The following is a 72,089-nucleotide window of genomic DNA, read 5'->3' as shown; positions in this document are numbered from 1 at the left end:
AACCGATTGGATGGTTGGAGTCTCGGACTTAATGTCCTTGACCCTAACTAAGTGGTAGATGCAACCTTTGGATATAAACTTTCTGGCTTTGATATAGGAGATAGAATGACTCTTGGGAGATACCGAACTCCCAGACCACTCAAACACTGGTTCATCAGGAAACTGAAACTTGACAACACGGGTACGATAATCTATAGATGCATAACAAGAATGAATCCAATCTATACCCAGAATAAGGTCAAAATTATCTTGTCTAGCTTTATCAAATATGCAAGTATGACTCTATAAAGTACAGTAACAGGACAATTTCTATACACTTGTTTAGCAACAACAAACTCTCCGACTGGGGTAGATACTAGGAAAGTTTTAGAAATCTTTTTAGGACTCAATTTGAAATTCACAGCTATAGTGGGGTCACATAAGAGAGATTTGACCCGGGATCTAACAATACATAAATATCAAGACAAAAGACACAAAGCATACCAGTAACAACATCAGGAGAGTTCTCCTTCTCCCGACAGGGTGCCTAAGCATAGAACCTATTCTGGCGCTAACCGCCAGCGGTGCTAGAAGAAGTGCCCTGAGCAGGGGCGGGATAAAGTACTGGAGCTGGCGTACTAGTAGCCTGTGCCTGAGGTCGGGCATCTCTATTCCCCTTTCTAGCATGGGGGCAATCTCTAAGTCTGTAGCCCTGCTTGCCACAACCAAAACAACTTCTCAAATCTCTGAAACACTCACCAATGTGGTTCCTACCACATTTAGCATAAGAAGGATAACGGGGCCTGTTACCAATACTATTCTGCGGCCCAGACATAAAAGACCTACTTCCTTGCTCTAGCCTACGTCTAGGCGCAGGAGCACTAACTGAAGAAGGAACTGGAATAGATGGACATCTCTGAAACTGGAGGCGGTTCCGTCCATGGAACCTAGGCAGGCTAAACTCATGCTGCTCAGATCTCGCCCTCTTGCTACCCCTCATTCTATCTCTTTCTCTAAGCTTATTCGCCTCCATCTGTTGGGCATGAGTCATCAACCTAGCAAGATCCATATCCTTATGCAATATCACGGCCCTACACTCCTTCAGTACCATCTCAGAAACACCGGTCACAAACTTACTCATACCATCCCGGGTGTCAAAAATCAAATCAGAAGCATACTTGGCCAACTGATTGAACTTCAAACAGTACTCCTTTACAGTCATGGAGCCCTGTCTCAAGTTCATGAACTCCTCAATCTTTGCCTCCCTTATCTCAAGTGGAAAGAACTGATCCAAGAAGGCATCTTGAAAAATTTGCCAAGTCATCAGAGCAGCATTCTCACCTCTACCCTTCTTCCACGATACAACATAAGCAATGTCCTTAAGTCTATAGGATGCCAATATAACAATCTTTTCTTCCAAAACCTGTATCACATCAGTGATATTCCTCACCTTCTCCAAGTACAATATGGGGTCCTCGTCCGTCTTGGACCCATAGAACTCAGGCGGATTCATCTGCATAAAGTCACGAATCCTAGCTGCGGCTACATCACCACCCTGCTAAATAGCAATTAGGGTCTGATTATTAGCTCTAACATTTGCGGTGACTACTTAGGCTAACGCCTGAAAGGCCGCCCTAAAATCCACATGGGACATCATCTCATTCAAAGAATCAATAGGTGGGGGTTGCTCATCATTGTTTCCATACACATTCGCTCTTTGAGGAGGCATTTTTTGAAAATGGAAGAGCATGAATCATTAGATAAGAAGGACAACAGTAGGCGCGGTAAAATATGAAAAAAGAAACAATTTTTTCCTAGACCGTCTTCTAGCTTCTTGCTCATAAATGTGGTGTTCTACACACCGATGATAAAGACTCTACTCAACGCGGCTAGTCAGACTCCCTAGGACTCCTTAGAAACCTTAGGCTCTGATACTAAGTTTGTAACGACCCAAAAGCACCTCCCGGAATGTCACATGGTTCTTAAGGCTACAAATAGCCCCAATCTTACCCTTAGAGCCGGTTTCTACCCAATATCACCCAATTCAAGATAGGAATAAACTCAACACTCACATAGTCGTATCACATGAAAGGAAGTATGTAAAAGATACTTGGTCTATATGACCACAATATAGAGAAATATCAACAAAACCACAATACTAAACCCTCAATACATCATAAGTCTGATACTAGTCCGACAAAGCCTCTATGAATCAAAATTTAGAGAGCCACTGGAACAGGTCCCCAACTTACTCGAAATGAATTGAAGAGAAAACATAGTCTCTCAAACACTGAAACATTTGAAGATCGGTCCTCAAACCAGGAGGACTCACCACTGTAGAAAACATAGGCAAGGAACTCAGAGAATAACGGGTGAGGCTGGGACTGAGCACCTGAACCTACATTATAAGACAATGTAGCACATAGACATATATATAGATCAGTACTTTGGAATGTACTGAGTATGCGGGGGTGAATGCATATGCATAAGGTAGTGACAATTTTCCTCAATCAATTCATGTATACACAATGAGATGACTCACTTGGCTTGAACAAGTATAAAATATAAAGATCATAAATAAACCTAGAATAGGTCACATAACACAAATTTCGTGAGTCATCATTGTTTAACATAAAAATCAGAAATCTTCTCGTATTCTCAATACCCAAAGGCAAAGGGACTTTAAACAATACTTTTAACTCATGCATAAGTCTCATGGCATTGCATTCACTTTAGAAAAATATCTCATTTCAATAAAATACTTTGGTTAGGGAACATCTTTGAAATTCAACCATTTAGGAAAATAGACTATAGGGAAGGAAAATAAGTTTTTGATCTCGATGTTCAAAAGGAAAGGGAGGTTCTCATAACCGACATAAACCATGTGAGATACATGGAGTCCAACGTTTTGTCCTCCTAAGAAAGAGACCCCACGTTGGGGAGGAGCATCATACTCTTGCTAAGGAGTATAACCTAGGTCTAGTGATCACTAAATAAAACTCGGCCTCAGTCCCAATCATAATCATCATAAACTCGGCCTCAGGCCCAACCTACGGTGGCACATAGTTTTGGGGGTAAGAAACCATAGTAACTTACCTGCTCGGTTCTAAATACTACTCCCTTTAGATTATCTGCCCTCATCGCATAAAAATCCACTTTTAGAATAATCACATGGTTCACCACGAACCCAATAATCAAATCGATAATCTCATATAGTGAAGTGGATTTGAAAGCTCAGGGACCATTAGGTCAATTCATTTCTCAATCATCTCAAAATACTCAAAACATGGGTGTTTATAGCACCAGAGTTCATAAATTCACAAGTCTCGAATAGGGCTTTCTAACCCATAATTTAATCTCAAGTTAAAGCTTATCAAAAGCATGATATATAGCATATAGATTCACAAATTATATGGAAATCTGGAAATTTCTGTAATTTACCTCAAAATCTCAATATAGTCATATGCTTCAATATCTCAACAATGCAAATATTAGCTTATCAAGAAGTAAAATCATGGGGTTATACCAAGCCCTAAATACTCAATAAAACATGTAGAAATCATGCCATTTAACTCTCAATTCATAGGAATATCAAGATAATGCATTCAATAATAATGGGTGAAAAACCCCAATTCAAATTCATGTAAAAACCCCATAAATTTCAGCAAAATCATGATGTAAATAGCCTTTTGGGAACAAGGGTGAAAGGGTTACCCTTGTTCAAAACCTCGCATACCTTGAATTAGGAGCTTTGGATGAATTCTCACTTTTGGAACTCTATTTTTGCTCTAGAATGAGGGTTCTTGAGGTCCTTAACTTGGGAACCTTGAATCTTGACTCAATTTAGAAAATCCATGGTGGATTCTTAAGATTCTTGGAAGAGGTTTTGAGTATTTAGGGTTCTTGTTGAGAGAAAACTTGATAAAACCCTTATAGGATGCTTGCAAATGGGTAGTGTTTCCACGATTTATAGGCTTGGACAAAATGCCCTTTTTAAGTATCTGTGTGAAACTGGAAAAATTAAACTGGAACTTGATTTCACTAGCCTCCGCGATGCGCTACTTATCGCGGTGGCCCACTGGAAAATGAAAATTGGGAAATTGGCAGCCTCTGCTACGTGGAGCCATTGTATTTTCCAACTGGTTGAGACCTGGGACTCCTCCGCGATGACCACAATCGCGGAGTCGCACTGGAAATTGACAATTTCCAAATCAACCATCTTGCGATGCGCCAATCACCCAAATGATGCAGTTTTACGAGTAAGGGTTAAATTAGCCATAACTTCTTACCCGGGTATCGGTTTTGGGCCAATCTTAAAGTTAACATGATACTCACTTAAGAAGCCATTTCTCAGTCTTTTAGGGTCGGAATCATGTCTCACTCGACACGCCCTAAGGTTTAAACTACGACGGAACTTTGCGGGACCTTACATATGAAGACAAAATATTGAGACACACTAAGAGTTTCTTATAAAGTTGCACAATCGTCTTCGGTCTTCAATCTTCCTTTATATAGTCTCAGTTGATCTGGCTTCTTTGATCTATAAGGAAAACCCAAGGGATTTCTTCTCAATCAAGGATTTTAATTTATTTCTTGATTAAGGATTCACATCATATGATACGTCCATATCAAATATGTTTGTATGTATATGTCAAGACCCGAACAAGGGCCTAGCCGTGACATGTATCTCAAGTCCATATAAGACCGGAGTCTACCCCCTTTGCCAAGCCAAATAAAACATAATACCCAAGTAGTGGATGAATTTTAAACATATAATAAAATAGGTAAAGATAAGCTCAAAGGAATCTAAGATATATCAATAACCAATACCCAGTCCACAGCAATCCACAAAGCCTCTAATCTAAACTAAAATAATCTAAGTTGGGCCATGTCCCGGACGATAGCCAAAACAAGTCCAAAGAAAAGTCTATGATCGAAGGAAACAAAACCATGAAATGAAGCTCTTTCAGAGAATGAAAACTCGCCACTTCAATATTACTGACACGACCCAAAATTGGGCCTTGTCATATGGGCAACTCAAGCCCACATGAATCGTAGGTCACCCTGCTATCTCAAACTAATTATCACATAAATCACAAAAGTCGTATGAACTCCGACTATATACTAAAATAGCAGAAACAATACTAGTAGTCATAATTTAACAATGTCTAACCATTTCATAATATCAACACACTAGCAAATATACCCAAGTCCACAGTCATCCACAATACCTCTATAAAAATTTGATGTCTATAAATGTATACGTTAGGACATGCCCCCAGTGATAGCCTAAACCTAAACTAAGTCTATTCACATAAACAAAGGCTTAAAATATATGCCTTTTAGATATATGGAAGCTCACCACTCCAATGTCAATCACACAAACCGCTCGATCACCTGTCACTACACAGGAAGAAAAGAAGAAGCTTTGGGCCTCGTCCCCTATATCGCATGGGGACATAGCATCAGGAGATAGTTAGCAGTTGAAGCGCTAGTATGTAACTCAAGGATAAGGATAAAATGAAATCATCATTCAACAAGAAGTCAATATATATCATATTCCACCGTATTCATACACTTATCCATACATATAGGTATATCACATACCAAGCAAGATATTTAGGCTTAACAACATTCTCAAAGCATTCAATCATGAAACATAAATTGGAGGACTCCGATCTTCCACACTTAGATTTGAACAAATCTAATTAGGCATAGGATTTTAACGACATTCTCATATTATTAGATAAGGGACTTCAACCATGTACACATTCATTAAGCAAGGGACTCTAACCAGATACACATCTATTCATGCAATAGATTCCAACCACAGGCTCACACATTAGGCAAGGGACTCTAACCTTATGTCGTATTAGATAGAGGACTCTAACCCAAGCCATTTCATTCGGTGATGAACTTTATCCTCAATATATCTAATTGCACAAGGAAATTTAACCGCAAGCAATTTCATTAGGCAAGGACTTTAACCTCAATCCATTTTATTAGGCAAGGGACTTCAACCTTAATCCATTACGATTATCATTAGTCGACATTGTGACTATAACCCTTTGTCCATACATCATTATCTATTCAATTCACACTTAAGGACTTTAACCCATTTAGCCAATTCAACACTATAAATAACCGCATGGTCCTCATGGGAGCATTTGTTGCTCAACCATTTCAATAGGACAATGCCTTAACTCAATTCCTCACACAAGTCAATTTATGGTCATTAATACCCTGACATGCCATTCACACTTCATTAGTAATCTTATACCACATTCTTACCATACTTAGTTCAACATATAATTTAAGTTCATTTTCATGTCTAGGGACTTTAACCCCTCATTAGCCATCAACCAACAAGATCAACTTTATAATACATGGCTCATAATACCTTTATAATATCATTTATCAACTATTCATGCTTAGTGGTCCATTACCCTATTGCAAAACATCATCAACATATGACTAGACTATTCACTTAGACATTATCACAAACACCTTATGTGCATGCCTTTATTAAGGCCAATTTCAAAGTAGGAATAATTATCATTAGGGTTACTCAAGATACACATGTTAAACCACAAACAAAAATCACCTATATGTGCAAAACATCACCAATATCAAGCATCAATACAATTCTAAATAAGGGTAACATTATTCATCACAAGGCATCAAACTCTTAATATTTGATTTCAAAATCTGCATGTGCACTTACTAATCCAAGTGTAAAATACATGGTTTTTGAGTCATTTAGAAAGGGAGAGAGTTACATTCCATAGACAACTTGATTCTCTAAGAATCTTGACTTCATCTTGCTCCTAGATACACACCCTTAAAACCCTAGCCTCCAATTCTTCACAAATGAGTTAGAGAGAGTATTTTTGGATGTTTGATCTAACAAAATAGATGTTTAGGGGGATACAAATACTTATATAGTGAGGGGAGTTAGGGTTTTGGGTGTGGGAAATGACTATAAGGTCCTCAACTAAAAGCTAGAAAATGATCCCATCCTTGGGTACGACTCACTTAAGAGAATTGTACCCCATTCGTACCCTAGGCTTCTCATCCATACTAGTTAGGGTACGAATACCCACTATTGAGTCTTATCCAAAGGGTATGACTCATTCCCTAACTCATACCAAAAATAGTCCACTTTTGATCAATACACACTCTATAAGGTTGGGTTGTGTACGACTCGTACACTTAGGTACGACTGGTGGGTGGCTCACTCATACTTAGGAAAATGAGTAATCCTCACCATACTGCCTATGGTAAGAGAGGGGTAGGGAAGGAGGATATGACTCATATCCAAGAGTTACGAATTATTCCCCTAGTCATACCTAGCCTAGTGACATCAAATGAGGAAATTTTTCAATGGTTTAAAGTCTAGGTGTTTCAATTCTCTCCCACATGGATCATTCGCCCTTGAATGATGGGTAAGGAAAGCATAAACACAAGTTAACACATTTATTATGCATCAAACTAACTTTTTAAACAAGTTAGGAACATGCATACAACAAGGATACAAGACATATCATGCTCATTATCAATCGACTATTCATTTTATTGACTTTGGGTCTCAAACCCACTACTTATCAAAGAACTTACTCATTTCACAACTTAGGGACTTTAACCCATCATATATCAAGGACATGAATAAACTCAACGCATTAGGGACTTAAACCCATTATTTGACAAAGACACAATCAATTCAAAGCATTAGGGACTTAAAGCCAGGGTCTAGCAAGATATAAATCAATTAGAAGTTTGGGGAATTCAACTCATTGTCTAGACAAGACATAACTCAAGGTAAGAAGATTAAAATATACCTCAATCATGAGTTTCTTGAATGGGAAACAAGTACGGATACTTGGACTTAATTTTCTCTTTCGCCTCCCAAGTAGCTTTCTCAGACTTTTGGTTCCTCCATAGAACCTTCATCGATGCCACCTCTTTCGTTCGCAACCAATGGACTTGCTGATCCAAGATCCTCAGCAGGATCTTTTTATAAGTCAAAGAGTTTGAAATACTGACATAGTCCAAGGGAACAACCAAGGAAGGGTTACCCACTCATTTCCGCAACATAGAGACATGTAAGACCGATTGAATGGAGTTCATTCTAGAAGGCAACTCAACTCATAGGCAATATTGCCAACCCTCTTCAAAATTATGGAGGGACCAACATACTGGGGACTAAGTTTCCCTTTCTTACCAAAATACATCACTCCCTTCATGGGAGATACCTTAAAGAATACCTAGTCGCGAATACCTAGTCGCCAATATTAAACTTTAAATCTCCTCACCTCATGTCTGCATAGGACTTTAGGCGACTTTGAGTAGTTTTCAACCTCTCACGAATCATTTTTACCTTCTATAAGGCTTGATGAACTATATCAAGACCAAGCAACTTACCCTTGCCAACTTCGTACCACCCAATAGGAGATCGACACCTCCTACCACACAATACCTCAAAAGGGGTCATACCAATACTAGAGTGGTAAATATTATTATAGGCGAATGCAATCAATGGAAAGTGGTCATACCAACTACCACCATAATCAATCACACAAGCCCGGGATAGTTCTCTCTGTTTACCCATCTATTTGCAGGTGGAAAGCGGTACTAAGGCACACTCTAGTACCCAAACCTTTTTGGAAAGACTTCCAAAAGTGATATGAAAATGGAAGACCATGATCCAAGATAATAGAAACTGGAGCACCATGAATTTTACAATCTCTGTAAGATATAACTTAGCATAATCTTCTGCCGAGTAATTAGTCATCAGGGGCAAAAAGTGAGCGGACTTGGTTATTCTATCAACAATGACCCAAATAGAATCACATTGATTTCGAGATCAAGAAAGACTGGTAATGAAATCTATATTAATTATCTCCCACTTTCATTCGTGCAATGGGATCTCTTGGTACAAGCCCTCATGCCTCATGTGCTTAACTTTCACTTGTTGGCACACCAACACTTAGCCATATAACTAGCCATATCTCATTTCATATTACCCCACCAATAGAAATCTCTAATATTGTGATACATCTTGCTATAACCAGGATGTATAGCATACTGAGATTTATGAGCCTCGGCCATAATTCTTTCCCTCAACCCATCGACGATGGGAACACATAGCCTACCTTAGTACCTCAAGATACCATCACTACCAATAGCAAAGTCAACAACCTTTTATTACCCTATATTACTCTCTATCCTCATCAATTTGGGATCTAAAACTTGTTTTTCCTATATCTCAACAACAAGAGACGATTGAGATACCAGATGCACAAATACACTACTATTCTCGGAGTCCGCAAGTCAAACTCTAAGATTAGCTAAACGTTGAATGTCCTTAACCAATTCCCTCTTATCCTTATCTTCATGGGCTAAATATCCCATAAACAACCTACTAAGAGTGTTGGAGACTACATTAGCTTTACCCGGATGGTAATGAATACTCATTTCATAATTTTTCAACAACTCAAGCCACCTTTTTTATTGGAGATTCAACTTCTTTTGAGTAAACACATACTGAAGGCCCTGATGATCAGAGAAGATATCAATATGAATCCCATAGAGATAATGTTGCCAAATCTTTAATGCAAAAACTATGGGTAACAACTCTAAGTCGTGATTAGGGTAATTCTTTTCATGAATTTTCAATTGCCTAGAAGCATATGCCACCACTCTATCATGTTGCATCAAAGCACAAACAAAACCAATGCGAGTAGCATTGTAATATACCATAAAACTATTATTACCCTCGGGTAAGGTCAAAATTGGAGTCAAAGTCAATCTATATTTCAACTTCTCGAAACTACCCTCACACACCTCCGACCACAAGAACTTAACCTTTTCTGGGTCAACTTGGTTAATGGGACTGCTATAGTAAAAAGTCTCCCATAAATCTCCTATAGTAACCAGCTAGACCTAAGAATCTCCAAATATTAGTTAGAGTCGCAGGTCTAGGCCACTTCTTAATCGCCGCAACCTTTTAAGGGTCTACCATGATCCCCTTGCTAGAAATAACATGACAAAGAAGGTCACAACCCTCAACCAAAACATATACTTAGAGAACTTAACATACAAGCAATGATCCTTCAAAGTTTGCAACACGACACGAAGGTGATCGATATGATCTTCCTCACTCTTAGAATAGACCAAGATATCATCAATGAAGACAATGACAAATAAGTCCAAGAACATATGAAAGACCCTATTCATCAAATCCATGAATGTCGTCGGGGCATTGGTCAACCCAAAAGACATAACTAGAAACTCAGAGTGACCATATCGAGTTCTAAAAGCAGTCTTAGGGATATCGACCTCCCTAATCTTAAGTTGGTGATAGCTTGACGTAAGATCAATCTTAGAGAAACACTTTCCACCCTGAAGTTGATCAAACAAATTATCTACCCTAGGAAGAGGATATGTATTCTTTATGGTCACTTTATTCAACTGACGATAATTAATGCACATACGAAGGAAACCATTCTTCTTGCAAATAAACAACACGGGAGCACCCCAAGGAGACATACTAGGATGGATGAAACCTTTATCTAAAAAGTCTTTCAATTTCTCCTTAAGCTCTTTTAACTCTGTCAAAGCCATTATATATAGAGAGATAGAAATTGGATGAGTGTCCAAAACAAGATCAATCCTAAAATAAATTTTCCTATCAAGAGAAACACTAAAAAGTTCATCGAGAGATACCTCGAGAAACTCATTAACCACGAGAATGGATTTTAGAGAAGGCTCTTCTGAGTTAGAATCTTTAACTCGAACCAAGTGATACAAACACCCCTTTGAGATCAACTTTTGGGCTTTTAGATAGAAAATAAACTTCCCCTTAGGCACTAAAGAACCTCCTTCCCACACAATGATCGGTTTATTAGGGAATTCAAACATGACCCTATGGGTCTAACAATCTAAGAAAGAAAAACACGAATGCAACCAATCAATCCCCAAAATAACATCAAAGTCAACCATGTCCAATTCTATCAAGTCTACAAGAGTTTCTCTACTACTAACAGATACCACACACCCCTTATAGACCCTTTTAACAACCACAGAGTCTCCTATTAGGGTAGAAATAGAAAAAGAAACCAATAAACTTTTGAGACCAAAATAAGATGAACAGCCATATACGAGATCACATATGAAAGAGTAAACCCTGGATCAAGCAAATAAAACATATCACGAGAGAAAATTTTCAACATAACCATGAGATATTAGGAGAAGCCTTAAAATCCTGGTGAGTACCAAGTGCATACAAGCAATTCCATTCATGTAATACCCCAAATTTTTTTGTAGCTAATTTCGTCCCAAGAATGTCTAGTATTAACTTCTAAATTAAATGATGATTTTTTCATGAATAATTTTCAAGATTTTTAATTTTTGTCATGTGGTAAATTCAATAAGCTTTCCATCGATAAAAAATATGCCTAAATCTGATAATCGGGTAAGAAGTTATTCCTATTTCAAGTTCCCTACGTAAAATAGCGCCATATTGGTCAATGGTGCGCCACGTCAGGAGCTAAAATGGCAATTGTCCTTTTCTAGTGACTCAGTGCAATTTCCCCTGCGACGCGCCAATGTTCCAGGTCACAAAGAGAGGGCAACACGATGGCTCCACATCACGTCATACCTCCATTTCCCAATTGTCAATTTCTAGTGACACAACGCGATAATGCCGCATTGCGCCAGGGGCCAGTTTGGGAAAATTTTTTGAAATTACAATACGCGTCCAAGGTTAAAAGGGTTAATTTCCTACCTCTATTTAAACCCAATAACACATGATTTAGCCATTCTTCACCCAAAGTATACTAATTTCTCTCAAGTTTCTCTCAAGAACTAGCTAGGGTTTCTATTGGGGATTCAAATTCAAGAAGGTTTCACCATCAATCTTCATAAAATCATGAACCAAGGTATGCATAGTGTTCATTCATAGACCTCTTTCATCCATGAAGTCCAAGAATCCTTTTCTAAATTCAAGATTTTAAATTTCTTTTATGTTTTCATGATTTGGCTGTTCTTGTTCATGTTGATAAATGAATAATTGAATCCTATTTCATCATTGGGCGGTAGATTTAATATGGGTTGATTAGTATAGATATGAATTCATGCAAACCTAGGATTTAACCCTTGAATGGTGTAATTAGAGTTGAACTGTGATATTTAATTGATGAACCAGGATGTTTACATGTACTATGTCTATAATATGTTTGATTAAATGCCTAGATGAAGGAAAATTGCTTAACTAGCATGATATCATAAAATCCCCATGTATGTAAAAGTTATGCCTATCACATGTTTGGTGAAATGCTTCAATAAGTGTATTACGGTGATTATTATGTACTCCAATAAGTTATGCTTTGTCAGTTTCCCTTCTATCGAGTTCTAGAGGTACTTGTACCCAAAACATTAGTTGTGTGCCTAGAGCCATGTCTCATTTTTCATGATACTCTCAATCAAGCTACGATCCTTAGACTTCAGAAAGTCTTATGACTCAGCAAATCTCCATGATCTCATGAACTAAGTCAGTTGTGAGATATCAGTAGTATTCTGTCAGTCGATGGAATCTAGTAACTCCGTTTATGTTTAGCTCAGTTCAGTTAATCATGTTCAGAGTCAATTCAGATAAGAGTAGGAATTAGCATCGAGATAACACAAGGATGGAAACTCACCTGTTATATGAGGGTGTGATTCTTAGAAGCAATCCTTGCATTCCAGAACTATGTAGCCAGCATAGGTTGAGACATCCTAGCCTTTTATATAAGGGTAGATGAGGTGGCTTAACCTATTATATGAGGGTTCCCACCGCTCTCACTAAATTTACCTGTTATATTGGGGTTTCTCACATGTTGTCCTTACCAGTGGCGCGGTACTGACACCCTTCCAATCAGGGCATAGATTGGACCCTATCTCAGTTGTTATGGCATATTTGGGGCATGTCAGTTAAAATACTACTTCCCATAATTTCATGTTACAGAATCAGGACTGTCAGATACAGTCAATTAGTCTCAGTAATAGAACTCAGATAGTTCTTCAAAATTCAGGACTATCAGATACAGTCAACTCTGATATAGTACGGAACTCAGATAGTTCCGCCAGATTCAGGACTGTCAGATACAGTCATCTATGTTATCAGTATTCAGATTCATTAATCACATTATCACGATGTTAGTTACAGTTACGTATTTATGTATGCATTCTCAGGTTCATGTTAGACAGTCAGTTAGTATTTATCATGCATGTGAACCCTTGCATATAGCCTACCTCACATGTATACTCAGTACATTCCATTGTACTGACGCATTTGTGCTATGGTTCTTTCTTTTTATGTTACACCATAGGTTCAGAGACACGAGCTCCAGATCAGCAGCAGATTTCAGTCTCAGCAGTCAGAGTAGAAGTAAGTCCTCATTCTATAAGGACATGATTATTTCCTTACTATCTCATTGATTATCTTATTAGTTGGAGTTAGTTGGGGACATATCCCATCACCTTCTTATTCTGATTATTCAGATATTAGAAGCTTTCAGACTAGATGCAGACTAGATATAAACTATCATGTTTTAGACTTTAGTATTTCCAATTTTGTTTTGGGTATTCTATTACCCCACATAGATGTTATATTATTTAGATTATGTTCAGTTTTGAACCTTATGGCATTTCAGTTCATGTTTCTGCATTTATACAGTATATTATATAGTATACAGGTACAGATATCAGTCATGGTTTAGCTTATGGTCCTTCGGGGTCATGAGCATCGTGTAGCATTTTGGGTACCAAATTCGGGGCGTTACAAATCAGTGCTGATGCCAAAAATAAAAGTAGAAGTATAAATAACACCCTTTGATGTGGGAGCAGATGAAGTAGCAATAGGAGCCCTGTTGGCCTAAAAAGCTGCTAAAGAGGGGCACTCACACTGCATGTGCCAAATCTGACCAAACTAAAACATCTATTTCTCCCCTTCTCATACTGACCACGATGACTCTGACCACAAAATCTACAAAAAGGGTAGGGTAGAGCCGATTGAGCACCACTATCCTGGAATTGGGCACCACTATCCTGGAATTGGGCACCCTGTGCTCGGGACCTATGACTAAACTGAGATTGAAGACCACCCAATGAATTTGAGTAAGGAGAGTGAGCACTATCCAAGGAGAAATAATCCAAAATCCTCCACTTTTTCTATACCACTAGTCTCGCAAGACCTAAACTTATTCCCTTGTCTTTCAATAAACTCAACTTGTTTTTTTCCTCTTCTTCCAATTTTTTGTATATACACGATCAACCTAGAGATGTCCATATTTTAAATCGACAAATCCACCTTGCTCTAAAGGACTAACTTATGGGAAAACCTAGACACAAACTTATGCATCCTAGTGTGATGCCCCACAAAATTTTTTTGTTAAGATCTCAGACAAAAATGTGTTGAATTCTATTCTTTATCATGATTAATAATTTTTATATGTGAAATTTTTGGATATGCGACCCGTCATCACATAGAGCATTGAATAAGATTTTCAATGATATGTGGATCATCCAAAACGGACACCCGAGCGCTGAGTTATGATAATTCTGATCTAACCGTGAATAGTGGTAAACAGTAAATGTGCAGAAAAAAATACTGAGGCCAGGCGAATTTTAGGGTCAACTTCAAATGATCATAACTCCTTGTACATAATGATCTGGGTGAGCTATTATATATCAACAGAAATCTATGAAAGTCCTCTTTCCAATGAAATTGGTTTCATCCAATTTGTCTATCGGAGCAAAAACATATGGTCGATCTACTTTAGCCTATCAAAACAGTCCACCAAAGGACAGATTTGACATTATTTGATTTTTAAGGGTATTTTGGTCATTCCCACTCCAATCCATCCGGGTAAACCATGGATTTAAGTTCATTAAGAGCATTCAATAGCTCATTTTTCTTCAAAATTTCCTAAGACTCAAACCCCAACCCTACTACTCCAAATTTCATCCTACTATGTCTCTTGATTGAACCGTAGAAATTTCAAATTGATTTGGGATTGGAGTTGATCATGTTAAGGGCTTCGAGAAGCACCCTTTATTTTCGTGAATAAAGTTCCAGAGTCGGAAGTTCATATTCATCTTCCATTTTTAGTTATGTGGGGCTTTGAACAAGATTATCCTTTCGATCTTGTGCCCGATATTTTTGTTGAATTATATTGACATGAGATTTTACATGTTTTACCATGAATTGGAAATATGATTTTATATCTTATATTATTATCCATAAGCTATGGGATTATGTCATCCGATATGTGTATGATGTCGAGATGGAATTATGTTCAAAAAGTATTTGATTATGAGAGTATGATGATTTAATTTGTTAAGCCTTGATTTATACTATCATTCCACTATTTCCTTATTATGAATTTATAATTGATGTTGGAAATTCTATATCCCTACTATGGATTGATGTCTCGAGTACCTTTAAATGAGAGTTGGATGGCAAATTGAGAAATGTTGATATCGAAGTTGCAATTAGTCTTGGTATTTTTTAGATGGTTTTGATGAGTTAAATTGTTGAAAATATTATGTATTGAGTCTTCATATCCTTGTCCAAATGTCGAGTCGGTTATCGTTCAATGCATTGATACCTTGTTGATATTGAGAAAGATTAAAATGTTTTGAGCTAAAATGTGTTGAGTTAGGAATCCACAAATTGATATGATTTGATAAATGAGAAAGAGATTTGATTTGGTCCTTATAATAGACCCTTGTGATGTTGTGGTGGATTTCCTAACGCGTTCTGAGCTTGTCGGGGAGTAGTACTTAGCACCGAGAGAGAAATTTAGTATTTCCCCAAACCTATGTGCCATCGTAGGGTTGTTTTATGATGATATTATTGGCCAGAGAGCCCGATTGTGATTATTGCAATTTTAAGGTCGTACTCCTTGGAAAAGAGTATGACGCTCCCTCCAACGGGGGTTTCAAACATTGGTATTCCACGTAGCTCACGTGGGGTTGTCGGTTATAGGAAACTCCCCTATCCATAAGAGTCATGTTTATTGAAATACCGAGTCACTCCGAGTTTTGATGTGGTAAGTCAAGTTGCCTATGATGATCTATAATGATTTATGAGGTTTTTCTTCTACATTTCCTATCTAAGATGTTATGAGTTGCATGATTCAATGTCACTCAAGCCAGGTGTGTCATTATGGTCCGTATGTACGTTTTTATGAAATTTATGATATTATTTATATTTTGCATGCGTCCCCACATACTAAGTATGTATCTTGTGCTCACCCACATATTTCTCTATGGGATACATTCTTACCATGATGTAGGTTTAGGTACTCAGCCATAGCCACGACAGTGATATCCGAGTGGCGCATCTAAATTCCTTCAGTGGTGAGTCCTCATGGTTCAAGGACCAAGTTGCTAATTTTGGTTCTGTTGTTTTGTGATCCCTTTGGTCTGTTGAGTCAGTTGGGGATTTGTCCCAATGGGTCGTTGATTTTTTTGTATAGAGGCTATGTCAGACTAGTGTATTGTTAGGTTGGTTTGTGTATAGACATTCCATATATGTACAGTCTAATGATATTTTGTGCCAGGTGCGAGGTGATATGATATGTACTTATATATATATATCCTTAGCGTAGCGTGTATGTTGTTGTGTAGGAACCCAAGGGTAGTGTTTTGGCTTAAAGGGTTAGCTTGAGGCTACGTGTAGCCTTGGGCACCGTGTGGCATCTCGGGATGAAATTTTGGGGTGTTACAAACTTGGTGTCAGAGTCTAAGGTTGTGAAAAGTCCTAGTGAGTCTGACAAGCCGCTTTACATAGAGTCTTAAGCATCGGTGTGTAGCGCGCCACACCTATGATCAAGAGGCTGTGAGGCGTTCTAGGAAAATTTATTTCTTTCTTTCTACAAGAGTCTATCATGCTTACAACTATTTCCTTCCGCTGTTAATTCATGTGTTCTTATGACAGAAAATGCCTCCACATCGAGCTCGCGGAAACAACAACCAACCTCAACCCGTTGATTCGTTACATAAGACGGTATCCCATACCAAATTTAGGGCACCATTTCAGATGCTAGCCCAGGCAGTTACCGCTAATACTCAGGCCAATGCTCTACCTCCATAGGAAAATAATTCTGCAGCAGCATGAATTCATGATTTTATGTAGATGAATCCGCCAGAGTTTTATGGGTCGAGAGTAGGTGAGGACCCGCAGATGTATGTTGATAAAATGAATAAAATTACGCAGATTGTGCAGCTTCTTATCGGTTGAAGGATGTTGCCTATGACTGGGTGTAGATATGGAATAAGTGTAGAGAGGAAGATACCGCTCCGGTGACTTAGTAATTGTTCCAAGATGCTTTCTTGGATAGATTCTTTCCTCTTAAATTACGGAAAGCTAAGATATAGGAGTTTATGAATTTGAGACAAGGCTTCATGTCGATTAAGGAGTATTGTCTTAAGTTTATCAGCTATCGAAGTACGCTCCCAATATGATGGCTGACTCGAGGACTAGTATGAGCAAGTTTCTAACTAGGGTATCGAGTTATGTGGTGAAAAAATGTAGATCTTCTATGATCAATAGGGAGATTGATCTTCCTAGGTTAATGATTCACACCCAATAGATTGAGTCAGACAAGATAAAGGAAAGAGAAAGAGTAAAAGGGATTAAGAGAGTCAAATCGAAGAAACAAGGGTTTGGTCAGACTAGATTCTCCAGAGGGAGTCACCCTCAGTTTCAGAGATATCCATTTATACCTATGCCTTCCTCAACTAGTGCTCCCATATATCGGGGCAGGCAGGAGCTCGGGAATAGGTTGGTACCTTCCAGGTCTCAGGATAGTGTAAGCAATCGGCCTCATCCTCCTTCGTGTGCTAAGTATGGTAAAGACCATTTTGGGGAGTGTTATATGGGGCAGCAGGGCTATTTTGGTTGTGGAAAGTTGGGCCACATACTTAGAGACTGCCCGTATGCCAGACAGCGGAGTTGTGATGCCCATCCCCAAAGTCAGGATATCAGTGCCCCACCTCCCGTAGCCCATCCAGTTCCTCTTCAGGGTACTTCATCTAGTACTGCTGGCCGTTAATGCCAGAATCATTTCTATGTTATACCACCTCATCAAAAGAAGGAGGACTCTCCCGATGTTGTCACTAGTATGATCCCTGTTTTCTATTTTGATGTCTATGTGTTGATGGACCCCAATTTAAATTTTTCTTATGTGACCTCTAGTTGCTGTAAATTTTGAAACAGATCCTGAACTAATTTTTGAGCCCATTTTGGTTTCTACTCCGGTAGGAGAGTCTGTCATTGCTAAGCGGGTGTATAAGAAATTTCCCATTACTATCTTTCATCGGGTTATGTATGCTGATTTGATTGAGCTAGATATGGTTGACTTTGATATCATTCTAGGTATGGATTGGCTTCACTCATGCTATCCGTCTATTGATTGTCATGCCTGTGTGGTCAAGTTTTAGTTTCCTGATGAACCTATCCTCAAATGGTCTAGGAGTTCTATGATTCCTAAGGGCCATTTCATATCCTATCTCAAAGCTAGGAAGTTAATTTCCAAGGGTTGCATCCACCATTTGGTTCGGGTTAAAGACACTAAGTCTTAAACCCCGACCATTCAGTCAATTAATGTTGTTAATGAGTTTCTTGATTTTTTCTGGAAGATGTCCCTAGAGTACCTCTTGATAGAGAGATAGAGTTCAGGATTGACCTTCTTCTCGATACTCAGCCTATTTTCATTCCTCCGTATCACATGGCTCCCGCAGAACTTAAAGAGTTGAAGGATCAATTGAAAGATCTTTTATACAAAAGCTCTACCAGACCTAGTGTGTCCCCGTGGGGTGCACCTGTCCAATTTATGAGTAAGAAAGATGGTTCTTTGCAGATGCGTATTACTATCGATAGCTTAATAGGGTTACTATCAAGAATAAATATCCGCTTCCTCGAATTGATGATTTATTTGATCAATTGCAAGGTGCGATCTACTTTTCGGAGATAGACCTCAGATTCGGTTATCACCAACTTAAGGTTTGGGAATGTGATGTCCCCAAGACAGCCTTCTAAACACGTTATGGTCATTTTGAATTTCTAGTGATGTCTTTCGAGTTAACTAATTCTCCAGCAGCTTTCATGGATCTTATGAACCGTGTATTCTGGCCATATCTGGATTTATTTGTAATAGTGTTCCTTGATGATATTTTTATTTACTCCCGAAGTGAGGGTGATCATGCGGATCATCTCTAAATCGTGTTGGAAACTCTTCGAACCCATCGGTTATATGCTAAGTTTAGTAAGTGTGAGTTCTGGCTGAACTCTATAGCCTTTTGGGTCATGTTGTTTCTTCTGAAGGTATTAAAGTTGATCCTCAAAAGATAGAGGCTATAAAGAGTTGGCCTAGACCTATTTCTTCTTCTGATATCTGAAGTTTCTTGGGTCTAGCTGGTTATTATCATCATTTTGTTGAAGGGTTTTCATCTATTGCATCTTCGATGACCTATTTGACCCAAAAGAAAGTAAAGTTCCTGTGGTCTGAATCTTGCGAGAGGAGTTTTCAGGAGTTGAAAACTCGACTCACTTCATCCCCTGTATTGACTTTTCCTGATGGTGTTGATGGTTTTGTGGTGTATTGTGATACTTCCAGAGTCGATTTGGGTTGTGTATGGATGAAAAAGGGCAAGGTTGTAGCTTATGCTTCCAGGAAGCTAAAGCCTCACGAGAAGAATTATCCTACCCATGACCTTAAATTAGCTGCCATGGTTTTTGCTTTGAAAATCTGGAGACATTATTTGTATGGTGTCCATGTCGACGTCTTCACGGACCGTAAGATCTTGCAGTATGTATTCACCCAAAAGGAGTTGAATCTTAGGCAGAGACGATGGTTAGAACTATTGAAAGATTATGATATGAGCGTGCTATATCATCCGGGGCAAGGCCAATGTAGTAGCATATTCTCTTAGTCGGAAGTCCATGGGTAGCGTAACACAGGTGGAGATTGGTACGAAGGAGTTGGCCCGTGAGGTACATCATTTGGCTAGATTGGGGGTTAGGTTGTTTGGTGATGATGAGGGTAGTATAAGAGTGCAAAGTGGTTCCGAATCCTCTTTAGTTTCAGAAGTGAAGGAGAAGCAAGAAAGGGATCCTACCTTGGTCAGGTTAAAAGAGTCAGTTAAAGACCAAAAGGTAGAGGTTTTCTCCCAAGGGGGAGATGGTATTTTGAGACTCCGAGAAAGATTATATTTTCCTGATGTTGATAACTTGAAGCAGAGGATTATGGCGGAAGCGCATGGTACGAGATACTCCATCCATCCTGGTGCTACCAAGATGTACCATGATTTGTGGGAAATCTATTGGTGGAAAGGTATGAAGAGGAATATGGCAGAATTTATGGTAAAGTGTTCCACGTGTCAATAGGTTAAAATAGAGCATCAAAGGCCCAGTGGCGCGATGTAACAGTTTAGCATTCCTACTTGGAAGTGGGAAGAAGTATATATGGACTTCATAGTTGGTTTGCCTCCTTCTCGTCGCCATTATGATTCGATTTGGGTTGTCGTAGATCGGCGAACGAAATTAGCTCATTTCTTGCTTGTGCATTCATCGTATACAGCTGAAGATTATGCTAGAATATATTTTCAGGAACTCGTCAGGCTTCATGGAATCCCTTTGGCTATTATTTCTGACAGAGGTACTCAGTTTTGGAAATCTTTCCAGAAAGGTCTCGGTACCCAAATTCGTTTAAGTTCTCCTTTCCATCCGCAAACAGATGGTCAGGACGAGCAGACCATTCAGACTTTAGAAGATATGTTGAGGGCTTGTGTGCTTGATTTTAAAGGTAGTTGGGATGAGCACTTAGCATTTTTCAAATTTACTTATAATAACAGTTTTCATGCTACTATTGGAATGGCCCCGTTTGAAGCTTTGTATGGTAGAAGGAGTAGATCACCTATTGGTTGGTTGAAGTTGGTGATGCTACCACGACTGGACCAGATGTGGTGTTCGAGGCCATGGAGAAGGTTAAGTTAATTCGGGAAAGGTTGAAAACCGCCCAAAGTCGTCAAAAATCATACGCAGATGTAAGGAGGAAAGACCTTGAATTTGATGTTGGTGATTTAGTGTACTTGAAAGTTTCACCCATGAAATGGGTGAAGAGATTTGGGAAGAAAGAGAAACTAAGTCCCTATTACATTGGTCCCTATAAGATTGTGGATCGCATTGGGAAGGTAGCGTATAAGGTTGAATTGCCCGCAGAGTTATCTAACGTCCATCCGGTTTTCCATGTTTCTATGCTTAAGAAGTCTATTGGTGATTCTATTGTGATTGATCCTTCCAAAAACTCGGGTATTCAAGATAGTTTTTCATATGAAGAGAATCCGGTTGAGTTTTTTGACTTTCAAGTTCATAGGCTAAGAAATAAGGAAGTTCCTTTGGTTAAAGTGCTTTGGCGAAATCAATCCATGGAGAGTGCTACTTGGGAAGCCGAAGCGGAGTTTATGCTTGGGCAAGATGATTTTTCTCTATATACTCATTTTCATAGTATTATTGACCTACCTATCAACATTCGAGGATGAATGTTTCCAAGGGGGAGATGATGTGATGCCCCAGAAAAATTTTCTGTTAAGATCTCGGACGAAAATATATTGAATTCTGTTCTTTATCATGATTAATAATTTTTCTGTGTGGAATTTTTGGATATGCGACCCGTCATCGCATAGAGAATCAAATAATCTTTCCAACGATATATGGATCATCCAAAACGGACACTCGAGCGATGAGTTATAATCATTCCGATCTAACCATGAATAGTGGTGAACAGTAAATATGCAGAAAAGAATACTGAGGCCAGGCGAATTTTAGGGTCAACTTCAAACGATCATAACTCCTTGTACATAATGATCTGGGTGAGCTACTATATCTCAACAAAAATCTCTTAAAGTCCTCTTTCCAATGAAATTGGTTTCATCCAATTTGTCCATCGAACCAAAAACATATGGTCGATCTACTTCAGCCTATCAAAACAGTCCACCAAAGGACAAATTTGACATTATTTGATTTTTAAAGGTATTTTGGTCATTCCCACTCCAATCCATCTGGGTAAACCATGGATTTAAGTCCATTAAGAGCATTCAATAGCTCATTTTTCTTCAAAATTTCCTAAGACTCAAACCCCAACCCTACTACTCCAAATTTCATCCTTCTATGTCTCTTGATTGAACCGTAGAAATTTCAAATTGATTTGGGATTGGAGTTGATCATGTTAAGAGCTTCGAGAAGCACCCTTTATTTTCGTGAATAAGTTCCAGAGTCGGAAGTTCATATTCATCTTCCATTTTTAGTTATGTGGGGCTTTGAACAAGATTATCCTTTCGATCTTGTGCCCGATATTTTTGTTGAATTATATTGACATGAGATTTTACATGTTTTACCATGAATTGGAAATATGATTTTATATCTTATATTATTATCCATAAGCTATGGGATTATGTCATCCGATATGTGTATGATGTCGAGATGGAATTATGTTCAAAAAGTATTTGATTATGAGAGTATGATGATTTAATTTGTTAAGCCTTGATTTATACTATCATTCCACTATTTCCTTATTATGAATTTATAATTGATGTTGGAAATTCTATATCCCTACTATGGATTGATGTCTCAAGTACCTTTAAATGAGAGTTGGATGGCAAATTGAGAAATGTTGATATCGAAGTTGCAATTAGTCTTGGTATTTTTTAGATGGTTTTGATGAGTTAAATTGTTGAAAATATTATGTATTGAGTCTTTATATCCTTGTCTAAATGTCGAGTTGGTTATCGTTCAATGCATTGATACCTTGTTGATGTTAAGGAATATTAAAATGTTTTGAGCTAAAATGTGTTGAGTTAGGAATCCACAAATTGATATGATTTGATAAATGAGAAAGAGATTTGATTTGGTCCTTATGATAGACCCTTGTGATGGTGTGGTGGATTTCCTAACGCGTTCTGAGCTTGTCGGGGAGTAGTACTTAGCACCGAGAGAGAAATTTAGTATTTCCCCAAACCTATGTGCCATCGTAGGGTTGTTTGATGATGATATTATTGGCCAGAGAGCCCGATTGTGATTATTGCAGTTTTAAGGTCGTACTCCCTGGCAAAGAGTATGACGTTCCCTCCAATGGGGGTTTCAAACGTTGGTTTTCCACGTAGCTCACGTGGGGTTGTCGATTATAGGAAACTCCCCTATCCATAAGAGTCATGTTTATTGAAATACCTAGTCACTCCGAGTTTTGATGTGGTAAGTCAAGTTGCCTATGATGATCTATAATGATTTATGAGGTTTTTCTTCTACATTTCCTATCTAAGATGTTATGAGTTGCATGATTCAATGTCACTCAAGCCAGGTGTATCATTATGGTCCGTATGTACGTTTTTATGAAATTTATGATATTATTTATATTTTGCATGCGTCTCCACATACTAAGTATGTATCTTGTGCTCACCCACATATTTCTCTATGGGATACATTCTTACCATGATGTAGGTTTAGGTACTCAGCCATAGCCACGACAGTGATATCCGAGTGGCGCATCTAAATTCCTTCAGTGGTGAGTCCTCATGGTTCGAGGACCAAGTTGCTAGTTTTGGTGTTGTTGTTTTATGATCCCTTTGGTCTATTGAGTCAGTTGGGGATTTGTCCCAATGGCTCGTTGATTTTGCTGTGTAGAGGCTATGCCAGACTAGTGTATTGTTGGGTTGATTTGTGTATAGACATTCCATATATGTACAGTCTAACGATATTCCGTGCCAGGTGCGAGGTGATATGATATGTACTTATATATATATCCTTATCGTAGCATGTATGTTGTTGTGTTGGAACCCAAGGGTAGTGTTTTGGCTTAAAGGGTTAGCTTGAGGATACGTGTAGCCTTGGACACCGTGTGGCATCTCGAGATGATATTTTGGGGCGTTACACCTAGCCCTCATGCTAGAGACCATCTCGGGAGCATACCTTGAAAATTGATGGAATTTCAAGGCATACTCTTGAATGGACATCCTTCCTTGCTTCAAGTTCACAAACTCTTCCGCTTTCGCTTCCCTCAACTCTTAAGGAAAGAAGCGGTCTAATAAAGCCTTGGAGAAATCCTCTCACGTGTAGGAATTAGCATCAATACCTCTAGATAACTCCCACCCTTCGTACCATTGGTACGCTATATCTTTTAATTGGTAGGAAGCAAACTCAACAGGTTCAACCTCCAAAGCATACATGATTCAGAAAATCTTTTCCATTTCATTAATGAAGCCTTGAGGATCTTCCTCAACCTTCGTACCCATAAACATAGGAAGGTTCAACCTCATAACTTGGCCAATTCTTGTGGTATCAAAAGAAACAAAAGTCGGACCACCATGCTCCGATTGAGAGGTTACCAATTGAGCCAAGAGGTTGATAGAGCGATGAAACTCGGCATTAGTAGTCCTTAAGGTGACAGAATAGGAGGGTCACTCTCATAGTCGGGGTTGGTGGGGATAGGTTGAATCCCATAAAGAGGGTTAGGTGCGGCAGCCCTAGCCTGGGTCTAGACCCTGAAGGTTGGACGAACTTCTTCTATAGGTCCCTCAGAAGGGTTTGCCTAAGTCTCAGATCTTTTTGGAGTCATGATCTAAAAGATAGAAAATAGAAATCAGAGGAATCCAAAACCTTAGACACTATAGCTTGAGATTGAAACACAAGAAAGGGAAATATTTTTAAATGTCTCATAGCCCCTCTCTTATAAGTGTGGTGCACTTCATACCCATAAAAGAGACCCTACTTGATACAGCATAGTAGACACCCAACTGACCATGAACCTAGGCTCTGATACCAACTTAACCTAACCCAAAACTAGGCCTTGTCATATGAAAACCTCAAGCCCACATGAATCGAAGCTCGCCCCACTATCCCAAACTAATCATCATATAAATCACAAGAGTTGGATGAACTCCGACTATATAGAAAAATAGCGGAAACAATACTAGTAGTCATAACTTAACAATGTCTAACCATTTCATAAATTCAAACACACTAGCCAATATAACTAAGTCCACAGTCATCCATAATACCTCTATACAAATCCGATGTCTATAAATGTATACATTGGGGCATGCCCCCAATGATATCCAAAACCTAAACTAAGTTAAGTCTATTAACATAAACAATGACTTAAATGTTTGACTTTTAGATGTATGGAAGCTCACCACTCCAATGTCAATCACATGAACTGCTTGATCACCTGCCACTGAGCAAGAAGAGAATAATAAGCTTCGGCCCGTATGTCGTATGGGGACATAGTGTCTAGAGAAGATTAGCAGTTGAAGTGCTAGCACGTAACTCAAGGATAAGGAAAAAATAGCATTATCATTCAACAACAAGTCAATATATATCATATTCAAACACATTCTTACACTTATCCATACATATAGGTATATCACATGCCAAGCAAGAGATTAAGGCTTAACAACATTCTCAAAGCATTCTATCATGAGACATAAAGTGGAGGACTCCAACCTTCCACACTTAGATTCGAACAATTCTTATTAGGCATAGGACTTTAACCACATTCACATATTATTAGACAAGGGACTTCAACCATGTACACGCTCATTAAGCAAGGGAATCTAACCATATACACATCCATTCAAGCAAGGGACTCTAACCACACGCTCACATATTCGGCAAAGGACTCTAACCTCATGTTGTATTAGATAGGGGACTCTAACCCAAGCCAGTTCATTCGGCGATACACTTTATCCTCAAGAGATCTCATTGTGCGATAGACTTTAAGCGTAAATAATTTCATTAGGTGAGGGACTTTAACCTCAAGCCATTTCATTAGGCAAGGGACATCAACCTCAAGCCATTATGACTATCACTAGTCGACATTAGGACTCTAACCCTTTTTCCATACATCATCACTTATTCAATTCACACTTAAGGACTTTGACCATTTAGTCAATTTAACACTATACATGACCACATGGTCCTCATGGGAGCCTCTGTTTCTCAACCACTTTAATAGGAAAATGCCTTAATTCGATTCCTCACACAAGTTAATTTATGGTCATCAAGACCCCGACATGCCATTCACACTTTATTAGCAATCTTATACCACATTCTTACCACACTGAGTTCAATATACATTTCAAGTTCATTTTCATGCCTAGGGACTTTAACCCCTCATTAGCCATCAACCAACAAGATCATCAACTTTAAAATACATGGCTCATAATACCTTTACAATATCATTTGTCAACTATTCATGCTTAGTGGGCCATTGCCCTATTTCAAAACATCATCAATATGTGACTAGACAATTCACTTAGATATTTTCACAAACACCTGGTGTGCATGCCTTTATCAAGGCCATTTTTAAAGTAAAAACCATTATAATTAGAGTTACTCAAAATCCACATGTTAAACCACAAACAACAAGCACCTATATGTGCATAACATCACTAATATCAAGCATCAAAACAAGTCTAAACAAGGGTAAACATTATTTATCACAAGGCATCAAACTCTTTTGATTTCAAAATCTCCATGTACAATTAATAATCCAAGTGTAAAATACATGTTTTTGAGTTATTTATCAAGGGAGAGATATACATGCCTTAGACAACTTGATTCACCAAGAATCTTGACTTTACCTTTCTCCTAGATGCACACCCTTGAAACGTTAGCCTTCAATTCTTCATAAATGAGTTGGAGAGAGTATTTTTAGATGTTTGATCCATCAAAATGGATGTTTATGAGGCCAAAAACACTTATATAGTGAAGGGAATTAGGGTTTGGGATTTGGGAAATGGCATAAGGTCCTCAAATAAAAGATGAAAAATGAGCCCGTTCTTAGGTACGACTCACTTAAGGGAACTAAACCCTAGGGTACGAGTGGTATCCTAACTCATACCCTAGGCTTCTACGAGGTCATCCATACTGGTTGGGGTATTACTACCCACTATTGAGTCATATACAAAGGGTATAATTCATGCCCTAACTCATATACTTCACTCGTACCAAAAATAGTCCACTTTTGATAAAGATACACTCTATATGGTTGGGTTGTGTATGACTCATACATTTAGGTACGATTGGAGGGTGGCTCACTCATACCTAGGACAATAAGTAATACTCACCATACTACCTAGGGTATGAGAGTTGTGAGGAAGGAGGATACAACTCGTATCCAAGGGGTACGACTCATGCCCCTAGTCGTACCTAGACCAGTGACATCAAATAAGGAAATTTTTCAATGGTTCAAAGTCTAGGTGTTTCAATAACTGCTGGCACCCCAAAATCCTATTACTATACAGGAAGAGTAGAAGTGTCTCTGTGTCCTTCATATCATGGGGATAGAACGTCTAGAGATGATTAGTGGGTTGAGCGCTAGCATGTAACTTAGGGATAAGGGGTAAAATAATGCCATGATCAATAATTCATAACCATTCAAAATCAATACACACCATCATATACAAATAGATATATACATTAGATATTAGGCTATAGAATAAGGATTAGCAGGAACTTTAAAACCTTAGACTGGATTTTATAGCTTGACCATCCTAAAACCAACCTATGGTCTATATGGGTCCGGATGTCACCATGGGTTGGGCCCTAGTGTGTGTTAGTTACATAAACTGGATATATCATAAAAGGACAAGGAATCCTCGTTCCCTTCTCCATCTATGATACAAATATATATAGTGTGACATAATCACATGGTCATCTAGTCCAACCCTCACATCACCAAATGTGAGTTTCTACTATCAGTACTTCGAGACTCACACCTTCACGGCTAGCTACACAACCCTCTTTTAAGTCCAGTTAAAACCATCCATAAAATTAAGGAGTCAATAATTAAGGCATTATCAAGTGGTATTATCACACCGACTATTGCTTGCAAATAAATATCATTAAGCCAACATTTGGGGAATCCTTGTACCCCAGACTCTATTAATAAAATCAAATTGAGAGATTCCGTGTTCCCTAGAAGGTTTTCAAGAAAATCATGTACTTGGGGGAATCTTTTTACCCCACAAGGTTTTCAAGATCATTCTTATATGTTAGCCAATTATGCAATGCATTAGCTTTACGAAAAGTAGGTCAAGCCAAAAGATTATTCATACTCAAAAGACAATTATGCAAGTGGGTTGAGGTTCTCATTATTTTCAATACCAAAATCCAATTATTTGGGGGAATCCTTGTACCCCTAGTTCCATTATTTACAAATTTTGGGAATCTTATACCCCTACTTCATTCACCTTTCCCATGCACCCCAATAAGTTCACAACTCATTAATTCAATGCATAATAAATCCATAATAATAGGAAAAGCATTTAAACACATTACATCCAAAACCCCCAACCCATGTAAATATTAAACTAATTCATACAATAATGAAAATACAAGTTTAGGGAGAGAGATGCATGCCTTAATCACCAAGAAATTTGAAGAGGAAATCACCCTTAGAGCCCTAGATAATCATTTTATAGAAACCCTAGCCTTGCATTTGAATGGGGAATTTGAGAGAGTAAGAAAAGTGCTTGATATGTTAAAGTGTTGGAATTAACCCCTAATAAGTGTTTTATGGACGTGGGGTTTAAGTGGGGGAAAGAGGGAATATCCAAAGTGCCCTTAATAAAAGACTGAAAAAATGTCGCCCAATCATTATCGTAGGATGGAAAGTATCCATGGGCTCCAACACTGGTCTGACTATGAGTCATGCCCTACAATCCATTTCAGACCTTACGACTCCTTAGGTCAAATCATAGGAAGGAAGGAAACATTGGACACCTTTTCTGAGTAGGTTACGAGAACCAATATACGACTCGTAATGAGTCTTCACAACTCATTAGGTATCAATCATGACTAATATAGATACTTAACCAAACACACTACTCAGGATATGATTAGGGTCCTATGACCCATAATGATACCCTACGACTCATAGGAAGAGTCGTAGTCTAGGCAGTGATCCCAATGGTCATGAAATTTCCAATGGCTAAAATCTGGGGTGTTACATTCTCTCCCTATTAGGACCATTCATCCTTGAATAATGAGTCAAGCCATTCATTAGCACAATTTAACACAGAACATAGTCACACTTTTATTTAACAAAGACGGAAAACAAAGATATTAAGGAATACACACACCTTAAGCACGATTATCCAAAGTGGAAAACAAGAATGAATATTTTGACTTCATGTCCTCTTCGGCTTCACAAGTTGTTGCTTCCACCTTATGGTTCCTCCAAAGAATCTTCACCAAATCCATATCCTTAGTCCTCAAACTACGGACTTGCCTGTCCATAATCTTAATCGGGACTTCCTCATAAGACAAGGAATCCAAAATACCAACACTCTCTAAAGAAACAACTAAAAAAGGATCACCCATGCATTTCCTCAATATTAAAACATGAAAAATTGGGCAAATGGAACCCTAAATAAAAGGAAAATCCAATTCATAAGCCACATTACCCACTCTCTTCAAAACCAAATACGGACCTATATAATGGGGACTGAGCTTTCCCTTTTTCCAAACCGCATTACTCCCTTTATGGGACATACCTTCAAGAACACCCAATCACCAAATTCAAATTCCAACTCCTTTTACCTCACATCTGCATGTGACTTTTGGCGACTTTGGGCGGTTTTAATACTATCTTGAATCACCTTCACCTTCTTCGTAGCTTGATGAACCAAGTCAAGAAAAAATAAACTTGTCTCACTAACTTTCAACCATCCAATAGGAGAACGACATCTCTTACCATAAAGAGCCTCAAAAGGAGCCATTCCAATACTAGAGTGACAGTTGTTGTTACAAGCAAATTTGATGAGAGTTAAATGATCAATCCAACTACCACCAAAGTCAATCACACAAGCCCAAAGCATATCTTCCAATGTTTGAATAGTCCTCTTTGCTTATCCATCCATCTGCAAATGAAAAGTTGCACTATGGTTCACCTTAGTCCCCAAACCTCTATCAAAAGAATACCAGAAATGAACTAAGAACTGAGTACCTCAATCAGAGATGATAGAAACTAGATCACCATTCAACTTAATGATTTCTTGAATAAATAATCTTGCATAGTCCTCCCTAAAATAGTTAGTCCTCAGTGGAACGAAGAGAGCGGACATATTTATACTATCGACGATGACCAAATCGAATCAAACTGATATTGAGACCACGGAAGGCTGGTAATAAAATCCATATTAGTTACTTTCCATTTTTGCATGGGCAACTCAATCACTTGGGATAAGCCACCAGGCCTCAAGTTCTCCACCTTCACTTATTGATACACCATGCACTTAGCCAAATAATTGGCCACATCTCACTTCATGTTATTCCACTAATAGAACTCTTTCAAATCATGGTACATCTTCATTAAACTAGGATGAACCGTATATTGTGACTCATGGGCATCAGCTAAAATTCTTTCTCGCAACCCATCAATGTTGAGAATACAAAATCTACCTTGGTACCTCAAGATACCATCACCAATCCCAAAACCTATGACCATTTATTGGCCCACATCATCCTTGATCCACATCCTTGAAAAACCTTAGGTTTGGGACCCTTGGAAAATTTCCTGGATTTCTGGTCTCTGGGCAGGATATGACTAGGGAAATAACTTATACACTGGGATACGAGTGGTATGGTTCAGTCATATACTGACCAATGTTAGTTGGTGGGTCAAATTTAGCTACTGGAATAGATACGACTTGGGTGGTATGAGTCGTATTGGTAGATATAGGTCGTTTGGTTTGGGTTTTCCCTTAACTTAATCTTAAACTTGGTAACTTAAGTTGGATCTGAGTATAAGTGGATCACTATGATCCATAATCCAAGGTACGAGTTGTACCATGGACTCATATGGTAGATAGTGTTCAATTCTCTTGAGATTCTATTCTACCAGGGGTATAGATCAAGGGTACAAGTCATATAATTGGATACGACATGATTTTGGTTAAGTCATACCTTGGACAGTATTGGGTCCAAGGGATATATCCTTAGGTATAAGTGGTGGGTACCACTCGTATTGAAGGGTACCTACCTGACGAGATTTTGGGGAGTTTAAGTAAAGGTAATCTGGACATTTTTCCACATATCCTAATAAAGTTCCATGACTTATAAACTACTTTAGAGGCTATTTATCCTATTATTCTACTTATTAACACTTAGAAACTTCTTCTAAACACTCTCTAATTCTCTCTAAAGTATTTAGGAAAGGAAAGCTAGGGTTTCAAATTAAGGATTATTTTGGGGCTTGTGTTGGTGATTTCTCTCCATCATTTTCTTGGTTTAAGGCATGTTATCTTCACTCAATGTTAGTTCCAACTAAAGGCATGGTTTTATACAATGTTTTCATGGTTTGATTAATGTATAATTTTTGGGGTTTTCAAATATATGTTGGGATTTTGGTCAAATGCTTGGTTATGGTTTTCCCAGGTTTTAATTGTATTTTTACATGCTTTAATAGTGGTTTGAATAATTGGTTACATGGGAATGGCTACTTAGTAATGGATTTTGGTTTTGGTAATACTATGCCCCCAACATGTTTGATAAAATGCCTAAGATAATGATTTTAATCTATTATGGAACTTTCATTGAAAACTATTTCATGGTAAGGTTTGGTAATGGAACCCTAAATGGTATAAATGGTTTAATTGGTTTTCAAATGATTAAATTGGAATGATTTAATGGTCATGGTTTTGGTTAATTTAACTCCTTGTGGTGTATAATGGAATTCCCCAAGTAAACATGGTAAAGAACAACTTCTGGGGTACATGGGACTCCCTCAAGAAACTTAATAATGGAACACTTGCAGGGTACATGGGAATCCCCCAAGTTAACTTGGTAATTGGGTATAAAAGAATCCCTTTACCTCTTAAGGTTGGCTAAAGACAATACTTGAAAATTATAGTCGATATGACGATACCACTATTAATAGCCTTGGTTAATAATAAATGGAATAATGGATTGGTTGGTTGGAAATGGTTTTAATTGGGCAAAAATGGTGAGGTGTGATAGCAAACTGTGAAGGTGTGAGTTCAATAAATAAACACCAAAAACTCATGTTTGTCGACATGAGGGGTAGGATAGGTGATCCTTTTATGATACTACGAGGTACACGAGAATCCTCTAAGTACACTGTACATGTGTATCATGAAGGAAAAGGGTACTTGGGAATCTCTTACTCTTATGGTATCTCTGGTTTGTGCGGCTACACACATCGGGGCTCGTTCAGAGGGTTACAATAGACCCATATAGCCTGTGGGTAGTTAAGGACAGTAATCTACACATGCCCAGGTTAATGGTTTTAAATGCATGCTAAACCCAATTTCCTTTCTTGGCATGGTTATATATATATATGGTTTGTATTCATATGGATGGTTTTATTAAATGACATTATTTTATCCTTATCCTGAGTTTATGCTAGCGTTCACCCTATAACCCATCATTGGGCAACTGTATCCCTATATGATGCAGGAACCGGCTATTCTACTCCTCCTACGTAGCATTTGGTTTTCAGATCAGCACTTGGATTGAAGTGGTGAGCTTCTATATTTCTGGAAGGCTCATGTTATAGATATTTTCAAACACTTTGGATTATTCTTGGATATTTGTTGGACTATATTTGGGGGCATGTACCAACTCGATATTGGTTATCTTTTGGTTAGAGGCTTTTATGGAACTTCTATTGGTTAGCATGGGCGGAATCAGTATTGGGGTCAGCCGTGTAGCATTGGCATTGGTATTGGGGTTAACACCCTTTGACGGTATTGTTGGTTGTTCCATTCTTTTACATTATGTTATAGAATTTGGTTAGGTTATTATTTTGGCTTTGGCTTACGGTTTGGGTATGCATATCAGTTGGTTTGGGATGGTTGAACTCAGTTGGGTCGGTCTCGATTATAGACCTATCCCAGAATTGAATAATTTTACGCTATCTTATTATATGTTCGGAATTCATCCGACTATGGTTATGCGTTGGACGGCTGGGGTTAGGTATTGGGGGTGGTCCCTGGTCCTGGTTGGACTTGGGATGCCTATTACGACAAGGCCCCTAGTCGGGCGGGTCACCAACCTATAAATATTCTTCACCAACCCTTGCTTCTCCTTATCTACATGAGATAAGATTCCCATGGACAACCTGCTAAGAGCATCAGCAACCACATTAGCTTTACCTGGATGATAATAGAGACTCACGTCATAGTCTTTGATCAACTCAAGCGATCTCTTTTGCCTGAGATTTATCTACTTTAAGGTAAACACATATTACAGGCTCTTATGATCTAAATATATATCAACATGAACCCCATACAAGTAATGGCACCAAATCTTCAAAGCGAAGAACACCGCCAACAACTCCAAGTCATGAGTCGGATAATTCTTCTCACGAACCTTCAACTGCCTAGAAGCATAGGCCACAACCCTACCATGCTGCATCAACAAACAACCAAGTTTCACACAGGATGCATCATAATAAACAACAAATCCATCAGTACCTCGGATAGGGTCAAAATCGAAGCTGAAGTAAACTTATATTTTAACTTTTCAAAACTACCCTCACAAGCATCGGACCACAGGAACTTCATCTTTTTCTGAGTTAATTTTGTCAATAGGACAGCAATTGACGAGAAACTCCATAAACCCCTATAATACCCCACTAAACCTAACAACCTCCGCATTCCGATTAGAGTCATGGATCTAGGCCAATTCTTAACCACCACAACTTCTGTGGATACACCATGATCCCCTCAATAGAGACAACATGACCTAGAAAAGTAACAACATTCAATCAGAACTCACACTTGGAAAATTTAGCACATAAATGCTAATTCTTAAGGGTTTATAACACTATGCGGAGGTGATTGGCATGATCCTTCTCGCTCTTAGAATATACCAATATATTATCAATAAACACAATCACAAGTAAATCTAAGAATTAACGGAATACTCGATTCATAAGTCCAAGGCGCATTAGTCAAACCAAAGGACATCACCAAACATTTGAAATGACCATATTGAGTTTGGTAAGTAGTCTTAGGGATATCCACCTCCCTAATATTTAGATGATGATAACCTGACCAAAGATTAATCTTAGAAAAGTACTTAGCAAACTAAAACTATTCAAAGAGATTATCAATCCTATAGAGAGGGCACTTATTCTTCACAGTCACCTTATTTAACTAGTGGTAGTCTATGTACATTCGAAGGGACCCATCCTTCTTGAGCATGAAGAGAATAGGAGCACCCCCACGGGAACACACTAGGGCAAATAAAACCCTTATCAAGAAGATCTTTCAGCTGCTCCTTGAGTTCTTTCAACTCATTCAGAGCCATTCTAGATGGAGGAATAGAGATAGGATGGGTATCTGGTAAAAGGTCAATCCTAAAATCAATTTTTCTATCAGGAGAAGTACTAAGAAGATCATCAGAGCAGACCTCAAAAAATTTATTAACCACAGGAATGGATTGTAATGAAGGATCCTTCGAGTTAGAATCTTTATCCTAGACCAAATGATAAAGACACCCTTTGAAAATCAACTTTCGAGCTCTAAGATAAGAAATGAATCTCCCCTTAGGCACTAGGGAACTACCTTCCCACTCAATCACCTGTTCATTCTAGAATTGGAAACTTACCCATTGTGTTCTATAATCCAGAGACGCATAGCACGAGTAAAGCCAATCCATCCCCAAGATAACATCAAAATCTAGAATATCTAATTTAATCAAATCCAACAAGGTCTACCTACCATAGATAGATACCACACAACCCTTATCGACTCTTTTAGCAAACACAAAATCATCCACCAAGAAAGAAATAGAAAAGAAATCCAAAATACACTCAGGAAAAAAACTAAAATGAACAGCCACATATGGGGTGACATAAGAAAGAGTAGACCCTGGATCAAGTAAATAGTACACATCACAGGAAAATAGTTATAACGTACTAGTGGAGACATCAGGGGATGCCTCAGATTTCTGGTGGGGGGTAAGAGCATTCAAACAATTTCAGATAGTATCGGTACTAAAAGTAGAACCCTTCGATGTTGGAGTTATTGAAGAAGAAATAGGGACTTTATTAGCCCTAGAAGCAACCTTATCCATGGGATAATTTCTCTACATGTGTCCTGATTGAGCATAATTAAGACACTAGTTCCTCCCTATACTACAAAAATTATGATGTAATTGACTACAAAATCGACAAGGAGGATGGGTTGGAGCTAATTGTGCTCCACCAACCTGAGATCGAGAACCTTGTGCCTTAAACCCATTGTCATCCTGGAAACAACAATCACCGAACAGCTTTGAATAAGGAGCAATAATTATTAAGTAAGAGTTAGAACTTTCCCAATTCTTCTTATACCACTGCTTACCACCTCTACCACTCTGCTGCTGACCTTACCCTGATCCGAATATCTGAACTTCTTACTTTGCCTCTCTCTTATATTTGCTTGCTTCTTCTTTTACTTTTGACCTTTTACTTATACATCATATGCCTAGATATATCCATGTCATTATTCAGTAGTACAGCCTTGCACTCCAGGACCAAGTCCCGAGCAAACTTCCACATCTTAGCCCTCATGCTAGACACCAACTCAGGAGCATAGCAAGACAACTGATGAATTTCAAGGAATACTCTTTCACTATCATTTTGTCTTGCTTTAAATTCATAAACTCCTCAGTTTTTTGCCTCCCTTAATTCCTGAAGAAAGAAACGATTAAGAAAAGTACTAGAAAAACTATCCCACAATGCCAACTTTGCATTATCACCCCTAGACTGATACTACTCCTCATACCACTAATATGTCACATCTTTCAATTGATATACAACAAATTCTACACCCTCAAAATTAGAAACATGCATAAGTCAAAAGATCTTCTCCATCTCATTTATGAAACCTTGAGGATCTTCCTCAATCTTAGATCCAGTAAAGGTCGAGGGATTGTGCCTCATAAATCGCCCAACTCAAGTAACCTCAGAAGAACCCACAGCAATGCCAACGGGACCTAATTGACATGACTGAGATATCACCAACTAGGTCAATAGATGAATAAAATGGTAGAACTCGACATTAGTAATATCTTCTTGAGGTGACTGGGTAGGAGTGTCACCAACGAAAAAAGGATCAGTTGGAACCGACGGAACTCCACGGGGGCAATCAGAAGTAGGGACCCCAGACTGGGTCTGTACCTATAGGTAGGACGAGTTCTATCCATATTATCCTCATGGGGGACAAAAGAGTTTTCATGGGCATCAGATTTTTTGGGAGGCATAATCCAAAATATGAACAATGGGAATTAGAGAAGTTCAAGAGCTTAGACTCTATAGCCCAAAATAGAATAATAAGATAAAAAAGTATTCCTAAATGCCTCATAGCCTCTATCTTCTGAATGTGGTACGCTACATACCCATAAAAGAGACTCTACTAGACATGACTTTGTGTACACCCAATTGACCATGAACCTAGGCTTTGATAGCAACTTTTCCACGATCCAAACCAGGGCCTGGCCCTGATGGGGATCCCAAGTCTATCGAGGACCGAAGACCTCCTCTTTTGCCTATCTAAACAGAACATAATACCCTAACAGCGGATGAATTTTGAACATATAACAAGATAGATAAAGATAAGATCAAAGGAATTTAAGATATATCAATAACCAATACCCAGTCCATAGTAATCCACAAAGCCTCTAATCAAAACCAAAACAATCTAAGTCAGAACATGCCCCCGACTATAGTCAAAATAAGTCCAAAGAAAAATCTATGACCAAAGAAAACAAAACCATGAAATAAAGCTCCTAGGTAGAATAGAATCTCACCACTGCAAACTAACTGCTAGCACCCTAAAATCCTATTACTGTGTAGGAAAAATAGAAGTGTCTCTATGTCCTGCATCACATAAAGATACAGCGTTCGAAAACAGTTAGCGGGTTGAGTACTAGTATGTAACTCAGGGATAAGGTGTAAGATAATGCAATGATCAACAGTTCAAAACCATTCAAAATCAATGTAAACCATTAAATACAAATATATATATATCATATGTCGAGGTAGGGAACAGGGCTTAGCATAAGTTTTGAAACCTTAGCATGGATTGTATATCTTGACCATCCTAAAACCAATCCATGGGCTATATAGGTCTAGATGTCACCTATTGGTCAGGACCTAGTGTGTGTTAGCCCCAAGAACTGGAGATATCATAGAAGAATGAAGAATCTTCACACCCTATAACATATATGATACAAATATATATAGAGTGACATAAGAACACAATCATCTAGTACAACCCTCACATAGACAAATATTAGGCTTCAGTATTAGTTTTTTGAAACTCACACCTTCACGGCTAGCTACACAACCCTTTTTAAGCCTAATTTAAACATTTAGCACATAAACCATCTATTAACTTAAGTAGTCAGTAATTAAGGCATTATCAAGTAGTATCGTCATACGAACTATATCTTGCAAGTAAATGTCATTAAGCCAACACTTGCGGAATCCTTTTACCCCAGACTCCATTAGCAAAATCAACTTGGGGGGATTCCTTGTACCCCACAAGGTTTTCAAGAAAATCATTCACTTGGGGAAATCCTTGTACCCCACAAGCTTTTCAAGATTATTTTTATCTGTTAGACAATTATGCAATGCATTAGCTTTAAGAAAAGTAGGCCAAGACAAAAGATTATTCATATTCCAAAACCAAGTATACAAATGGGTTGAGGTTCTCGTTACTTTCAATACCAAAATCCAATTATTTGGGGGAATCCTTGTACCCCTAGTTTCATTATTTACAAATTTGGGAAATCCTTGTTCCCTTACTTCATTCACCATTCCCATGCACGCTACTGAGTTCACAAATCATCAATTCAATGCATAATAAATCCATAGTAATCGAAAAAGCATTTAAACACTTTACATCCAAAACCCTCAACCCATCATTCAAAACTCAATCATCAAAACCATGTGACTATTAGACCAATTCATACTATAGTGTAAACATAAGTTTAGGTAGAGAGAGACATGCCTTAATCACCAAGAAACTCGAAGAAGAAATCACCCTTAGAGCCCTAGATGACCAATTTATTAAAATCCTACCCTTGCCTTTAAATAGGGAATTTGAGAGAGTAAGGAGAGTATGTGATATGTTAAAGTATTATAAGTAACCCCCCTTAGGTGTTTTACGGACGTGAGGTGTAAGTGGAGAAAGCAGGGAAATATCCAAAGTGCCCTTAATAAAAGACTAAAAAACTGCTACCTAGTCGCTATGGGTGACCTTATGACTCGTAGAGGAACTCTAAGACTCATGACACTTAGTCGTATGTTGGATAGTATCCATAGGAACCAACACTGTCTAACTACGATTCATGCCTTACAACTCATATTCAGACCTTACAACTTATTAAGTCAAATCGTAGGCAAGACAGAAACATTGGACATCTTTTCTGATTAGGCTACGAGAACCGCTATATGACTACTAATGAGTCTTGATGACTCATTGGGTGTCAATTGTGACCAACACAGAGACTTATCCAAACACACTAGTCATGCTAAGATTAGGGTCCTACGACCTGTAATGATGCCCTACAACTCATAGAAAGAGTCGTAGTCTGGGCAGTGAACTCAAAGGTCAAGAAATTTTCAAGGGCCAAAATCTGGGTTGCTACAGTATGATATGACCTTCCTCTCTCAGATATAGACTCACAATCATACATATCCATATCAGATACGTCTATGTAGAGAGGGTGATCTTCCTTCCTTCCATGGTTCCTTGTGAAATATGCTTTCCATGTTTGTTCTGTGATCGCCTTTAGAACGATTGTCTTCCTTGTAATTTGGGATCTAATGAGACCTTCTCTGATGCTATTCCAAATTTAGCTCTAACTTTTTTATAGTTAGGGATCTTACGAGATGCAATTCCAAGTTCAACTCCGAGGACGATCCTTCTTGCCTTGATTACATCTTTAGTATATCCTGCATATTTTTTGTTATTAGTTTGTCATTATTAAAACATATTATGTCAATATGGGAGCCTAACATCTATTTGAAAAACACTTTTCAAAACATTTAAGACAACCAGCCATGAGAATATTAGAAAATATTTTCCCTTCATTACCAAACACACCCTTAATCAAATTGTTAGTAGTTAATTGAGGTGGTTAATATATTCCTGTGCAATAAAATCAGTTTTACATTATACAAATATTTGTTTCTATCTCCTCCTCGTCCTCTTCTTTCTTAGAGTCTCTTAGTTTTATTTGCCTCATACATGAACTATCGCAATATATTTTAAGCCTTTGCTAAAAGAATATAATATTAATGTTTTAAGTTGATGCTCTGTGGTGAGGACCTCCTCCAGATCATATCCATAGCAGGGGTTTAATTCAATGAGCTGCTCTTTTAAGTTGATACTTTGTGCTATAGCCTATGTTAGTGCATTTTATTTATTAAAATAAATTAAAGTGCATGATATTAGTAAACATAAAGTGGAGAAGTGGTGTCATTATTCTTGTAACTCACCGTATTAACATCTTGAGTTAGTGGTACAAATTATGGTAAAGATGATCATTAGTTCTTGTAACTCATATTGTCATTAGTTCTTGTAACTCTCATGGCTATTAGTTCTTATAACTTATATGGCCATTAGTTGCATGTAACTCTTGTAACATTTGTAACCAATAAACCGTTCATGTACCCACATTACTACCCCTCATTCATTCTATTCATTACATAGAAGAATTCTACACCTATAAATAGTGTTGTTTCTTCCTTTGTGTTCATACATTAGAGATACGAAAAAGATGATAAGTGTAGAAAAATATTATTATGTGTAGTAACGAAAGAGAGAGTTGAGACATAGAAAAATATTCTAAGTCTACAATTATATTCACTATACAAAAGAGAGTAATTATATTAGTGAAAGAAAGAGTTGAGACAAAAGAAAATAATCTAAGTCTTTAATTATATTCACTATACAAAGAGAGTAAATATATGTCGAAAGAAGGTGTTCTTATGGTGGAGCTTTGGACTCTTCAACTAATCCAGAATTGTTTGAGTTGTACATCGTTGATGGGCTGTTGTATCTTGGAGGGGACAAGTCAAGAGACATACTGCTGGATCGGTGTAGATTATGTCACAATGGGCTTGAATCTCCTTAAAGAGAGTGAGATATCGACGTTTCAGCCAAGAAAAAGATGATCTTATTTTCTTCATTTTTTTGCTCATTTTATTTTAACTGCAACAATTACCGTAATTTGTGGTATATTACACCAACAGCCTATAATCTCTTTTAGAATAAGTTGATTATAGTTACACAGAAAAATATCAATCTGCACCTGATTATTTAAATCAGTTTACTAAATACATAGTATGTCTTTACATAAATTGTAATCAGTTTACTCTTCTATAGGTGTAGAGTTTTCTCCCATCTTAGTTATTTTCAAGCACTAAACCAGTAATCCATAACAGACTTTTAGCTACTTTAAATTTTTAGCTACTTCCAGACATTCAAAATCAGATATATATCCCCCACCCCCATCTGAAAAGCCTTGTACTATCCCTAGTGCTAAAAAAGTGTAAGGCAAGGATGAAAAGTCATATCTGGGCGCTCAAGGCACCGACTCAACAACATCAACACGTGGTCTCTCAGACTGGGTCCCACTCTTTTCAGCATGTATACCATTATCTACAGGGATTGAATCAGCCACAGTGATACTAGGCGGGCATGCAACATCGCCTTTCTTAGTATCATCACTTGGTGGTCTAGAACCACCAGCTCCAGCAGCCATCTCACAGACCTGTACCTCCTGGTCTAGCTTATCCTATATACTATCAGCCTTAGCCTTCTTTGTAGATTTTTTTTCATCCTTTTTCTTTTTTTCTCTCTTCTCTCTACTCGGGTCTCCCCAACTGGTACCTCTACGGGGTCACAGATTAACTAAATATTTTCAACTTGGACCATGGGCACAACTATCTTAATCACGGGCTACAATATCACTGGTCTATTATACAACTCCGCGGCCATCTTTTTAATCTTACCAACTTTAGCTTTGATCCAAGTAATATCGAGAATCCGCCCACTACTCAACTGTTGAGTAATCCTTAACTCAAATGCATCAAGGTTCCCCTATACCAGTCTATTCTGGATCACCAGTTACATTCTACCCAGGGCTTTATACCCGACTCTATATTGTGTAGCGTACCCAATCTGGTCATCGATCAATATAAAACTAGAAGGCATACCTCGTGTCCTAGGTGGCATAGACTGTATCGAAGGAGGAGCACTAAAAGTACCTACTGCATCAGTTTGTATAGTCTCCATCTGTTCATTTGTCTCATCAGCTTCAGCAGTCTCAGCTTGACCATTGTGCCAGAACATATTATCTACCATATTTGTTTCTTGACTTGCCTGTAGGGCCAAAGGGTTGGATGCATCTATGATCAGGCCTAAGTTAGTGGTGTTTGTGGCCTCTAGCATCTCATTGATATCTAGGAGTTCTTGTACTCCCGTAGCTAAACATATCTATGTGATAATGCAAGGGTACACCAATAGAGACTTTTCACCCCAACAACACGGTCTTTCATCTCTCGAGACAAGAATTCACCAACATCAAACTCGTAGCTGGCTATAAATCCAGCTATCATTATTACTCACACTAGACTCAATATATTATCCCCAATAGTAGGACACAACCTATGGCGAGCCAGCGTCCATCATTTTTTTTCTCAAAGTTGAGGGTATTCTTCTCAATTTTTTGTGAGATGACACCCGAGGCACCCTCTACCCTTACAACATTCTGTCTATTTAAAGTTATTTATTTGGCAATCCATCAAAAAAACTTTATCTTCTCTTTCGATCCCAACTGTTTCCAAGTGATCTTACTTGTTTTCTCAATCTGGTAGTCCATTTCTCCAATGTTTATCGAGGGCTGATACTCTAGTCCGTATAAGAATCTGCCAATAGTGTATGGGGAAATGTATACCCGCACTCCCTAAATAGTAAGTGATGTGATAAGGTCACCACCTTTCCATAATTAACCTTGAAGTTATTGTCTCTTTAATTTATCCTTGTATGTTGTATAAAATTCTCTCACTAGCACTTTACTGTACTTCCCAGACACTCTCATCATCCACTCAAAGCCACACTATTTGAAGTGTGCCTCAAACCTAGGTATCTCCATCATCCCAGTAGTAGTCAATCTCCTCTCCAAATATAAGACCCATTTGATTTTTCCACCATAGAGTCTGTTCAACCCATCATTAAAAGTTTCTTGCATACTTGGGTACCCCATCGTTCAATAATGGGCACCGGAATAATAGTAAGTGCTAGAGAAGGGTCATATCTATCGATTGGTGTAGCATAGACATATTCTGTACCATTAGCATTCTCAGAACTTACTTTTTCAGAACTGGACTTAGCGTCATCATCAACATCAGATGATGAAGGTGTATAAAGAAGGGAGATAGTCGAATTCTTTCTTCTTGGGCCCTATAAAGGTGTTTTCTTTGAAGGTTATACCTTCTTTCCCTTGTCAGACTTTTGTCCTCTTGGTTCACCCTTGCCCTTTGTTGGGCCTTCATATAAGTCACCAGTATTGTTGGATGACATAGTAAACTCAAAACTAGTAGACTCTGAACTAGCAGATGGTGCCTTCTTGTAGCCCTTTTTGGCCAATTTCTTAAAGGATAATGTTGTTCTAGGGAGGAATTATACGTGCAAGAACATATTAATTAGTAATAAAATAAAGAAAAAAACAAAAGTAAGAAACTAAGGCTCAGTGTACATGTTTTGCTCAGGGTACGAGTGGGGGATACTAGTCGTATTGACTGGGTATGACTCGCCTAAATGAGTCGCATGGTACAAAGTGCATGAACAATTTTTTACTGGATTGCTTAGAGTCCTCCTAACGAGTCATAAGCTAAGGTACGATTCATACCAACACTCATAACCAATTCAGAAACATACTTCAAAAATATAAACCCTCTTAGGTCAGTATAACTTTAAGGTACGAGTCGTATAGTTTGGGAACGATTTGTTTAGACCAATCGTACCCATTCTAAAACATAAAATTTGTTAGACTTTCACGTTTTTAGTAGGTATGAGTCCCATTACAACCCCATTACCAGTAGGCATGAGTCACAAGGAGTCTCGTATTTACTGCAACATAGAAGTCCAACTTTAAAGTTGAGTCCAAATTAAAATTCCCAAAATACCCATTCTTATACGCATCAATATTACCTAATTTTAGTCCAAACAACACGTAGTATCAACACCCAAAACCATATTCACCCCCAATTCCCGTCGTCAACCTAAAACCCATGAACTATGGTACCAAAAATTCAACATATATGTAGAAATGAACTCAAAGCAAGTTTAATGTACCACACATTAGTAATATCATCTTGAAATAACATGAATTTAAGTTCAAAACTTAATTGAATGATTGAGAAATTAGGTTTCTCAAGTGGCACTGGTGGCACTAGAAGTGGTACCCTGCTGATTCGAGCAACTGGACGAAGCTAAAGGATTACTGTACTGACCCTGAGATCCTGACTGAGGATAATCTCTGATCCTATGGACTGGCTTGCCACACCCAAAACATACATCACTGTAAGCTCTACAAACACCCTGATGGTTTCTGCCATATTTCTAACAAAGTGGATTTGTTCGAGAACTGCTGACACTACCTTGAGATTTCAAGCCTGGCACCCTATCTTTGTTGCCATTTTTGAACTTAGAGCTGGAGAAATGGCTGAGGATGAAGCTGGAACTGAAAACTTTGGATAGAACTAGGAACGGTTACTGTCTTCTATCTTAGGCTAAGTGAAATTGAAGGTACCTATTCTAGCCCTCTTATTCTCCCTCTCTCTCTCTTTATTCTTAGCCTCTTCTATCTGCTGAGCATAGACCATAAGCCTGGATATGTCCATCTCCTTAACTAAAATTGTAGTTCTGCACTCCTTAACTACAATCTCTGATACCCCAACTTGCTCATTCTAGACCTTTTGTCTACTACTATATAGGAAGCATACCTGGCTAACTACGTAAACTTAAGGGAATACTCTTTCACACTCATATTGCCTTGCCAGAGATTAATGAACTCTAACACCTTGGATTCTCTCAGCTCTAAGGGAAAGAATTTGTATAGAAAATCAGTAGCAAACTCTTCCCATTCTATGGGCTTTGAATCTGTGCCCCTGTCTACCTTTCATGCTTAAACCACATATAAGTTATATCTTATAGCTAATAAGTAGCTAAATTAGCACTCTCACTAGAAGTCATTCCCATAATATTTGTGACTTTCTGCACCTGATCAAGGAACTTCTGTGGATCTTCTTTAGACTAAGATCCTGAAAATAGAAGAAGATTCATTTGGGTGAAGTCTCGAATCCTAGCTGCAGTAGTATTGGACACTGGGTTAGCTTGAACTGTGGTAGATCATTTTTTCTGAGCTGCTACAAAATGGGATAGGGTGGTGAACGCGGCTCTGAATTTTGCATGAGAGATATGCTCATCTATGGGATCTGCCTGTACGGGCTGAGGTTCTGAATGGTTTCTTGTTCTTCTTCTGTTGTTCTTTTGGGGAGGCATGTTATGTAAACAGAAGTAAGAAAAGAATTAGACTGAGAGTTTGACTTGATCTTATGCTCACTCGCATAACATGAATACTGAAAGAAGGGAATCTTTCCCAAAAATGCCTCATAGCCTCTTGCCCATAGGTGTAGCGCGCTACACATCCATGCACAAGACTCTACTTTACATGTATTTTAGAATCCCTAGGACTCTATTGAACCTTAGGCTCTGATACCAAGTTTGTAAAGCCCCGAGTCTACACCCTGGACGCCACACAGTGCTTACGAGCCCAAAGGACCACAAGCTAACCCATGACTAGTACTGACTGTGAGCACTGAATAATAATAATACTAAAATAATACAGAAAATAGGTTGAAATTCCATAAGGTTCATAATCTAAATAATGATAAATAAAGTACTGAAATAACATCTGAAAACTGAATACTGTCTGAACTAGTCTTGTCAAAAAAGCCTCTAACTGAACTATCTGAATGTGGAGTTGAAGGGAAAAGCCCCAACTAACTCCGACTACTAAAATACTAAAGCTATTGAAAATACTAAAATAAAAGTATATCCTCGAAAGATGAGGACTCGCTACTGAATCTATTGCTACTATCTGAATCTGTCTAAGCGCGGTCAGGAACCTAAGCGTCCAAACCTATGATATGACATATCATAGCGCAAAGAGAGAGTATGCATCAGTACATGTAATGTACTAGTATGCTAGATAAGGTTAGGCTGAATGCAAGGGTTCATATACATGAGCAGTAACTGGATGAATAATATAAAGAAACTGAATATGAGTACATGGATAACTGATACTACTGCAATTACTGAGTATGCAATATTGTGAACATACATGTATACTATATTTGCTCTTTTACTAAATTTGTGTACTGATTTTTAATACTGAGCAACTGATATCTGAGATTATTATAACTGAATAACTGATACTGAGTGACTGTATTTGACAGTTCTGATTATGTAGAACTAAACTGAGTTCTATAATGAAGACTGAAATTGAAATGGCGGGAGGTAATCATCTAACCAATATGCCCCAACTAAGATAACTAGGGTCCAAACCGTAACCCCAGCTAGAAGAGTGTCAGTACCATTCCACGAGTAAGGACAAACTGAAGAGTCACCCTCGTTTGGCAGGTGCCCTGAATGAGAATGGTGATACCATTAACTGGCAGGTAAAACACCTTATCATCCCTCAACAGGCATGTTGATATCTCAACCTATGTTGGCTACGTAGTTTTGGAATGCATGGACTGCTTCTAAGGACCACACCCTCTACTAGCAGGTGAATCCCCATCCTTGGATTCACTCGATGCTGAATACTACTCCCAACTGAAGACACTGATTATTATACTAAACTGAACTGGAATGATACTAAGTTTTACTGAGTTCTGTAACTGACTGAGTACTACTAATCGTAACAGTACTTAGACTATTTTATAACTACTGTAGCTCTAGGTAAACAACTAGATTTTCGGATGTAGAATACCCCCAGGACTTGATAGCATGGCATGATCTTGAAAAGCATAACACTAAATACTTGTTAACAATACATTCACCTAGCCATTTTTTCAAACACTAAAGATATATGAACTTATACATGAATAGGTGTAATACCCTGGAAAATTTTTCCTCGAAATTTTGTGCCTAAATGTATTGGGTCCTATCTTCTAGAACTATTTATAATTTTTCGTGTGGAATTTCCTAGAGTTAGACCCACCGTTGTGAAGAGCATCGAATAAGCTTTCCAACAATATATGGATCATCCAAAATGGACACCCAAGCGGATGAGTTACGAACATTCCGATCGAATGGTGAATAGTGATGAATAGTAAAACGTGCAGGAAAAAGTACTGAGGCCAGGTGTATTTTTTCTCCAACTTTAAATGATCATAACTCCTTGTACATAATGAACTGTGTGAGCTTCTATATATTAACGAAAATCCCTGAGAGTCTTCTTTCCAATGAAATTGATTTCATCCAATTTGGACATCGGAGTAAAAAGTTATGGCCAATTTACTTCAGCCTATCGGATAGATCACTGAAGGGCAGATTTGACATTAATTGATTTTTAAAAGTATTTTGGTCATTTCTTTTTCATTTCCCTTCTATATATATCCCAAATAAGAGCTTAGACCCTCATTTTTTTCTCTCATTTCTCTCTTCTCTTTCTTTCAAAAATAATAAGAGAGCTTAGGGTTAGGGTTCCCAATTTATTTCTCTTCCAAAATTCAAGAAATCAAGTTGCAATTCTAAAGAGTTTCAAAGGGTTTTCAATATCTAGGTATGCAAGTGTTTATCTATGGACTCCTTTCGTTTGTGGAATTGTCTAAGAGGCTATAAATTTACGTTCTTAGGATATAATAAGTTCTAAATGACTAGACTACTTTCTATGTATACGTTCAACATGAACTCCATGTTATTGTCTAAAATTGGGGATGTTGTGTGAAAGGCTTATGATATGGTTGTAAGTGCAGACGAGGGATTTAGTTGGTAGAATTAAGATAAATGATGGTGTTGTAGCACATGTAATTGTTCATACTGACCTATGCCGTAAATGGTGCATGCAAGGTAATTGTAGAAATGCCTAGTTGAAGAAGAATGGATCGTATGACCCCTTGTGATCAAAGTGATGAGTTCATACCATACTTGCATGCTACGTGTTTACTATGGTGCTTAAGGGAAATGATAAGTCCATTAGGCCACGCTAAGTGTGAAATATCTAATTATGGGTCGAATTGCATATATCAAGATCTTAAAGGAAAGAACCTTGAGAAGTGAATCATGATGTGTTGAATGTATGTTATTTATGTGTATCCCGATTGGATGAACTATGTTATGTTGTATTCTTTCTTAACCATATGAATCCTTATTGAATGATCTACAATGTAATGGCATGAGATCCCAATACTTGTATATGAATATGATCTTCAAATGATTGGTGTGAGGTGTTAATGAATGCATGGTGCATGATGGCCTGTAGGAATGTGAGTATGTGTTGTTGTATACTACGTACTACTTATGTTATTAATTGTTAGGAGTACGTATGCCTGAAATAGTCTGCTGGTCTAGAGCTGAGTCAGTTTCACGATAATCTTAGTCATGCTACGATCGATGAATTTTTGGTGATTTGAGAACTTAAAATGAATTCCGTGAGAACTTAGTATGTGGGGTTTTGAACAAGAATATCTTTTCATTCCTGTGCCCGAAGAATTGATTTTATCATTGGAATTTCATGATTTTGTAAAGTGGGTAAATACCCAAGATGTTTTAATGACGAATTATGAGGTTATGAAAAATATAAATTGTTTAAGCTTTGGTGTACATGATTACTTTATTATTCCCAAGTTATGATTTGATATGGTGAATTTCATATTTCTACCATGAGTTGATAGTTCAAGTGTTTTCAAGATATGATTTATGGAACTTTGAATCGTCCAATATTGGTATACATAATAACCTTACTATCTTGTTTTCTTGAATTGAGATTTTATGCCATAAATTGCATACCACTACTATGAAATTATTTTTTTGAGGATTCTTGATATAAGAACCATGATTTGAGTTACATTACGACATACAAAATCTTACTATGATTTGAAGATCTTAAATGCTTTTCAAAAGCTATTGTCATGATTTGACTATTGAAATGAAAGAATGATCATTTGAGAATATTGATTTGCATCCACAGAGTTGGAATGAGTTATATTGATTTTAAGCTCGCAGAGACAAAATGCTTTGTTATTGATACCATGTTGATGTTGAGGAAAATTAAAATATTTTGAGCTAAAATGTGTTGAGTTAGGAATCCACAAGATTTGATAAATGAGAAAGAGATTTGATTTGGTCTTTATGATAGACCCTTGTGATGCTATGGTGGATTTTCTAATGCGTTCTGAGCTAGTCGGGGAGTATTACTTAGCACCGAGAGGTAAATTTGGTATTTCCCCTAACCTATGTGCCACCATAGGGTTGTTAATGATGATATTGTTGTCCAGAGAGCCGAATTGTGATTATGAAAGCTTTAAGGTTGTACTCCCTGGCAAGAGTACAACACTCCCGCCAATGGGAGTGCTCTCCCTAGGAGGGCAAACGTTGGTATTCCACGCGGCTCACGTGGGATTGTCGGTTATAGAAAACTCCCCTGTCCATAAGAGTATGTTTCTTGAACTATCGAGTCGCTCCGAGTCTTGAGTTGATAAGTTTGGTTATCTATGATAAGTCATGAGAATTTATGATGAATATTGATGATTTTATGATGATTTATGGGATTTTACTTATGTTTTCCTCTCTATAATATTATGAGAAGTATGGATAATGAAATTCAAGCCAAGTGAGTCTTCATTTTCCGTATGCATGTTTTACGAAATCAAAGATATTATTCAAATTATTGCGTGCACCCCCACATATTCAGTTGCTTATGAGGAGTCATGGTGAGTTATGTAACTACTTCCCACGATTTCTATGTTAGTATAAATCTTTAGGAGTCAGGGGTGTGAGTGTATTTGATTGATCAGTGTTGGTATCCCGTGATTCAGTAATGTAGTACCCCAGTACAGTAGTGAGTTCCGAGGACAGTAAAGTGGTACCAGAGCTGTGGTATCTGGAGTCGTTATAATATTTATAGTGGTTGTGAACTGTGCATTCATATATGTGTACTCATTTGTTATTCTTATGATTATTCTGTTGATTAAATGTTCATGCATAAGACCTTGCATTTAGCCTTCCCTGCTTGCATACTCAGTACATCTTAGTACTGACGCATTCACGCTATGGTGTTCTTTTATTTTGGGGCACCATAGGTTCAGAGGAGTGAAACTTAGAGCATCTTAGAAGTCACTTGTATAGCAGCAGTGGGTGCAGCAGTGAGTCCTCATCATCCGAGAATGTTGTTATTACAGTATTTGATCTTAGTAGACGGAGTTAGTTGGGGAATTGTCCCTTCAACTCCACAGTTAAGGCAGTGTAGAGTCTTTTCAGACAGATGTATTAGTGTGTGGTTTAAGGTATTATATATTTCTAGATGGTTGAACCTTATGGCAAGTGTTAGCCAGTTTTCGCATGTATTTTATTATATTATGCAGTGAGCAGGTACAGATATCAGAAAAAGGGTTAGCTTGTATCAGAAAAAGGGTTAGCTTGTGGTCATTCGGAATCATAAGCACCGTGTGGTGTTCCGATTCTCGGGAATCGGGGCGTTACAATGGGACTATATGATGAAATGTCATGAATTCACTATTCAATTCACATAGGCATTCTATCAAACACTTGGAGAGCATGGTTACTCAATGGTAAATTAAAGGTTCAACATGCAAATCATCTAATTCATCACACATGCTACTTTAATTGCATGAAACTTGTAATTAATCATGAATTAAAACCTAAATAATATCATGAACATGAATACAATTAATTTTAAGCATTAAATTCATAAATCTGAGAACTGTTATGTTTAAATAGAGTTCTTGGACTCCATGGGTGAAAGGAACCCATGGATGAATACCTAACATACCTGAGAAGATTTATTCTTGAAAGTTCTTGGAGGGATTCTTGAGAATCGTTCTTGTTTCTTGAAGCTAGGGTTTTTCCCTTTTGAGAGTGAATAACTTAATCTTGCAAGAAATTGAGTGAATAATGAAATAATGAGCAATTAGTGCGCCTTTAGGGCTTAATTTCGTATTTAGGACTGATTAGGGCCGCGAAAAAATACCAATTTACCCCTGAAAAATTATTAAAATTTGTCACTAAAATAACCCGAATTTGGCCACCACCGCAACGAGGTGGCATCACAGTGAGCCACTGGAATGTGGCTGGCACTGTTCATAAAAAGCACGAATGTGAAATGGAACCTTGGCTCAGCGCGGTGGGATCGCGGAGTCTCACATTTTGACAATTATGAACTGGAACATTGGCGCGACACACAATTATCACAGAGCTTCATTGGAAACTAATGAATGCCATTTGAACTGGCTCCGCGATGCGGTGCTGCACCAGGTGGCACACTGTCTTACTAAAATTGCTCTAACTCTTCGCCCGGGTATCGGATTTGGGCGAATTTTATATGGTTGGAAAGCTGACTGAATTTCCTACACAATTATAAGCTCTAAACTGAAAAATTCTAAGTATTTTAAAAATTTTATATAGGAATACTCATATACTGAGATTTAAACTGAGCTTGAGAAATACAAAGAGTTACATAGGTCTATGGTAGATTTACCATTTCGAGTGGTAATAATGGAACGACAGTGACCATTATTTCTTGGATTAGCCATTGTGTTACTTGAGAGAGTGCCAGATTGTCTCTGATTTACTGTGGCTGATATCTGACAAAATTGTTGCTCCGACTGCTTAATTGTTGCAGCATGTGATTCAACTTTCTGGTTTAACCCAGATAGGTCTGCCTTGATATTTATAAGACAACCCTCTTTCCCTTTGACTAACTTTGACAAAAGTGCCTCCATTTTTTATTCTGAATCATAATTTCTTGGTGGAATATATTTGTCAGTCTTCTCCTTGTAGTCATCTTTCCACCACCAATCAATATCTCTCTCTGGACTTCTGTCTCTGTATCTATCATTATAATAGTTTTGACCTTGATTCTCTTACCCTTCTGCTCAGAAATCCATCAATCTAAGATCAAGATACTTTGACTCTTCTTTAAATTCAACCTCAAATGGTCTAGAAGTATACCCTTAAGACAAAACTACATTCACTTTCTCAACACTCATCATTGCAAACTATTTTATAAGGAGCCCAGTATTAGTATGAAGTTGTGAAACCTTTTGTGATACCAAATCCTGACTAACTCCATATGTATTAGTAGCTCCAATAGCATATGTACCTGCACCACATTTCGAATCTCTAGTATGCCACCCTCTATTTGTTAACGAAATATCATCTAGCATATCCTGTGCGATATCCCAACAAAGATGCATAAATGCTCCTCCAAAAATAGTATCTACCATTGCTCTTGAACTGCCATTTAGTGATCTAAAGAATATTTTTGACAAGTTGGATCCTGTGATTCTGTGATTTGGCATCATGCTCAGCTTCTTCTTGAATTTAAACCATGCCTCATGGTTAACTGTCTGAAATTATTAAGTTCATCTTTTAACTATAGCATCCTTTTAGGAGGGAAAAATCTGCTTAGAAACTATTTTTGCAACACATGCCAAGTTGTGATAGATCCTCTTGAAAGTTCCCCTAACCATAGTGATGCTTCATAAGTCAATGTAAAAAGAAATACCTCAATATCAATGCTTTCTGATCCACCCATGGAATAGTATATAACGTGCAGATCCCAGTGAAATTAGCAAGATGCATGTTTCCATCATCTTTAGCTGCTCCTGAAAATACACCCTTCAAATTCAACAATTAGATCATGATGCTAGCAATGTCAAACTTCACATTGGGGACCAAAGTAGGAGGAACGATGGATCCTGTATCAGTAGGTTCAACATAACTCATATCTTTTTCATCCTTATATGGGTCTAAGTTCTATGAAAGAATCAATAGAGCTATGCCTCTCTAAACTCAACGATCAACTACCTATCTAGGCCTAGATAATACTCTTTGTTGAGCTAACCCAACCTTTTCAGCTAATCAAGCCTCTTCAGTTTCTCTTTGCTCGCACTCTAAAAGCTGGTGAGTCTGTAAATCTGCAACATTCTGAGGATAATATGGAGCATGCGGGAGTGATGCATTTGGATCAATTGGTGAATGGTATTGAACCCCATCATGAACTTATCCTGACATTTTTCTTGGTGTCTGAAGGATTCTCTACGGCTTTAGATCGAAATATACTAAGGGATTGTCTCTCCTCATAGTGTTTGGCATGCACCGGCGTATGCCAAATCAAAAATAGAAAATAAAACCCTAGAACTTCACTAATTGAATTCACTACTCATATCGTCTTCCCTTGCAACAGTGCCAAAAATTGATGTCGCCTAAAACTTACCTCCAAAAGAAGTATGTTGTGGTCGATGACAAATATAGTTACCCAACTAGGATTAGGTCGATCCGATAGGGAAAATATGAACAGTTGATTTACTTGATGTAATCTACGAGCAGTACAGGAAAGTAAATGGGGGGATTTTGGTATCAATTACAAGTAGTAACCAAATATTGAATACTTTTGAGTTGTAAACAATAGAAGATGAACACTAGGCATGTGTTCCTCCTGACTTCTCAACTCCGTAAATTTTGCATGATCAACCCACCAATTTTACTGCTCTGCATGTAAAGTTAACAAGATATGTATTATCAACTGTCTTGTGAATGGGTTGATAAATCTCACCCTTTACCTTGTGAGCCTCAAGGTGTCGCCTTATTACTCCTTGTTTATGACTTCAGATCACTTTCACCTTTTGAGTTCAAGTGATTAGATAAGATGATGGAATAAGAATAAGATAGGAGTGAATCTCAAATTACTATCTTAATCTTTTTTTTCTCAATCACAAACTGCCTTGTAAGGATGTTTGCAAATACACGCTCTTCTCAAGCTTCTACAGTAGCTCTAGGGTAAATTATTGTGAAGAAGATTAAGATACATGCATAACCTTAGAATAGATAAATATAACACTTACTTTACGTAGCTAATTTGCTAGGGTTACCATAACCCTAGTTAGGGAGATTAGCCACTCATGTTCATGCAAGATTCCCTGGTTATTAGTGAAGAAAACATGTATTAACTATACAAAATATAATGAATAAACTCCAAAGTCTTGAACTAAATAATAACCCAAATTATCAAGAATAATTGCAATGTATGTCAAAGAGTATCAAAAATATAAAATTAAGTAACTATTGTAAGAATGTCTAACCAAATTAAACATAAACCCTAGGGTATTTGTAGTATCTCAAAATAACATAGAAATCCTAATAAAAATGAAAAAGGTAAAGTCTGCATATGGTAATACTTTATTTTCAACTCGTACCATCCTCATACGAGTCATACTTGTGCCTCTCATATCCATTCCAGTGTCTGGTCTTCCAGGTTTCAACTCTCTATTCTGTATACGATTCCTGCTTATGAATCATACCATGAGCATACAACTCATGGCCTTCATTCGTATCCAACTGGGACTTCTTCCTTTCTTCTCTTGAACATTGGTCTGCTTACGACCTACCTATACGGGTCATACTCAGACTTCTGACTCGTATCCTTCTGACACTTTAACTCTGATTTGCTCTATTGAGTTCTGTTGTCCATAAAACTTCATGGTATGGCTCGTACCTATCTTACGACACATATGGTCTAGTCATATCTTATTCATACTTAAATTCTCAGTTTGTCTTTGGGTTCTATAGTGTTTATGAGTTATCTTACGAGTCGTATAGTGTGTTGATGACTCATGAGGTAACTCATATATTGATCAGACTTTGTCCTTCCGGTTCTCTTCTTCCATTTGTATCCCAACAATATTGTAGACCTATTTTACCTGCAATAAAGTGCATCATATCTACTAAAACAACCTAATTCCATGCATAAATTCAGAATTCTAAGCATCAAAAGTGTCACGTTTCCACGACAAATCAAACACCTTATAAATGTTCACTATTTTAGACAAAAATCAACAATCGACAAACCTAAGGGAGGCAAAATGAAAACAGAAAAAATTATTTTCTTCTTGTTCTTTGAAGATAATTATTAAATGAATTTACCCAAAAAAAAGGGGTATATGAAATAAAAAAATTGTGTTTAGGTAATTCTATTTGTTTTATTATTTCAGAGAGCATACGATGATTGATGCCTAAACAATACTTGTGATTTATAACTTCTTGATGCCTAAATTGTGAGGTGGTCTATAACTATTGGAATGGAGCGAAGATTGAGGGTGATGGCAGTGATCTTGTGTATGCTCAAAGTTATGGATGATATAACCATCAATATTATACCTGATGAGGCTAAAATATATGCCAATAAAGTGAGAGCTTTAATAATATTGGAGAAAGAACTAAAATCTTATGGATAACAAAGGCTAAAGTGGTGAAGATCATACCGGCTATGGAGTAATTTTCAAAGAAAGCCAAAAAATTTGGCCTAAAAAGGACCGATAATTTTGCTGAAAAGGAAAAAACGAAAGTTTTTAAGGGAAAAAGAATCATCGATTTTTATATTGACTAGAACATTAAAAAAAATCAATACGGAACTCAAAATGCTTAATCTATTTGATAACAATCAATTCCCAGTTTCGTGATTGGAGTAAAAGATAAATTGAATGGAATAATTTAAAGTTTGAAGAAGAAAGTGAAGAGCAAGAAATGGGGTTGGGGGTATTTTGGGGGAATGAAGGGTGTGAAACATTTAAAAAAAAAAAACTTAAAGGGGTCTTACAAGTTTTTAGAACAATAATTTGCCTCTTGAACCCACCCCTTTTCTCCAAAACCCTAAAAAATAGATGGAAAAGAATAGGTGTCTCTTTTCCAAAATATGTTTGGATAGTGACTTATTTTTTAATTTCTCTCTTATAACTAATGACCCTACCATTTATACCCTAAAAGAAATATCGGGATTCAAAAATAGGTAATGATGATACTTATTGCTGTACAACTTTGATAAGTAATTCAATCACCCATATCAATAAAGGAATACGCAGATACGGTAAAATAACTCCCAAGCGAGACTTCTAGAATGAAATCAAGCCAAATATGAATTATTATCACAAATGGAACATTAAAGAAATCCATATAATCCGATCCTAAAATATGGTGTCACAACATAAGAGCTTCTAATACAAAATTAGAAACTAAACATATTTAGTCTATCTCTGGAAGAATAAAGACAACTCATAGATAGAAAAGGCCTGAAGTTGACTCTAATAAGCTTAGAGTGGCTAGTACCTCAAAATGTCTCCAACTTCACCGCACGAATCAACCTACACGATTCGTACTCATGCTAGAATTTGCATCAAAAGTGCACAGTAAGAGTGACTATGGTCCACTTGAACTCAGTAAGTATCATTGGTTGACTGAGTAAAGTAGAAAATAAGATAAGTAAAATATACTATATGCACGTCATATGCAAGCAGAAAGGTCTCAAATGGCAGCTCACACCGTCTCCACTTATAGTTTTAATATATATATATATATATATATATATATATATATATATATATAAGTATATAGAAACAACAACAACATAGATATAAAGGAGAAATACACAAAAATCAAACACAAGTCAAGGAAACTAAGAAAAATAAGCAAGATGCAAATGTCAAAGGAATACAATACAATGTGGATAAGATGAATGATGAAAGCTAACACATGACTTTTCGTGTATGCCCTTCAAGCTCGCAGCTACCAGGTAGGACCCATGGGGGATTTGCAACCCATATACTATATCACATTTCTCAATCTCAATATAAATATCAACTATTCTCTTTAACTCATTTTCATGGAGAGGGTTTCATAAAAGTATCTTATTTTCTTTCATAAACAGTGTTTTCCAATGGTACCAATATATCATGAATGTATATATATGAAATAAAGATGTAGTTCTCACCATCAATTCAAATAATGATATTTAATCCATCCAACATGGAATATATATACAAGTGAGCCCAAAAATTAACTCAATATATCCATAATTAATGATCATCAACTCTGATTAGGCAACATAAGAATAAATATACATGGATGCCATCATTAATATCATATCAACCCCTAACTTAGGTATTTTATAACGATAAAAGAAACCAATGCTCAAATAAGACCTAGATTAGCAAAATAGGCTATCGCACGGGCATCATATCTAGAATAAAGGCATTTACATGCACAAATAAGGTTAATGATGTCAAATAAAGCTCCCACGCAAGCAACACATAATATCAGATATCATAAACCAACCACAATAGAATATAAACCCTTACATGGGCACACAATATTAAATTAATCTCGAAACATAAACCTCATAGTTATTTTCCCCAACCCATTATTTACTTATTCATTAACTACCCACTCAATTTGAAAGAAGTTAAGCCATAACCTACCCTGAATAATGAAATATCAATCTAAAGTACTTTAAAATAGAGCCTTCTCCTCATGAATGACCTCAAACCAACAATAACTTTAAAAAGAGCATCTACACATTAAAAAAAGCTAACTATACCCATATTTACCATATTTAATTCAAGATCAAAACTGGTTCAAAAATAAGAGGGGTTGATCTTAGGCTTATTTATACTCCTAAGTGTCATTATCTATATGTGTTTAGCTTAGTTTTGGGAACTTGTTAATGAGATTAATGAGGTCTTAAGGGTATAATTGTTTACTTATGTGTTAATTTACTTGTTTATAGTGTTTGAGGTGCTATTGAAATAATTCAAAAGTCAAAACGGTCACATAGATTTTAGACAAGAAAGCTAGTGGTGCTAGCTTGAGCTATGCTTGTTCTAGTGTACTTTGATGAGGTCTATTGAGTTATAAGAGCAAATTCTTATCATATGATACTGTAGGAGACCATTTGAGGGATTTTTAAGATAATTAAAACCTAAAAGTAATACCCAAGAAGTGGTAAACCAAGGATCAAATGCACGATGAGATAGGAGCTAAATGTTAGCGAAAGTGCACTTTTGTGGGGGTGTCTTGTGCCGCAACCCCCAAGGCAGGATATGGAGTGTGCACTACACCTTTAGGGATACCCCTCACTGCCTTATCCTTTCTTTGGGTGGGTTTCATATTTCTAAAAGCTGGATTTAGGCGACGCGACGTATGGCGTCTTGAGGAGTCCAAAAATTGACTTTGAAGTCTTTTAAGTGAGAGGCAATGTTGTCAATGTATATATTTTGTGTTGGGATACCCATGGATGATCTAAAGCACTGTAAAAGTATCACTTAGTCACAATTACACCTAATCTTTGGTCCAATTCACGAATTGGAGAGGAGACAAGATAACAAGGGCCTTAAACTAGGGTTCTTCGTTCCTTAACTTTACTTTCTTGTATTTGAATTTATAAACTCATCTATGTTGATTCTTTGTAATATTATGTCACGGCCTAAAGTGGGGCCTGTCCATGATAGGCATTCTAAATCTACCATGGCCTGGTATGACCCCCAACCTTATCTCAAGAGCATACTAGTAATAATAAACAACAGAAACCAACAAAGATAATAAGAAAGATATGAAAGTCAAAAAAAAGCTAAGAGTCAAAAAGCAAATCCATAATAATATCCCAACACTACCCACAAATGCCTCTAATCCAAAGATTATCAACTAAGTCGGGATATGACCCCGATTATGCCAAAGAAATCCAAAAATACTGGAATAGTAACTAAAAACTACGAGAGAGACTAGGCCCCCGAAGGATAGAGGGCTCACCACTTCACAGCTGACCAACCCGGATATCAAACCACCTAACGCTAGACAAGGTTATAAGAAAATCCCTTGAAACCTATATCAAAAAATGATGCAGCATCTGGGGACAGTCAAAATGACTAGCACTGACATGAAACCCAAGGTAAGGGATAAAATATACAAGTAACAAACAAATAATAAACACATGAATAAAATACATATTTACTGAAAACCAGTCATAAAACATATGCTCGTCGATCATCAAGATATATAGGATACATGGATAGGGGACAAGGAATATGAGACAAGACTGTTTAAAAATTTAATCTTGAACTATGTTGCTCGTACCGACCTAAAGGCATCCACGGACTATATGGGTTTGAATCTCCTTGTTAAAAGGGCCCTAGTCCATGTTTACCGCATGTACCAGAGAAATAAGCTAAAGCCACCAGTAGTCAATTAGAATCTCAAGAAATATACTATCCAAATCAAACACAATGATTATAAACTCCCAATATTAGCAAATATGTTTTTCAGTGTTGGTCCTCCTAGGAATACACCTTCTCGGTGAGCTATACAATTTTCTTTAAGCCCAATTACAATAGTTTTCACATACTATTAACCATGGATTCATTTATTAAGGCATTCCTAAATTGGTATCGTTATACCAATAGACTTGCAAGCTATTCTAATTATGCCAAACCATAACCACTTAACCATTGACTCCAAATTTTGGTTTAAAATCCAAAAGCCCCCATGGGCATTCCAAAACCTCTTTACCATTTTACCATTTAATGTTATGCAATATTTTCAAAAGATAAGTTAAACTATGTAGAATCCTTATTTAAAGCCAAATTAACAATGTAGGTTGAGGTTCATGTCAGTAACATCGTATAAAATCCATAAATATTGTGAAACAAAAACCAAATTGCCAATTATACCATTATCATGAATAAACCACTAAAATCGAGGGAATACAATGCAAGTGTTCAACAACCAAAAACCCTCAACCCTAGTTTCATCAATCATTCAAAAACACATAAATATCAAGTAAATTGATGAAATAATATAATAATTAAAATAAGAAGTGTCTAAGATGCCTGAAAGATGGAAGAATTTAGAGAGGAATTGAGGTTTAGGGGAATTAAAGTTTGGAGATAACTCGTGTGTTTCTTGACTTGGGAGTTGGAGAAGAGAAGAGCAATGATAAAAAAGAAAACTAGGAAGTAATAGGGTTTAAAAGGAATTTTAAGCCGTTTAATAGGGAAACGGACCAAAAAGCCCTTGCCTTCAATTGAAAAAAAATAAACCTGGGAGATTTTTACCCAAAGGCGTGGCACGCCGCTATCGCAAAGTATAATACCCCGTAAAATCCTAAATCTAAAATTCAGCTCGTTAGGCTTCACAAGCTCCAAGACTTAGAAAATTTTGCTAAGTGTTCAACACTTAGTCTTATTTTAGACCTCTGAACTTTATGGATTTATTTGACGACCTTTTCAACCTTTATTTTCTAATTTTCAAGTTGCGTTGCGATGGGGCAAAGTCATAGTACATCTCGGTAAGTTTTGGAAATTTTTGAGTAGCGTAAGGGCACGTTTGGGTGCCCGAACCAGTAGCTCAGGGAGTTTAGCCCGCGTCGCCCTGGGTTGAGCACCGCTCTAGGAGGGGCGTCGCCCAGGCTACTTCACCGCTATAGCTAGGCACCGCCCAGGTTACTCCCCTGGGCTAGGCAGGGCGTTGCCAAGGCTATAGCCTTAGGCGAAAATTCTGCAATCCAGCTCTGTGTGTTCAAGGGAAATTTGGTCAAATCCCACCCCTATATAAGCTTCTTTAACACGAGATTGCTCATATTTTCACCCAAATATTGTTAGTTTCTCTCAAAAACTCTTAAGAACAAGCCCTAGGGTTTTCATAGAAGGATCAATTCCAAGGAAATTCACCATTAAATTTCAAGAATCTCTCCGTCAATCTTCAATAAATCAAGAGCTAAGGTATGCGTAGTATTGATAAGTCATGCTGTGGGTTGATTATGTTTGTATGATTGATTGTTATACAACTCTCAAGTTGGAATCTTTATGTGATTTTATGAAACTAGGATGACATGTAAATTGAAATATATTAATTTTGGGTGGTTTGAATCATTAATGTGATGAATATGCCTATGTTATAAAGTGTGCATGCAAGGTGTTTGATAAAATACCTAAGAGACTAGAAATCATGTACTATAGCTAAATAGAACTTAAATGACAAGTCCATGCTCTATCCCTTATGACTCAACATAAATTTCATGCTAATTGTTGTATATTGTTGTTGTGATATGGAATGCTCATGAAATTGGAGTCATGCAAGTATGTACATGTTATATGCATTCCCTTTCATGATCAAGAATATTATAACCATGTGCAGTATAAAATCCCCTATTTATGGTATTATGAATTGTGGATTCTATTCTTATGATCAAGTAAGTCATGTGTTTCAGTTTCCTTCCATCGAGTCCTGGGGGTACTTGTACCCGAAAAATATAATTGTATGCCTAGAGCTATGTCATGTTATCACGATACTCTCAGTCAAGCCATGATCTATAGAATTTAGTCATTCATGTGACTCAGGAAAACTCAAAAATCACAGCAGTCTCAATAGTTCAGTAATCTCAGTACCAGCAACTTCAGAAATCTCCGTAATTCAGTACTCTCAGAAATCTCATAAACTCAGTACTCAGTAAGATCAGTAATCTTATGAACTCAGTTAGCTATCAGATATTAGTAGTATTCTGTCAGTCACAGAACTCAGTAAACTCAGAATCAGTTTAGTTCAGTTAATCAGATCATTGTTTTTTAGTTGGGAGTAGGATTCAGCACCGAGTGAACCCAAGGATGGGAACACACACTGCCAGATAAGGGTGTGATTCTTAGCAGCCATCGTTGTGTTCCAGAACTACGTAGCCAACGTAGGTACGAGATTTCACCCATTAGATAGGACTGACATACTCAGGGATTACCTATTAGAGAATTTAAATGTATAGGACTGATCCCAGGGGTCACCCGCTAGATTAGGACTGACTCCATAGCAGTTGTCTTTACTGGTGGTGTGATATTGACACCTTTCCAGTCAGGTCAGAGATTGGACCCCAATTAGCTTAGCATGGGGCATGTTGGTTAGATGAATACATCCCACAGTTTCAGTTACAGATTTAGAACTATCAGACACAGTCAACTCAGCTCTGTAGTACAGGTTCAGTACTATTAGATACAGTCAAATCCTTATTGTTATAAATAGACTTCAAGATCACCCAGTAGATAGGACTGATCTCAACTATGGTCAATCAGTATCAGTATCATCAACTTAAGAGATCACCTGCTAGGTAGGATTGATCTCATACTAATTCAAGTCATCTTTATTATCAGTATACTCAAAGATCACCCGCTAGATAGGACTGATCTTAGATTTAGTCACTCAGCTCAGAAAAGAACTCAGATAGTTCCATCAGAACTTAGACTGTCAGACACAGTCACTCAGTATCAGTTACATCAGTTACGTCGATCATCATATTTATATCAGTTATATCAATCGTCATAGCTTAGTTATCAGTATTCAATTTTAGGACTGTTAGAAACAGTCAATCAGACCCGTTCTTCAAAATTCAAACTGTAAGAAATAATCACTCATCTATTCAGTACCTCAGTACCAGTAAACTTATATTGTCAGTATTCAGACGTAGTAGTCAGTATCACCATTAGTTAAGTTATAGTTACTTATGCACGTATGTATTCTCAGGTTCATATCAGTCAGGATTGTTCATGCATATAACCTTTTTGCATTTAGCCTACCTTACTCGTATACTCAGTACATTCAGATGTACTAATGCATTTGCGCTATGGTGTTTTATTTTATGCCATAGGTTCAGAGGCACAAGCTCCAGATCAGCAGTAGATTCCAGCCTCCGCAGTCAGAGTTAGAAGTAAGTCCTCATCTTTTGAGGATGTGATGATTTCATTACTATTTCAGTTTTTAGCTTATTTCAGTACTCGGAGTTAGTTGGGGACATGTCCCATCAACTCCTTATTCAGACAGTTTAAGGTTTTTAGACTATAGCATGTCAAACAGTTATTTCAGATTTATTTTGGTATTGTTATACCATTTTCAGACATTGTGTCATCAGATGTTTTATTCAGTTAAACCTTATGGTCTTTCAGTGCATGTTTCCGCATTATTTATGATATATATATATATTATGCAATATACAGGTACAGATATCAGTCACGGGTTAGCTAATGGTCCTTTGGGGTCATGAGCACCGTGTAGCATTTTGGTTCAAAAAATTGGGGTGCTACACAAAGCCTAGCCAGCATGTCACGCTCCTATAGCGGAGCATAGGCAGCATGCCACGCTGCTATCGTGGACCCTCACTGGTTTGGAGTCCCAAAATGACCCCAAACTCCTTTTGAAAATTCAAAAACTCTCCCAAATCATCCATCAACATCTCTTATCATGGTTTAAGTCAAAAAGTATCACTAAACACGAGGGAGGGTCCAAAATAAATTAGTTAAAATTTATGGAGTCTTACAGCTTATGAGTATCTAACCACCCTTATTCTAGGGTTGAGGCTACAAACATGATTGCGTAATTATAGTTTAATTGTTGGTTTATATGTTTATCAAGTATGTGCTTATTCTTGCACTCTTATCTCACTATTCTAGAGCATCATGAACTTTAGGATATATCTAAGTCCCAAAATGAATTGACCATAGGAGTGGGGGGACAAAATAAAGAATGTAAGGAGTGTGGATCAGGTCTTTAATCATTACATACTAATTGTTAAAGGATGATTTACAGTTAGGATAGGGATATACCTAAACGCTCCACTTGGTTAATGAAATAGAAAGATAGTTTAATACATCCAGATCAAATTCACACCCCATCTCAACGATGTAGTATGAGATTAATTTAGGAAGATGACTTAGAGGATGTCCATTGCCAAGTTATAATATAAACCCCGTAAATCAACAATTAAGATGAACATCAACACTAACTAGAAACCATAGCTATGCATGAATGTGAAGTAAATGCCTCAACCTTGAAAGCTCTCCATATATTGTTTACAAATCAAATTTCATACCCTTGTTATTTTGTGTTACTTAGTCATTATTACAAAACTCAAATTCATAATTGGTAAAAAATTGCACTTATTTAATCTTATTAGTAACACTTGAATTGGACAAGTTTCTAAACACCAAGTCCAGTGGGATTGATATTCGGCTCAAAAGGGCCACTTTATTACTTGCACAACCACGTACACTTGTGTGTGCTATAGGACACAATAAGTTTTTAGAGCCGTTGTCATGGACTTGAAAATTGGCAACTTTCTGATTTTTAGTTTGTTATTTTGTTTTATAAGTGCTGACAACTTGGTCTTAGCTTCAGAACTTACAAGTAAAGATCTGAATATTAAGCAAGCTAAGAAGGGAAAGGGATTTGGTTGAACCTTATCCCAAACCTGACTGATGTTTACATCAATTAAGGAGTGAAGCAGTACTTCTCTATCCCATCCCATAAGTTCAAAGAGGCAAAGCCATTCTTGTATCCATGGATAAAGAACAACCAGCCCATAGGACAATATGAGAAGTGGTAATCCCACTCACAACAAAGGTTACCTCCAACATCCACAGACTGAAGCCTGGGTGTAGATTTGAGCTGAAGTAGAACATGGTGCAATTGTTGCACAACAGTGGGCAATTCACAGGCTTATCACATGAGAGTCCACATGTACACCCTTAAAATTTCTTAGAGATCAGTGACACCTTCATTCCCACTGAAGTATCCATAGATTATGTGAGGCTCACTCTCTTCCCTTTCTTACTATTGGAGAAAGCGAAGAAATAGTTTAAGGCAAAACCTTCAAATTCCATTGTAATGACCCTTCAGGTCATTTTTTATATTTCCACTCATTTTTTCAATTTAAAGCATTTCTAGCTACCCCAAGTCATTTATGACTTGCTGGAAGTGACAGTTCGGTTATCGACAGTTCATTTGTTTTTTTAGAGCCAATTCTTGTTTTTGAAGTCTTTATTGGTTAGAATTGGCTACCAGGCAAAATCTTTAGTCAAACAACCTCATATGCTAATTTTGATAGTTCTAACAACTCTTAAGGCTAGGTGCATCCTTGTTTCAAGTCCCAAAGCTTTCAAACACATTTCAAACTAGTGGCCGAAAATTAAGAAAAATTGAACATAGGTGTAGAACCCACTATTAATCAAAATGACCTCTGATGAAAATTTTGAGATTCTAAAACATCGAGTTTGATAGGATGGCATAATTTGTTTGCACATACGAAATCGCTATATCCAAATGAATCCTAAAATTTTAAGTATCCAACTGGTGCACTAAAAGCTGGTGTGACCGCTAATGCAGCCTTTTGGATGATTTAGCGGCCCTGGTCGGCTTAATAAGTTTTGCTTTAGAGGCAAGCTAACTGCTAAAGCGCATGTCGCTTTAGCACCAATCGACTGCTTTAGAGGCCCGCCACCAAGCAAGGTACCATTTTAGCATCACCTAGGCGCTTTAGCGCTAATTGCTGAAGCAGCTTAGGGATCACTATTGCACCCAAGTGCACATACAAGTATATGTGGTCTCACCAAGAAGTAAATTGGCCTTAAATAAAGATAAGTATCGATCCATCAGATATGTGTGATGAAAACTATTTGATTCTCGTTCACTATTTATATTTATCAAGTGCAAATGTAACGACAAAGTTGAGAGTTGTAAATAAAAAATAAAGTATGCAAAAAAGTAAGAGCTTGGACAATCGATAAAGAGAAACTCAGGTTAATGCACTACGAACAAGCATACTATGCTATTGAACTTCATTGATTAGGTTACTTATCTGAGATGTTGATTCACAGGGTTGATTTTATGATCATGGTCTCTCGAGCCTCTAATAACCTATCTAGCTTAGCTCTACAACTACATTGTTGAACGGGGATGTGTTACTAAGTTAAATGCATTTATACTTCATCTCGTAAGTAAAACAAATATGTCACGAAGGTATATCTCTATCCTAAATACAAATTATAAACTCATTCTGTAGAAGATTATAATCCTATTCTATTTATCCCCATGTTCTATCCTCTTGTTTCTTATCACGGCCTCACAAGATGACAATAGATGTATTCTAAGGCTATCTAATCCTTAAAATAGTGATAACAAGGATAAATAAACAACTAAATATGATAATCAATCAAAACCAAATCAATTCAAAACAATAATAATCATATTCTTTGCCTCAACCCTGGAAAGGGAACTTTTAGCCGCTCATAGACATAATTGTAATCGCAAAGGTAGAAAACATGTTAAAATTCATAAAAAAACTAAATTAAAGAAAGAAAAACCATAAATATAGTATTTTCCAGCCTCTTTTAATGTATCCAAGTCGTCCAAGGTCTTTTGCATTAGGTTCAAGTGTCCTATTTATATGAGGACAACATAAGCTGATTTTTGTCATGGTCCGCATCGCACCACTAATCACGTGGAATAAGGTCCACGCCACGGCCTCATCATGGTGAAACACTAAAAATTATCCATTATCCAGCATTTCAGATCGTGTCACACCTCTGAACGTGTGGACTAAGGTCCGCATTACGCTATGCCTCCAAGACATCCATTTTCGATTATAAACTCTTCTCGTGCACTTGTCCCTTCATTCCAAGCCTTGTGATGTTGTTTTCAATTGATTTCCAGCTTTTTTATATTCCACATATCACCATCATCAACTAACCAAGCATCCTATAGCATCAAAAACCATGAATTAGAGCTCAAAACAACACGGTCATCCAAGACGACAAACTAGAAACTGAGCTAAGAACTAGTTTTTTCCTTTATGATCTTTAACTTATTGTTTGAATCTTGGCTTGATTTAATTTAACCTTAAACATTGTAACTAAATACTTTAACACTGAGATGCTCAATTATACCATTATTGACATATTAAGCACATAAGTAGTCCTCAAAATAAGGCTAAATAAGCTTGAATAACAATGCTGAGGTGCATAAATCCACCTCAGATCATCACCCCACACTTAAAGCCTTTTTCGTCCTTGAAAAAATCTTTACTATAAGCACCATAATCAGAAGAGACTTCAAACTTCTACTAAAGCAAGAAACACAAACTAGTACTACAATGACTACACGGAATGCAAGTCCTTACACTAAGCATGATATATACACAATTGAAAGCTCAATAATACTACATAACATCCTAGCCTCTAGAATTGACTCACCATGTTGGTAAACTCATACATATTGCTCAATAAAATACATCATACAAATCACCCAACTATCATTAAGCATGTGACCTTAACATAAGAGAGTTACCCATAACCATTCAAATAGATGTAATTTATCATAGAAGGGGTATAATAATCAAGTTACGCTCCCCCTCACAAGGAATTCACAGGTTACACAAGATGAACCATAGGTTTTCCCTTAGTGTAGTACTGTACTAATGTCAGAGTGTTAATCTCAGGATCAAGTAGGTATTTAAGGGTTTTAATGTAGGCTAAGGAACGAATAGAAACTATTCTAGGTAGTAATAATGACTATCTTCCCTAAGAGCTTTAATAAATCACATTTTCCATTTAATTTATCTCTAGCAACCAATTTTCACCACTTATCTCTACCTACATCTTTTGTTTTGCCCAATCTCATTAAGCCTATTCACATATATTTTGGTGGTAATATTTTTTATACATATTTTATTCACTTTGAACAATCTTTGTTCTTTTCATTACACAACTTCCCATCCATAATATATATCAATTTTCAACACCAAAAAGCTATTACTTTGGGGCTTGAATTTCACCTTTCTCCTATTTGAATTTCAAACTCCTTAACTCAATTAATTTTTACACTAAAGCTTTTAGAAGTTTTGGATCAAATTATAGTCAATCAAAGAAGGGGATACAAGCTACAAATGAGGTTGCCAAAGAAAATAAGCTAAGGGCTCAATGGAGTTAACTATGATTATGCACAAGGGTAGGTAAAAGAGGGTATGAAACATGGCTATCAAAGAAGTGCCTATATCATCTCCTAAACCCACACTCTTTATTTCGCTTTGCATACACACTGGGAAAGTTCTAGACATCAAGTATATCAAGGAATACACAAAACCTCACACACACATGGCACATATTTAACTCAAGTAGGATCATTATAGACTCTTAACTAAACAATCATATGAATTCAACATTAAGCCCACAAGTACAAAAGCCATAAACTAGAGCCTTGGAGTTTCAAAAGTAATAATTCACACTATCAACACTCTTAACAACCAAAACACTTGCATCAGATAATCATATATAGCACCAACAGGAATATCCTACACAATTTTTTTAATTACTCCTAAATGGGAATCTCCCCACCCCACACTTAAAAATCTACTTTTTCCCTAAAGTATACTTTATAGTAGAGATAAAAATAGTTTTTAAGGCCTCTATGCCTAGCTAGTAGCATTTTTTATCATTAAGAGGGTCTAGGGATCCTCACTCAATCTTTGACAAGCTCCTTAGCTTAGATTTTTAGAACTCAGACGTCCCATCAACCTATGACTTAACAAAAACAAAAACTAGTGAAGTAAAAACTAAAATACTAAAAATAAAATACCTACCTTAACTTGGGTTTCCTCCCTAGCAGCGCCTGATTTAGTGTCATGGCACAATCAAATACTATTCCTAACTATTTTTCTTCATCATTTTCCTACTACTCAAAGACTATCTTCTTATTCATTTTTGACCTCTTGACTATGAACTCTCAAGGTCAACAACTTTCTCAACATTAGCCTTTTCGGGCTCATCAATCAACATCACTTTAGGTTGGGGTACTTATGGCGTTAACAGCTTAATGAGAAAGTGTAAAGTGGTCTTTGGTGGACTAAACTCCACTACCCCACACTTATCCATTTCAATCACTATAATCGTGCACAGATATTTATAATGGAATAGTGTGTTGAGTGGTTTTTAAATTTTGTAAATCATCTCTTCATCATCCAAACTCATTGTGAGCGTGCCCTCTCTCACATCTATCAATGCTCTTTTCGTCATCAAGAATGGATGTCCTAAGATAATCAATAACCTTTTATCTGGCTAAAAATCTAAAACAATCAAACCAATATGAATAATAAACTTACCAACCTTGATAAGAACATCCTCTATAATTTCTTTAGGATGGGGTAGGGTATAATCTTCCAATTGGAGTATCACAGAGCTCAATCTCAGCTTCCCAATACCTAAAGTGTTGTTCAAAGATAGGGGCATCAAATTGATACTTGCCCCCAAATCACTCAGTGCGTGGACCACCTCACTGTTGCCAATTTGAATGAGAAGAGTTAAGCTCCCTGGATCTTTGAGCTTTTTGGACATCTTCTACATCACCACAGAGCTATACTCCTTAGTAAGTGCTACTATCTCAACATCCTTTAACTTAACTTTATTAATCACCACATCCTTCAAGTACTTAGTGTACTTGGACATTCCCTATAAAAAATCTAAAAGATGAAGGTTAATGTAAAGATCTCTGACCTTGTCAAAGAACTTCTTAAAGAATACATCCTCATTTGCTTTTCTAAGCCTCTGTGGAAAAGGTGGTGGTTGTCTCTCCTTCACCTGTTCAGCCAGCAACATTGTTTTTGAGTACTCAAACTTCCTCAAATTATCAGCAACTTTGTTATTTGCCTGTTAAGGATCCGCCTCTGCATCTACCTCTTTAGTTATCTTTGAAGTCTTTTCATTTATCTCTTTACCATTCTTGAAAATGATTGTAATTATTTGTTTAGGAGGTTCAGTATCACTTGACAAACCACCTTGAGGCCTGTCATTTTGTTCTCACTACATTTGCCCTAACTGATATTCCAAATTCTTTTGCAGTACTTGCTTATTTTTAGTTCACTATCCATCTGCTCTTAAGTGGCCATGATCTTCTTTGGCATGTTTTCTATGTTACTAAACTGTGTATTTTTCTATTTCTACTGTTGTTGGTTGTTATTCCAAGATTGATTTGGTGCCTGAGTCTGTCACTTTTGGTTGTAGGTATTACCATAATTTGGTCTTTGACCATTTCCCATAAACATGACTGACTCAGGTTTTGCACTACTTATAGCTGCAGAGTGACCATTATTTCCACAAACCTCACACCGACCTATAGTCTGATGCATTGTATTCACTTGAGCCACAGTTTGATTCACACCCAATTTGCTTAATTGGGTCAGTATCTGATTCTGTATGGCTGGTAGCTGAGTGTCCAAGGCTATAACACTGTCAACTTTAATTATACATGTAGCCTTCTTCACTAAACCTCTCAAGGTATCACCTTGTCAATACGAATTTCTTTGAGCAATCTGTTTCAACAAGGTGTATAGCTCATCATACGTCTTCTCTAATTCTTAACCAGATGTAGCTGAATATATCAAAAAAAAATTGTTATGGTCAAGTGCCATAAAAAGTGTGAACTAGTACCTTATTGGACTGATGATGTTTGATTTTTTTATTTTTTTTATAACTATAATGTGATTGAAGAAAAAATTAATTGTTTTCACTAAAAACATAAAATAATAATAATCATAGAGTAGTTCCAATTAAAATTAAGTTGACACATTACTAAGATGTCTAAATTACTATCTCTCAAAGTAATGTTATGTGGATACCCAATGGTTCAATTTCTAAGTCACTAGTCACATGACCTTGTCTGAAAGTTTCTTTCACAAAAAATGTGAGCATACAAAAGAATGATAAATTGGAGACAACTTATTAAAAGCTTAACTCCATAAAATAATTAACTATAAAATAATTTCATAAGAAAAAAAAAAGAAAGAACAGAAACAACCTAAATCACAACTTGATGAATAAGGAGAATGAGAAAAGTAAGATGAAGAAATAATGACAATTCTCTGAAAACTTGGAAAGTAAAATGTAAAGTGAAGCAATTGAAGAGTTTTAGGTTTTTATATTAAAATTGGGCTTTGTATTAATTTGTTATTAATGGACAAATGTTATAATTTAAGGACTAAGGATATATATTTTTTTTCTGAATATAAAAAAATAATAAAAATAATTAGAAAGTAGATTATAAGTAATATTTTTTTACGCATAAGAAGTTAAAATTATATATATATATATATATATATATATATTTATTCTTGATTACCCCATATATATATATATGGTAATCAAGAACCAGATGTAGGAATTATTTATAGATATCTAGAGACATTTCTAGGAGAAAGTACTAAAGAACTTTAGGAAGTATATAAGCAATTATTCCCACAAGATTTTCAAGAATTAGTAGAATTAGGCTATCTAGCTTCTAGAGTCTGATCAAACGAGTTACCACTAATTGTACAATAATAGAAATAGTCATTTAAAAATTCTTTAATCCTTGACCAATGATTAATGCTTAATTGTTCTAAACTTATTAAAGCTCTTTGTTGTAATACTACTAATCCACTATTGGGATTCTAGCATGTTAATAGAGTATGTACTATGAACTTAATAAAAACTTAGAAAAAAAAAACAGTCAAGATAAAAATATAGAACAATTAAAAATGATAGAAATAACCCCTCAAAAATAATTAAAAGAAGCTAAGATAACTAAACCAACTAAGCCAAAAGTATGGACCTTTTTTCAGCATCCCCAAGTAGACAAAGATCAAGTTTTACCAGACAAATATCAAGTTTTACCCAAAACAGCTTAACAAATAATGTGCTATCAAAAATAATAAATAAACCAAGAATGACTTCAAGACAATAGTTAGAAGAGGTAATAGACGTAGATAAAGAAATACAATTGTTCCAACAAAATAAATTAAAACTGTTAAATGCTAAAACATTATATAATGAAGGAATGTTTTCAAGAGCACAACTATATAAGCATTATAGAGAAGAACAGATGTGTGTTATCGGAGAAAATAGTTGTAGCATAAATTTAAAAAGCTCAAACTCTTTAAGAAATTATAAAATTAAACATGAATCTTATGCACATGGGATTAATAGTAATAAGCATAAAAGGATTAACTAGGAAAAATTTAGGAACTAAAGTATTAATCACAATATATGATAATAGATGGTCAGACTCAGAAAGATCAATAATAGGAATAACTGAAGTAGACATGACTAATAATGGAGGACTTTTTTATTGTAGTCCAGATTATATGATAAATACCTTAGAATTCGGAAAGCATATTAAAATAGGTGTACGGACTAAAGGATATGAAGAAATGAATAATGGAAATAATTTACTTATATGTGTAGGATTTATAGAAAAACTTGTCACTAATAATAGTATAAAGTTTAATCTAAAGATAGATGATGTAGTAAGTTTAATGGAAAATAAAGATATTAAATTACTGAAACCCCTAAAAATAAACTCAAAAAAATATGCAGGACTAGAATGGAATTTTGAAAGATTTACTAAGAAAGAAATGCTAAAGTCAACCGATCATTTAATGTATATAAACAATAAAGGACAAACTTCAGTAAAATTCACAGACTACCTATATACAAATGAGAAAGAGACTGATGAAGAAATTAAAGAATGTGAGAATACTAATTTTATGAATATAGAAATATTAGAGGAAGGTTTTGAAATAAATAAAGTTATAATAAAAGCAAAAGCCATGATTTCATCCTAATTCTACTAGTTCTTGAAAATCTTGTGGGAATAATTGCTTATATGTTTTCCAAAGTGCTTTAGTACTTTCTCCTAGAAATGTCTCTAGATATCTATACATAATTTCTGCATCTGGTTCTTGATTACCCTATATATGTTGTATATAGTCTGCTACAACTACATTTTTCCATATGTCTATTACATGATTCCATGCCTGAGGGTCATGGGCTGGCAAGTTTATTACCCCCTTCTTGTAATCTAATGGGTTCTTCTATTGGCATTCTTTTCCCTCTAGATTTTTTGATTTTTTTTTTAATTTTTATACCATGTTCATCTCTTTCTCTTCAGTTTTAGGTATTTTAGCAATATTTTCTTTAACCACACCCCAGGAGAATAACAACAGTCTTTTTTTAATCTTCTTCGGACTTTCCAAGTCCCTAGGAATTTATAGATTAATCCATCGTTATTGCTAAAACACTGAGAGAATAATCATATACTGATGGTATTTTTTATAATTAATTTACAAATTTTACAAG

The sequence above is a fragment of the Capsicum annuum genome, chromosome 2 (genome assembly GCF_002878395.1).
Source record: "Capsicum annuum cultivar UCD-10X-F1 chromosome 2, UCD10Xv1.1, whole genome shotgun sequence".
Classification (NCBI taxonomy): domain Eukaryota; kingdom Viridiplantae; phylum Streptophyta; class Magnoliopsida; order Solanales; family Solanaceae; genus Capsicum; species Capsicum annuum.
This window is presented reverse-complemented; position numbering follows the sequence as displayed.